The sequence below is a fragment of the Sciurus carolinensis genome, chromosome 9, assembly GCF_902686445.1.
Source record: "Sciurus carolinensis chromosome 9, mSciCar1.2, whole genome shotgun sequence".
NCBI classification, from domain to species: Eukaryota; Metazoa; Chordata; class Mammalia; order Rodentia; family Sciuridae; genus Sciurus; species Sciurus carolinensis.
In genome coordinates, this window is record NC_062221.1 from 17,286,918 (window position 1) to 17,359,006 (window position 72,089).

Here is a 72,089-nt window from a genome sequence, read left to right on the forward strand (position 1 = left end):
ACTGTGTTTTCCCCACAAGGTTGGAGGTGGCTGCCAAGACCTACCAAGCCTACTTCAAACTTCCCCTCTGTGCACACAGCTCCTCGGTGGGAATGCTTGCTTTTTTCTTTCATCGACTCCTCATTTTTTGATGTATCACAGACCACTTCTTTATACCTTTCCTGAAGGCAAGATTGACATTCAAAATACTTAACAATGGTTAACATACTGGCACCCCTCAATCATGAAAAACTCCCAGTATCAGTCCAGATGCTGGCTGTCAGAGGAGCAGGGTTCTGGAGGATTCCTGTGGAATGAGCTCTTACCCTGTATGGCTGGAATGTGGATGTGCTCAGGGGAGGAACATGAGTATCCCTGTAGACATTCAGGGCTGAGGCTATTTACCAATGGGTAAGTATTTCCATATTTTAATACCATATGCGTTGGCAATTCTAGGTCACAGCAGCAGAATAGGAGCTCTGCTTACACCCTCCCAGCAGCCTCCATATTGACCCTTCTTTCCTCTGCACCCCCATCACCCCTCACCCTTCCCCTTGCAGTTCTAGACCTTCCAGAGTTGCTTCCTTGCCTCATTATGCCAGGAATACCCCCTAACATAAAATCCATTCCTTTCTCAATACCTGATTCACAGTTCCCTTGTAACACACAGCAATCGCATATTCTCTTTTGGCAAACTGTTCATTTTTGGATATGACACTATCATTTTGGCTCACCTTAAGTGGGTTTTATAAAATGAAAATAAGTATTTCTTTACTATACTCAGATTTAAAACAAGTTTTCTTCAAAATGGCAAGCTATGTTGGGACATTTTATATTTGCTTAAAATAACTTCTTTATTATATGGTACATATTTATAATAGAAAAAATAAAAAATACAAACAAGCAAAATCACCTAGAGGCCCCATTTAACTCCCCCAGATACTGACTTTACCTATGCCAGTCTATCAGTATGAATGTTTATGAAGTGAAATGTCATAGTCACTTCATATATAAACCTTTTCAGGACAAAGTTACAAATGTATTCATTGTCAATGTCAGATACCAAAATGTGGGTATATTTGGCAAGAGAAATAATTTCTTCTTCCTAAGGATAATATGTTTATTTGGATTTTAGTGAAGTATCAAACACTATCAGTGTGAAGTTGCTTTGACATGGAATGAAAAGGTCCGTATTAGTGCAGTTCAATATGATTTGGGTTATCATCTTCAGATACAAAAGTGTATCATGAGTTCAGAGCCTAAGGACTTCATTTTTAAACCTTGGGGTTTGAACTACATTTGAATTCAAATTCAGTAATGTTCTTAGATCAACTTGAGCTGACAAATTCTTTAGAAGAGAGTGGAATAAAGCAATTTGATGGAAATTATACTGTGCAGTGCCTTGTCAGTCCAGATATTTCACTTTTTCATTAAATTTTTTTCAATTAATTTAAAGGTAACTGCTATATGCCAGAGAGCCAAGCTATTTGTCATTATTATTCATTTATTTTTGTGCAGCACTGTCATTTGCAAGGACATAATTCTTAAAGAAAAATAATTGCTCTAAATTTATCAACTTGGTTATATAAAACTTTGTGAAATTTTTTCCCTGGAAAGAAAGTTAAAGGTTGGTGGAGAGAAAGTTCATCAGGGACTCTGCATACTGTGCACTCTTGGTGCCATTAAACCCAGCAGGCTCCTTGCCCTGTGTCTGTGACCCTGGGATTCATAGGGCATTATTCCAAGCATGATGAGGTCTCAAAAAAAATCCACTGACAAAGGTGGCTTCCAGAGAGAAGGAGCGATGTATGCCATGAAATATATGGCAAGAGCTCTGCATTGCCACATGAATTATGTGCAAGCAAAAACAGAATCACAGGCTCATGAGTCTAAAACTTAGAGTAGGAAGGGACTTTTGAGCTCACTGTCCAACATTATTTTGTAGGTCATTAAACCAAGACCCAGAGAGGTTGCACCACAACACAACCCTGGGACAAAGTGGTCATGACTTATCATGGGATGGTCTTGACACTTCACATTGAACTATAGGGTCCAGAATGCTTAGGTAGGTGGAATTCTGTGAGGTCACCAAACAACAAAATCCTAAAACTCCGCCATATTTACAGGTTAAGCAATTCCCATCTAGGAAATCACCCCCTTCATTTCATTCAAACCTAAAACCTCTGACTCCTCTAAAATAAAGAAACAAGAAGCTAATGTAAATTTTTTAAAGATAAAATTGTACACAAGTTAAAAACATGACTAACAATCTAAATTTTTACCCTTTTAGGCAAACAAATGTGAACATCCTCTCCGTCCCAAATCCCATATCAGACTCACATGCTGTACATTTGTTTTTAACAAATTTTAAATTCTTAGCAGATAATCAATCATATGACATGCACAGCACACTGTGGTCAATCAAATCTGCAATCAGCCAAATCTTTGCTTCTAAGTGTCCAGCAATCACATCTTTGTTCTTTCTGCAAGACAGCTCAGTGATTCGCCAACTCAGTTTCGTCTGCTGGTGGTGGATATGTGACCGTGTGGTCAAAACTTTCATTCACTTTATGCAGAAATTCATCTGATAATCTTAACATTTCCTTTAATAGGGAAAGTAACTGATGGGCAGTGATGAATCAGTAGTGAAGCATGAAGACTGGCCCTACTTAACATTCTTCCATGGTTCCCCAGAGCCTTCAGAATAAAATCTAGGTTCCTTAAACTGACAATCATGGACCTTCAAAGGCTGAGTCTCATCTGTCTTTCTAGTACCATTTCTCAATCCTCCCAGCTTACTCTCTGGCCCAGGCGTGCTGAACTATTCTTAGTTCTCTGGAAAAAAATTGATTTTTTTTGCATGGAGTCTCTTGGTGTGTGTCTAGTTTGTTCCTACTCATATACTGCAAGGGTCCATAGTTGCATATATCAATTTAGAGTGTATTATAATGTAATTGATGTCACCACCCTAAATGCAGAAATAGTCAACCTACTTTCAGTGCTACAGGTCTCATACCAACATTGCCTTTTCACCACTAATCTCTTGATTAAATGTTTTCTATTCACAACTTCCACTTTTTTATCATCCAATCATTTCTTATTCCCTTGCAAACGTGCTTCCCCTAGAACTACTCAACTGAAAATGTTTTTTTAAAGGTTACTAGTAGAAGGGGAAAGATTTATACAATTTGAAGAGAAACCAGAGTGTGGGGCACTGGGTTTGAAGCTCAGCACCACATAAAAATAATAAAGTATTGTGTCCATTTAAAAAATACTTAAAAATAAAAACTAAAAGGCTACTAGTATGCGGATGCTAATTCACAATAAGGGGGGCAGGCGCTAGGGAAGAATAGAGTTATTTTAGATTAGGTAGAGGGGAGTGAAGGGAGGGGAGGGACATGGGGGTAGGAAGGTCACTAGAATGAATCAGACATTACCTTATGTACATATATGACTGCATGACCAATGTGAATCTACATGTACAATCAGAAAAATGAGAAATTATATCCCATTTATGATATATCAAAGTGCATAAATGCATTCTACTGTCATGTGTAACTAGAACGAATTAAAAAATTTAAAAGGCTCCTAGTGTCCTCATAATCACATCACTCCTTGGCAATAGTTTTTGTTAAGTAGTTTCTAATACCACTAAGACTGTTAGTCACCTTGTTTCATTTTCCCTTCCTTTTCCTTGGGTACCATGCGATTTTCTGGGGGCTCTTACAACTGTTCATTTACTGATTCCTTTTCTCTCATTTTCTCTTCTTTCCTGGGGCTCCTTCTCTGATGTTCTTCACATGTTCCACTAACATTCACCAGATCCACATCTTTCTCTAAAGTTATTCCTCTGGGTTTACTAGATTCAAAATATCAGCATTTGGTTGCCTCCCACTTCCTCAACTTAACAATCTCAATTTGTGTATCCAGTTGACTCTAACTTCTCAGGAGAAAAAGGAGAAGTTACAATCCAGTAAAAAGGAATTAGGATAATTAGGTTCAACTTGGGTTCATATCTCAGATCTGTCCCTCATTCATAACAGTGTGACATGGAGCATATTACATAACTCATGGAGGTCTCAGTTTCTCACTTACAAATTTGACAAAAGAATGCCTACCTTTTAGTATTACTGTGTGAATTGCAGTACACAGTGTATTCCTGTGGTGGGTACATAGCAGACACTCAACAAAAAGTTATTATTACTATTTTTCCACATTCACTTTCCCTGAACCTTTAGTCTCTTTGTTCTTATTCATTTCTTCCAATGAGTCATACACACCAACAAAAGGTAAATTCTTCTAGAGTACAGATAAAAACAGGTTTCTTCTCTGGCCCAATGGTTTCCAACTGCTTACTGAATCAAAGCCTAACTCCATATTTCAACATCTTCAGATTCTAGCCCCAACCTCCTCCGCTGTCTTCTCCCTCACTTCTCTTCTAAATGAATTCCTTCTCCAATCAAACTGAACATATTCTGGTCCTCAAAATATCAGGTACTCTTCACTTCAAATTGTTTTAACTTTAAGAAACTTGTTATCTCCCCAACTGGGTATTTTATTTTACCTTATTGATACTTCTCTCTCAGGGTATTAAAATTGTCTGGTATTCAATTATTTGTGCATAATCGAGCCTTCCTGATTATAGATCATACCCACTTTGAAGGAAGAAACTAGGTTCTTATGTGTTCTCCTATTCCCCACTCTGCTAAATGATAGAGATAATATAAAGCAAAAGCACACATACGAAACTAGTCATTTTCCTCAAAGAATTATTTTCATTTCTTTCTTATGAAGAGGTGGGGACAGGATGGGGCGGCAAGGGTGCATCTAGGGTACTGATAGAGGCTCTGCTGGCAGAATTACCACTCAGAATTCTCCCAGCAGCAGGAAAAGGCAGGGTTGAAACAGCCATCCTGGAAATTGACCAGGTAAGACTTTAAGATCCGTTGATCAATTGCAATCAACCTCTTGGGAAACCCTTCACCAATTTGCTAAGCTTGTCCATATTTTTTTTCTTCCCTGGGGCTATTTGTCTAACCTTCCAGTCTCCTCTAAACCAAAGAGTAAACAAAAGATTTTACATTAAGCCCACAGTTGAACACATAGGGATATACGTACATATATTTAACAGTTTACGTATTAGTTCACATTCGAAAATTTTACTTCTTTAAAATGAAACTTCTTTCAATCAAAACTCAATGCCAACATTTTAGGGATATTATCTTAAGGTAGCACCTAGTATAGTGCTTTTCTTATAGTACAATTTCAGTATGTCATGGTTGGAAGAATTAATTTATAGTGCACATTAACAGAACTCAATGTAAGGTAATTGCAGTGGAAATTTTTGAAAAGATACAAAATGAGCATGACACTTGGGGGCTCAGTCCTTCATGAACACCAGCTAGGCAGATCCTTTTGTGCCCAGTGGTATATAAGGATTTAGGAATCCTCAACTGAGCCCCTTTAAAATAGAGATGATCCAGCATTTTATTTTGTATTCTTCGGTTCAGCATCAAACCCCAAAATACTCTTAAGTGCAAGAGAATTCAGGAATCAGAATTAAGCATTACTCAAGCATGTTAGATATATTGTGAAAATTTCAACCAATTCTTGTGATCCTCAGTCATAGACTAAGTATGCTATTACTAATCTCAGCCATAGACTATGTTATTATTAATCTCAATTACATATCATGAGATCATACTGCAGGCACTATAATCTAGTTCCAGAGTCACTTTTCTTCTACTATAGAATGTTACTGGAAAACAGGATAGTAAAAATGGAAGGATGTTTATAAATTACTAGCCTGATTTTTTTTAACATACGGAAAAACTTAGGTACACAAAGAAGTCACATTAGAGGCTCTTACTAAAAGCCAAATTATTTTAATTCTCCCTGTGAATATCACTGTGTACACACACAGACTGCCTTTTTGAAAACCTAGCAGGTTGGGATCTAAAAAGGCTCCAAGTCCTGTCTCCCGTCATGCCCATGTAGCCAGAGGGCAAGTTGTTTGCCCTACGATGTTTTTTTTTTATTGTAAACAAATGGGATACATGTTGTTTCTCTGTTTGTACATGGCGTAAAGGCATACCATTTGTGTAATCATAAATTTACATAGGGTAATGCTGTTTGATTCATTCTGTTATTTTTCCCTTCCCCCCCACCCCTCCCCACCTCTCTTTTCCCTCTATACAGTCCTTCCTTCCTCCATTCTTGTCCCCCTCCCTAACCCTAACTCTAACCCTAACACTAACCCCTCCCATCCCCCATTATGTCATCATCCACTTATTAGCGATATCATTCCTCCTTTGGTTTTTTGAGATTGGTTTATCTCACTTAGCATGATATTCTCCAATTTCATCCATTTGCCTGCAAATGCCATAATTTTATCATTCTTTATGGCTGAGTAATATTCCATTGTATATATATACCACAGTTTCTTTATCTATTCATCAATTGAAGGACATCTAGGTTGGTTCCACAGTCTGGCTATTGTGAACTGAGCAGCCATGAACATTGATGTGGCTGTATCTCTGTAGTATGCCGATTTTAAGTCCTTTGGGTATAGGCCAAGGAGTGGGATAGCTGGGTCAAATGGTGGTTCCATTCCAAGTTTTCTAAGGAGTCTCCACACTGCTTTCCAGAGTGGCTGCACTAATTTGCAGCCCCACCAGCAATGTATGAGTGTACCTTTCTCCCCACATCCTCGCCAACACCTGTTGTTGCTTGTATTCTTGATAATTGCCATTCTAATTGGGGTGACGATGTTTTCTTAAATAGAAAAAGGCAGAATATAAGGAGTCCTTGCATTTAATTTTTCAACTCCTATGGCACAGGCCCCTCTTCTAGAACTCAACTACCACTTGGATACAGTAGACACAGCACTAAGTCTTCAGGACTCGTCCATTTCGAGTTCAAATCCCGACACTACCACTTACTAAGAGGTCTTGACAAGGGCACTAAATTTTTTGGAGCCTAGTTACGTCGTTAATAATATGGACAAAACTCAGGCTGGATGTGAAGCGGGCATACCATCGAAGACCGACAAAAGTGTGCGGAGGGAGCGCCTGGCACTCAAGGATGCTCCACGAAAGGCACCCTCGGTTAGGGAACTGCAGGCTGCCAGCCTTCCCTGACCTCGGAGGCTGGAGTCGGGCCCCTGTCTTCTCCGCCTCAAGCAGGGCCTTCCAGGGCCCACAGAGAGCTCGATCGCTCGTACTCAAGCCCACCAGAGCACACAGGTTTTAGAACCTTGCTCCGCCATTTCTCCCCCAGCCCTTCCTCTCAGAGCCAGAGCCAGGGCTTGACGCCACTCTCAGCCTCCCCGACACAACTCCGCCACCCGGGCGCCTCCCCTGCCGTCAGGGTCGGGCGGGAACGCAGCATTTGGTCTTTCGCATCTTTCACAACGCCGAGCTCTCGGTTGTAGCGGCGCTGGGCAGTCTCAGGCCACGTACAGCCGCTGCGCAACGCCGCCCGCAGGCCACACCCCGACTCCCAAGGTAAGCGGGGTCGAGTCCCGGCGGTTGGGAGGGCCCCGCTGCCTAGGAAACCGGGGCGGGGCTTGGGAAATCCCAGCACTGCGCGGGATTTGCGCAGGCGCTCAGATGCTCAGGCCCCGGCCTAAGACTATCGCGAGAATTACTTCCCGGAAGTTCCACGTCAGTCAGTCGGCCGGTCAGTGGGTCGGTGGGTTTCTCAGGTCCTTCGTCGCCGGGATCCAGTGAGCTCCCGGGCTCGGACCGACAGAGCCATGGTAGGAGTCCTGTCGGCTGCGGCCCATTCCTGGGGTTCGTTGACTGAGGGCCGCCGTAAGCAGCGGTCTGTGCTCCCGCTGCGGCCGCCGCCTTTGGCCTTGTGGGGTCCCGGTCCTGTTTGAGTCCTGGGAGGGAGGAGTTGATGGGAACCAGCAGACGGGCTTGTTTTGGAGGCAGGGTATGTTGAGTGAGGAGTCCCTGGCTCGTTGGGCCTTAAGGCGTTTGCTAGACCATTTAAGGTCTGCACTGGGATCAGTGGCCTAGGGAAAACGTTGAACTCTGGGCAGCTTCTGCAAAACTGCTCCATGCTACACTTAAAACGGTGACAGCTAATCTTGCACTCCTGTCGGGCTTTTTCCCGGAATAATGTGCAGACTGCCAACTATGAATTTGAGCAAAGAAGAAGGGGGGGGGAGTAAATAGAGTGTATGGAGTTTTCAGTGGACTTTCTAATACTTCGGGAGCCAGCTCTTAAGTTTTCTAGAGGGAAAAGGATTGAGAGTTGTTTTTGAAGCTGGCTAATGTGCTTTCCCGCATTGCAAATGCAACGAAAGCAGTGACTGGTCGGAATAGCAAGCAATCAGGACAGCGCATTTTTATTATCACTCTTACTCCCAAACATTCCCTATAATGCCTTTGCATACGTGTATTATAGTAATGAAGAAAAACAATAGTGAGAATATCTTCTCTGAAAAAAAGAAAATATTTTTGTAAACATTTTTCTGCCTTTTTTTTTTAATATGTTAAGGAGCACATGATCAAATATTTTGGAGCTTGAAGACTGTGGGTTAATCATTTCAAGTCCTTTATCTTGCAGTTTAAAAATTAAGTTTAACAAGTCTCCTTGTGGTAGAGTTGGAGTTGTGGTGGAGTGATCCTTTTGGGAAACTGATGAAAGTTATGGATACTGCCAGAAGAATATTTAGAAAAACACACAGTTTTGCAAAGCAAAGGTGCCACTCACAGACAGCTCCCCTCACGGCCTACTCATCTGTAGACTTTCTTTACTCCAGGTTCAGGGCCCTTGAAAAAGACCTTAAATCTCTTAATTATACAACTTTATGTTATTAATAACTTGTGCTGGTTTGGGTCTCCTGTACTTGCAGTATGAACATTTTTTTTAAAAGCCCTTAGACCTGCCGAACTTCATATTTAAGTACCAAGTATTTTTATAATGAAATATTGCCATCATTTAATACACAGTCAGCCCTCCATTTCTTTGGGTTACATATCCACAGATTAAATAATCTGCAGGTTGAAAATTTTGGGAAAAAAAATTTGAACATGTATAGACTTTTTTCCCCCTATCTTCTATCCCTAAAAAATAAAGTATTACAACTACCTACAGCATTTACATTGTATTAGGTATTTTAAGTAATCTAGAAATGATTAAAAGTGTAGAGAAGGATGTTTGTAGGTCCTGTACTCCACCATTTTTCATAATTAGACTTCAGCATCTGTGGATATCCATGGGGGTGAAGTGGGGGGAAGCAATCCTCTACAGATACCTAGAAACAATTTCTGTAGAAAGCACAAATTGTGAATTTATTCATATGCTCATTTAGCATAAGAGTATTTACTGTGTACTGTGCACTTTGCTGAACATTTGCCACCTACTTCTCAAAATAGCTGGTAGATTTTATAAATAATGTTTATGGAATAGTTACTATATGACCAGGTACTGCTGCTTCTGAACTCTGAATTTAATTCTCACAACACCAAAAGGTAGATATTAGTATTATCCCTGTTTTACTCAAGTCAAATCCGAGAGTGGTTAAGTGTACTCACCCAGAATTGTACATAGGAAATGTGGACCAAAGCACTGGAATTCAAGTTTGAATCCAGTGTGACTCTGTATAACTGGGTTATACTCTATTCCTAACCCTTCCCCCATTCCCAAATATATAAAGTACTGTGCAAATAAAGACATGTATAAGCAGTGACCCTGTCCTTAAGGAGCTTCCACTCTAGAAAGCAAGAAGACATAGGCAAAATATACCATGAACATTTCCAAATGAAATCCTACAATAACCACCAGGAAAGAATACTTCAGACTAGGGTAATTAGAAAGACCTTATTGATGACAGTTGCATTTAAGCCAAGTCCTGAATCATTCATCCTTTGGAAGTTGGAGGGAGTCATTTGGAGCATCTTAATCATCTTTGTCCCAGCATGCTTGGACCTTATTCAAAGTCATCATTGAAGTGTTCGAGGAAATAGAACAGGAACTCTGCCTGTGCTGTTTAAACTGGGATTTGCTCTTCGAAAATATGTACAGAGTTCCCTGGTCCACTTTCTGGAGTATCACTTTAACTCATTAATTAAAACATTGTTACAGTAAAATATGGGGTTTATGAGTCCAATTTCCTCAGTTCTGGAGGAACAGTATTGGATGTGCTGGCTTATTTGAATGCCCTGGCAGGTTCCTGGCACAAAGGCACCATGTTTGTTGACTTTAAGGAGACCAGAAAAAGATGTTAAATTTTATGATAGTAATTAGTGGGGCAAATTTCAGAAATGGTTGAAGCAAAAGGTTCTGCTTCCCTCAAACTAGCAAGGAATTCAAAGGTGATGGTTTTAAAGTGGAAAGGAAGGTATAACAGTGGAAACATTTTTGAGGCAATTGAAGAGTCAGAAAACTCAGATCCTTTAAATAAAAGGTAAAGATTGTTGCTAAAAGTGAAGGAGTAAGGGCAAACACTGGAATAGTCAGTGACCCACGTTTGGTAGAGAGTCAAACAAGATAAATAAATGCCTCGTGAGATATTTGCTTTGTCTCAGGAAATTACCTCTGCTAGATACTCATTTTATGTTGAAAAGTAACCTTAAATTTTTATCTCATTCATAATTATCATGAAAGATAAAAAAATGATAATGTGACAGTAATTCAACTTGGCCAAATAAACTTTAAGGTTGTGTTTAAGACCTGTTGAACGTGAAATATATTTTAAGTCAGATTTTTGTCAACAAGAGAGAATTCAATTTTTTGTCCTAGGGTATCATTGTCTAGCTTGAATTGACTTTTCTTCTAGAATGGTATACACAGAAGAACTGAGAAAATAATTATATATTTTCTGTTCACACAATTTTTAAAAGCCAATTTCACTTAAGGATATCACGAAGAATCTGGCTTGAAAAAAATTATTTTAAACTATTATTATTTTCTTACTCAAGAGAATATTTTGGTTCTTATTTAAAATTGTTTTAGTTTTTCGGTGGGTTTCTACAACTTATATTCGTTACAATATTGTAGACATTCCCTTTTGACGCTGAAGTCCTTCATGGACATGGATATGACCCCTTACTGATCACATCTTACTTGCTTAGCATTTATTAATATTTTTCTGCCAAAATAAATCTGCTTTTCTCTGAAGAACCCTTTTAATATTATGACTTAGAGTTACTAAGACTTCATAAATAACGATTCTTCAAAGTATTTTCTGACATGACCCTAATGACATGAGCACAAAACTGTGATTTAGTAGATAATTTAAATTTATTCACTAGGTAGTTTATAAACCAGAGGTGCTCAAAGTGCGTTCTGCAGTGCCTTAGAGATCCCCTTTACTCTTCCAGGAGGACCGCAGATAAGTTCTCCTAATGGTAAGATGCTATTGGCCTTTTCCACTATGTTAATATTTGTACTGATGGTGTAAAAGTAATGAAAGGTAAGCCTGCTGGTGAAGAGGCACCAAATTATACTGATAGTGTATTCTCCATTGTCACACAATTTTTAAAAAGCCAGTTTCACTTAAGGATGTCATTGATTAAACAGTGAAAGTGATTGATGGCATTACATCTGAACACTTGAGTACACATCTTTTAAGTTCTGTATGATGAGATGAATAGGATACATAAATAAAGTACTTCCACTTCTGCCTACTGAAGTATGATGGTTGTCTCATGGAAACACACTTATCCATTTAGGTTGGGAGCTTTACATGAAACAGTGACCAAGAAACTGGTTATTCAGACTTGATTATTTGTCAGACATACTCTTAGAAACTGTGAGGAGTCAGCTGGTACCCGACAGTATTCTTTGCTAATGACAAATTAGAACATCTAAGTGAAATTTAGAATTTTAGAGAACTGTCACTGAACTTGATGGATTCCTAATATTTAAGACTTATCTGTTGAGGTAGGTGGTGATATTAATCAATGTGATCTTTTTCGATACAGTACAATGAAATACATCAACATTTGGAAGATATACCTAAGTCAGAGAACCAACATATTCCATATAACCAATTTGTGATGCTACAAATCATGCATGAATGAGCCACTCAAAGTATAGGACAGACCATTGGATTTTAATTTAACAAAGTATAAACAGTTTATTAGTTTGGTCTCAGATTCCACATTACAATTATCTTGTAAGAAACTACCACTTCTCAAGTTTTAATATGGTATCAAAGAAGAATATTCTGTTATTTCAAAAATTATTAAAATATTCAAATATTCTTTCTAACTATATATCTCTGTGTGACCAGGTTTGTTGATTTTTTTTTTTTTTTTTTTTTTTTTTTTTTTTGTGGTGCTGGGCACCAAACCTAGGGCCTTGTGCTTACAAGGCAAGCACTCTACTGACTGAGCTATCTCCCCAGCCCACTTGATTTTTGTTTTAATGTTTTTTTTTCCTTAGCCTCTCCGACTTGATATTAAGAGAAAGCTAACTGCTAGATCTGATCGAGTTAAGAGTGTGGATTTGCATCCTACAGAGCCATGGATGTTGGCAAGTCTGTACAATGGAAGCGTGTGTGTTTGGAATCATGAAACACAGGTAGGATTTTTTTAAGGACTTTATTAGAAATAAAATACTGTGTTGGACTTTTAGTGTATAATGAAATAGTACTATCATAACAGCAGTAGCTATGTGCATACTACTTTCTAAAATAAATCGGTACAAAGTATTTTAAATACTGTGCAACTACATTTATGAGAGTATGACTTGTAAGAGAAACTCTTCTGAACAAGTTATGTGTGATATTTATATCTAGTTACTCTGATGTAGGTAATATTAACTCTTCTGTGAAATTGAGGAAGTAGATGTTAATGTAAGATAATTTGCTATAGATAAAGTATTTATAGTTCATTTTCTATTCAGTGACTATTGTGATCATCTTAAGAGTGGATTTTTAATTGTTTCCCCGAATACTCAGGGTAATGATATGCAAGTTACTTTCTTTTTTTTTTTTTTTTTTTTTTTTTTTTGGGTGCTGGGGATCGAACCCAGGGCCTTGTGCTTACAAGGCAAGCACTCTACCGACTGAGCTATCTCCCCAGCTGCAAGTTACTTTCAATCAAACATACAAAAATATTCATAGTCAACTTTTGATTTTATATATATGAGAGTATGTCTCTTCTAGATTGTTTGCCTTAATGCTTACATCAATCTCTTTCACCTAAGTAAATAAATTTTTCTCATATTTTCTGCAGTGTTTCAGACTGTCTTTGAAGATTTTTCTTTCAGTATACAAAACATGTCATTAGCACTGTACTATACAGTGATGTGGCTGCTTCAGTAGTAATTATCTTCAGCATCCAAAATTAGGTTCTTAAAATTTGATAAAATTTACATTTAAGGAGTTTAAGATGGCAAAAATAGGATTAGAAAGCCAAGGTCAGGAATAAACCTAAAACATCTTGTATGCTTATACTCATAGTGAAATAGCAGTGACTACACACTAAACTAGGCTCCATTAGAATGACATTTTATGCTCATTAACATTTTTTTTCTCTGCTATATCCCAGTGCCTATATCATTACCTGACACATAGTAACTAGTTAATAATCATTTGTTGAACAAAAGAATAAAAGGAATGTTATGTATCACTAGTTGATAATTTCTATTCTTTGCAATTTCAGGTCTTTCTTGTGACTTCCTTTTACTTTATGAAGATAATATTCCTACCAGCTTTTCTCTGTCTCCCCCTCTGTTCCCTTTTGGTCTAGTCTCCATCCAAATGTTTAAAGTCCTTCTATTTTATGCTTAACAGATATGTTAGATTCTCCTCTCCCTAATTCTTCCTGGGGATTCCCTCTATTGGCTCAGTTAACCCATCTGCTGCCATTATTATTTCACTGTCATATGTTCTAAAGGCCAGGTATAGTTCCCTCATATTCCTCTAGGCTTTACCATAAAATACCTCTGCTTTACCTAGGTGATCCACTTTGCCTCTTCTTTCTTTGTTGTTCCCATGTATATTCTCTTGGGCTGTCTGCTTCTGCTTTTGTAATTCATATCATTGGTAATTTATTGTTTAATTTCTTTCCTTTGAGATTGGAGGTTCTGTGAGGTTAGGGATCCCCATAGTCTTATTTCCTATTATCCCTCCAGTGCATAAGGCACTGTGTGGCAGTGTCAGGCTTGTGGTAGATACTCAGTAGGTCTTTATTGAGCGATCAATCTATCTTTGGTGCTGTCTACCTCCTTCCTTCCATCACTAATAGAAGTAATTTGCCATTCATGTATACTGAAAAAAAAATTCTTGAGAGGGCCAAAATGGGTTTTAGAGTTAATTCAAATGTACTTAAATTTCAAAAAAGGAGACTTTATATACTCTTTGAGTGGATGCAATTTTTTTTTTAAGTAGTGATTTATAATTCAAAACCAACTTGCTGATTAAATTATATGGAAAAGCCTATTACCCACACTGAGCATCAGTTTATTTATTTATTTATTTTTTTTAATGACTATAAAAATTTTATTGTGGTGATGGTTTCATGGGTATATACAAATGCCAGAAAACAAAACTATATACCTAAGATATATACAGGATGATAGTGCCAATTAAGCCTCCATAAAGGCTGTAAAAAAGTGGAATGCATCTAAAACTGAAGTTAAAAAGGAAACATAAAGACATAAATTAGTAAGCCACAAAATGACTAAGAATTTATTAGCACATCATCCATCTCAATAGTTTGGAAAAGTAAATTTTATAAAGATAAGAGTAGAGGAAAGAAAATCCTAAGCAAAAGAGCAAAATTAGAAGATATTGAAATGGAACATACTAAAAAGAGAATCACCAATATCAATGTTGGTACTTTTTTTTTTTTATTGTAAACAAATGGGATACATGTTGTTTCTCTGTTTGTACATGGCGTAAAGGCATACCATTTGTGTAATCATAAATTTACATAGGGTAATGTTGTTTGATTCATTCTGTTATTTTTTCCCCTTCCCCCCACCCCTCCCACCCCTCTTTTCCCTCTATACAGTCCTTCCTTCCTCCATTCTTGCCCCCCTCCCTAACCCTAACTCTAACCCTAACACTAATCCCTCCTACTCCCCATTATGTGTCATCATCCACTTATTAGCGATATCATTTGTCCTTTGGTTTTTTGAGATTGGCTTATCTCACTTAGTATGATATTCTCCAGTTTCATCCATTTGCCTGCAAATGCCATAATTTTATCATTCTTTATGGCTGAGTAATATTCCATTGTATACATATACCACATTTTCTCTATCCATTCATCAATTGAAGGACATCTAGGTTGGTTCCACAATCTGGCTATTGTGAACTGAGCAGCCATGAACATTGATGTGGCTGTATCTCTGTAGTGTGCTGATTTTAAGTCCTTTGGGTATAGGCCAAGGAGTGGGATAGCTGGGTCAAATGGTGGTTCCATTCCAAGTTTTCTAAGGAGTCTCCACACTGCTTTCCAGAGTGGCTGCACTAATTTGCAGCCCCACCAGCAATGTATGAGTGTACCTTTCTCCCCACATCCTCACCAACACCTGTTGTTGCTTGTATTCTTGATAATCGCCATTCTAATTGGGGTGAGATGGAATCTTAGGGTGGTTTTGATTTGCATTTCTCTTATTACTAGAGATGTTGAACATTTTTCCATATGTTTGTTGATTGCTTGTAGATCTTCTTCTGTGAAGTATCTATTCATTTCCTTAGCCCATTTGTCGATTGGATTATTTGTATTCTTGGTGTAGAGTTTTTTGAGTTCTTTATAGATTCTGGAGATTAGAGTTTATTTTATTTATACTAAAGATGATATTGTTATAATCTTTACATCACAGGATTGTTAACAGGATTAAATAACAGACAAATTGTATGTGAACCTATAAAAGGCTGTGTAAATATTAGTCATGACTTTCCTAATTTACGCTGGGCATTTGTATGTAATGTGTGTAGCTTTTCCTCTTCGGTGGATTGTTTAGCTCCCAGAGTGTGGAGACCACCTCTCATGTAGTTTGTACCAGCCACAGTACCTATCGTGATGCTGAACCATGATAGCTTGTTCTACAGCTGATTTATTTTCACTGCTTCTTATATCCCAGGATTTGTTGACTCCTTATGAGCTTTGATGGATTTTCCTGTTATCTTATAGATTACATGTTCTCTGCTCTCCATGCATACATCATAAGTCAACTGGTAGCAGATATGTAGGTGAGCGCTGATGCCCCATTTGTTCAAACTTTGTCTAAAGCAAAGTCTGGCCTGGGAAGCCAGAGTAGGCGCAACAGTGAACCAGTCCCTGTTACTTTGTTTAATGTACATGGTTTTTAACCAGTAAGATTATATTATGTTCCTTATTTATTTCACCATTGATTTCTGGAACAAAAAGTAATCGAAAAATAAAGTTTGATTTTTTAGACTCTTAAGAACAGGCATCAAAGAGAGAGGAGAGAGATGCATTCATCTCTGCTCTTTCCAGGAGGTCTTATAGTCTTCTACCTTTGTCCTACGGATATAACCCACTTTGAGAACCTTGAAAGGTTGTGATACTTACTGACAGCATATAAATATATTCATATGGAAGTATATCACTAAGGTATATAAAAGAATCATATTTTGTTCGAGTTACTTCTGTGGGTTCAGTTTTAAAAAGAAGAAACGAAGATATAATTTATTCAACAAATACTCATTCCACACTAGCTGTATGCCAGCTGCTATTTTGGTTTCTGGATGTACAGTGGGAAAGATGATTCCTGCCCCTGGAGAGCATAAAAAGGAATATTGAAATTAAGCATGGAGGAGAAACGAGGCTATGAGTAGCAAAGGTAAGGCTGGAAAGTGAGGAAAGGGCCAGAGCACAGAAGATCTGGAATACCATCTTGTGGACACTTGTTTTCTCTTATCCTCTAAAAATATTTTAATTTCAAACCTGTTAAAAAGATAATCAGTTCTTTTTTAATTTTAATGTTGATCTTTCATATTTTAGTATGAGAATATTTTTAATAAGTCATGTAAATAGTCAAATGTTTTAAATACATTTGAATAGATTTTTCAGTCATTTTCTCATGACTTAATGTGTGTATTGTTAAATTTTAAAGACCCTGGTGAAGACATTTGAAGTGTGTGATCTTCCTGTTCGAGCTGCAAAGTTTGTTGCAAGGAAGAATTGGGTTGTAACAGGAGCAGTAAGTAATTATATAAATTTCTAATCCTGTTTTTTTTATTGGTCAGTGATTAGGTAAATTAATTGCAAAATTTTGATTCCTGATTTGTTTTGTTCATTAGTGCAGTGTTTTGAAGCATGGACTTTGTTCCTTGAATTTACAATAGTTTTTCATGCAATTTACTTCCTAATAGTGATGGTGGTTTTTAAATTTCCATTACTAGGATGACATGCAGATTAGAGTGTTCAATTACAATACTCTGGAGAGAGTTCATATGTTTGAAGCACACTCAGACTACATTCGCTGTATTGCTGTTCACCCAACCCAGCCTTTCATTCTGACTAGCAGTGGTAAGAGATGACCTCTTTTGGTCATGGGTGTCTCTTTGGGTAATGCATTTTCATTCAGTAAGACATGCTATTCTTTAACTGCTGTTACGAGTAGAGTTCTAATTTCAAGCAGTTTTTAAACCATTTAAGTCCATTACTGTGCTATTGATGCTGCTTGCTTTTGTAGTTTAATGGAATATCAGCTGTACTTAGGATTGCATAGCAATTGCTCCAATTCCTGTCAGGGAAGACCTGAAGGTCTAGATGTTTAAACATCTGCTGAACAGAAAGCTCGTTTACATACTGATGAGTGAGTTGGCAGATTGCCACAGACCCTAGTCACTTTTATCTTTATATTCAGCCTTTTTCACTCCTGCTATTATGTATAAAACAGTAGACCTTTGGGAGGGCAATTAAAATGAGTAGTGCTGAATTGGTAATAGCTCTTTGAAACATTTTTAAATTAAACATTGAGAACATTTTTTAACCAATCTCATAAGAGCAAATGCTTATTCTTGCAATAGTCTTTAATATTATTCAAACACACTTGTATTGCACTTTTGTCATTCTTTGAAGCCCACTGAGTTCTTTTTTAAATTTTTTCACAAGATTTTGTATTTTCTATTAGTAATCTATTTTATTTATTTTATATCCACTCTTTGGCCTTGTTGCTTAGCTGGTCAAAGTGCCTGTCTAGCATATCCATTCTTATAAAGAGTTAAGTTTTTCTGAGGATAAATAAGGATTTTTGAAAATTCTTTCTCAGTTTCAATTCTATATTTATAAATCACAGAAGGTGCAATTTATTTTAGGTTTGCTGCCTTGAAAGGCACAAAGACTCTCTTAGTTCTGAAATTTAAAAAAAAAATAGAATTTACAACTAACTTGAGACTTTCTTTTGGCCCAGATGACATGCTTATTAAGCTCTGGGACTGGGATAAAAAATGGTCTTGTTCCCAAGTGTTTGAAGGACACACACATTATGTTATGCAGATTGTGATCAACCCCAAAGATAACAATCAGTTTGCCAGCGCATCTCTGGACAGGACCATCAAGGTAGGGTGTCTGCTCTATGTGTCAGTTATCACCTTCTTGATTTGTTTTCCTACAGAGAACGACCCAGCTTTCAAGACTTAGCAGTTTTACTCTGAGAAGCTCTTGTCCGACATCCATTCACCTCTGGACAAAGCCAGTTATGATCATCCTGTATCTCCCATTACTTTTCTTCCATTATGACCTTTCTCACATTGTCATAATCCATGTATTTTTGGAAATCTTTGTCCCCTGAAATATTGGATGATTGGGGCAGGAAATGTGTTTCCTTCTTCCTCCAGACATTCAGTAGCAAACAGCACACTGCCTTGGGTGCACTTGACGATTAGTACCTGTTGCAGTGACTGCATTCATATTCCTTTTTTCCATTATAATATTTAAAATACAGACATATAGGCATAGATTTAAAATCGCAACAATTTTTGCTTACATTTGCTACATATGTATGATATTTTTATTAGCTTTTTTTAACTTACATAAACTATTATGTGTCTATCTTAAGGTTTTGAGTTTGCTTCTTTTTTCCTTCTGTTGGATTGTGCTTGCCTTTGACATAGGTTGGAAACTTTGAAATTAGTTTTAAACTTCTTCACTAAATTAGATTTATCTTGAGAACAAGACTTACCTTTGGCCTAAGTAAAGTCTGTGGTGTAGAGTAAATAGTAAACATTTTACTTTTTTTTTTTTTTTTTTAAACATACATTTACTTCCTACAGGGCCTTCCACATGTTAGGCACCCAGTAAATATTTGTAAAGATAAAGCTCAATCCTGTAATTTTTTACTTCTCTTCTATATTTTATATTTTTTAATTAAACAGTAGTTTTTATCTTTTGATACATGTAACTAAATCCACTTTCCTTAGCAGTGTGTACTAATATTTCCTAAAATTATTTACCCAACCTTAAAGCAGTGTTTCTCAAGGTGTTCCATCTAGATTCCATCTAGCTTCACTGTAGCTCAACTGAATTCAATAGGGATAAAGCCTGGAAATTGGCATTTTCAGAGAACACCATAGTGTTTCTGCCCTCTGGAAATTTAACTGAGAACAAAAACAAATAAGTGAAAACCGATGAATGTTCCTTAGCTTTTCTCTCCTGGGCTTTGGCCTTTTATGTAGTATGTCAGAGGGTGGTGGATCTGCCTTCTAAAAGCAAAGCCCTGTACTGACTGGCAGATGCTGTTGCTCTCTGAAGGTGTGGCAGCTGGGCTCTTCATCACCAAACTTCACTCTGGAAGGACATGAGAAAGGCGTGAATTGCATCGATTACTACAGTGGTGGCGACAAACCATACCTCATCTCAGGTGCAGATGACCGTCTTGTTAAAATATGGGATTACCAGGTATAGTTTTTTCATGACCTTACTTGCCATATATTAGACATGTTTTTTAACTGTTTCTTACAAGACAGCTAAAACTTGGGTTGTTGCATCTTTTCATAGTAAAATAATTTAAGACCTAAGTATTGGCACCAAAATTGTCCCAGAATTTTCCATAAAAATGAACACTGAGTGGGGATGTAGCTCACTGGTAGAGTACTTGCTTAGTATGTGCAAGGTCCTGGCCTTGATTCCTAGCACTTTTTGCTAGCAAAAAGCAATACAAGAAGACACAAATGCACAAGATTTCAAAAATAAATGCTCACATGTTTTCTTTTTTTCATTTAATAATAGAAGTTATCAATTTTAACATTTTAATCTTAAATCATACATAAATTATACATCCTTGAGTATCCTCATTGGTAGACTTCCATGTATATTTGGAAATAGATCAGTGAAAGCATCATAACATAGCTGTGGTACAACCATTTTGTCACATAGAATTCTTGTAAACCTAATTATAAATTCCTGATACCATGCTTTGTCGCTATAAAATATTCTTAAATTTGTTTTGTTTCTTTTGTTTTTCACATCAAAAGTTTCCCTAAGCAGTTAATATAGTAAGACTTAGAAAACCATTTATACTTTGAAATGTTTTCAAATTTGTCCCTAAGTTCAGAATTAAAATATTAAAGACTAAAGTAGCAGTGTCTACTTAGTCCACAGATAGTAGGTGTGAATATTGTAGGGGAAATTCATTATTCTAAAAATTTGGGGAAATAGCATTCAAATGAAAACCTAGATCTTTTATTTTGTCTTCTTTAATGATAGTTACATTTACATTTATCTGATCTATGAGATTAGAGAAAACATACATGTATGCAAAATAATTCTGTTTCAAAAATTTCTACATAGGATTTATTCAGATTGTCATAATCTCTATCATTTATAATGTATCTGTGCATTGAGAAAATTAAGGATGGTTACTTACTTTTTACTAATAAAAATGTCTTTCTGTGTCTTGATTACAGAATAAAACATGTGTGCAGACACTGGAGGGACATGCCCAAAATGTGTCTTGTGCCAGTTTTCATCCTGAGTTGCCAATCATCATCACAGGTTCAGAAGATGGTAAGTTAGAGCATATGTTTATTCATGTGTTCCTGTTAATTATTCAGTAGGTATTTCAATCAAGTGATTTGACCCACACCACTGCATTATAATGGGAGGTTTCCAGTGGTTTTGATATTTTTTATTAGAATACTAGACTTAAGCTACTAAAAAGTAAAAGGGACTTTTTTGTTATCATCTTCATCATTCTAATGTAGTTTGATTCTACCACTTTAATAAGAGGACACCCAGATGTTCTAGAGAAAAACTGAAAGAGCATATATGTCAGAGTCAGAAAAACCTGGGTTTCAAATTCAGGCTCTGTCACTTGGTGAATGTGGTTTGGGCAAATTATGAAATAAGAACACATACCACTCCATGGGACTGTGTAAGAGAGTGAGAAGAAATTAACGTAGAAAGCATCTGGCACATAGTAAGCACTCTGCCCAGGAAATCTTGTTACTATTTCACACCTCAAATTGCATTTCCTAGTTTTAGTTTCTTATGGATTTTCCATTATTATGTTTATGTTCCTTTTTAAAATCAGGTAAAGATTTTAGATGAAAAGAAATGGTCATTAAGTTGCCAGGTGTGTTTTCTATTGGAATAAAGACTTCCCTGTAGCTCATTTATCTCACAGTTTGTTGTTGGATGTTTGTATCAAAAGGGAGTATTCACATTGTTATTTTTAGGAACAGTCCGTATTTGGCATTCAAGCACTTATCGCCTTGAGAGCACTTTGAATTATGGAATGGAGCGAGTGTGGTGTGTGGCCAGTCTGAGAGGGTCTAACAATGTGGCTCTGGGCTATGATGAAGGGAGCATCATTGTTAAGGCAAGTATCCATCTCTAAATAAACACATGAACATTGACAAAGTCATTTTCCTTGTAACTTAGTACTGTCATCTTCCAAGTCACCAGTTTTATTAACCTGGCAGTTCTTTCATTCAGCACTAGAGATTAAGTAACAGTGTTTTAAAGTGAAAGAAGGAAATAGACTCTGTTAAGGGGGAAAGAGTGTCCATTTTGTTGTGGTTTTATTTGTTTTCCTTTTCATTGCTAAGAGCCATTTGTCATTCTTCCAGCTTGGTCGGGAAGAACCTGCCATGTCCATGGATGCCAATGGGAAGATCATTTGGGCCAAACATTCAGAAGTCCAGCAGGCCAATCTAAAAGCAATGGGAGATGCTGAAATTAAAGATGGAGAAAGATTACCACTGGCAGTAAAGGATATGGGCAGTTGTGAAATATACCCTCAGACTATTCAGCACAATCCTAATGGGCGGTAAGTCCTCACCAAAATCTCTCTCTGAGCTTCTGTGTATGTTAGAACAGGGTGTGCACACATATGCACAGCATATCCCTGGGGTAGGCATCTCTATTCATTCCTCTCTGAGCTTTTGCCCTTGCTTAATGATCCCCATCACAGCCACAGGCAGTCATTGCCAGTTGACCAAGTTGGCATGCAAGGTGGAGCAGTTAAATTGTATTATATTTATTTTTATTTCACATGTTGGGTTCATGTACCTGTGTGCTTCTTTGGGGGCAAGGATCATGTCTTATCCTGACACTTGGTAGGTGCTCTTAATACTTGCTCAGTCATTTCTCTTAAGAAAAACTGACTCTGAGATATGTATCTTTTGAAAAGTTTTGGAATTGGTAATTCTGACTCTTATTCCTAATTTGAACATTAGATTGCTATTGCCTTAAGAATTATAAAGCACCAAACATCTTTTGAGTCTTGTGAGAGAGGAGTTCCTAGAACAATGAGCTTAAACCTGAGAGCTTTAAAAATCATTTTATAGGTCTAGGATGTAGTTCATTGGTAGAGTGCTTGCCTAGCATTCTCAAAGTCCTGAGATCAGTCCCCAGTACAGTGCAAGAGAGAGAGAGAGAGAGATAGAGACAGTGCAAGAGAGAGAGAGAGAGAGAGAGAGAAAGAGAGAAAGAGAGAGAGAGAAAATTCCAGAAATAAACAATTCATCATTTTAAAAAGATGACTTAATAGTATATGTCTTGAATATTTAAAAAAGACTAAGTATGCTGCCAAAGGTCAGTAAATGACATCAGTAGTTATTTATAACATAATCAATTTTCTTATGAAGGTTATGAATGCATTATATATAGTTCCCTTGATATCATAAAACATTCTTTGCCATGAGGTTGGCATTTTACAGTGTTCTAAATGATAACTTTGAAGGGGATTGTTTTGTGTCTACTGGGAAAATTTTACTTGACTATTTCATAATCTGTTTTTATTCAATAAATAGGATAATTATTTAAATGTTAATTTTAAATATTAAATTTTAATATTTAAATAGCATTTAAATTATTTTTATGAATTTAGTAGTCACTAAAAATTAGAATAATATATTTTTCTTCATTAGAATGAACAGTGTCAGAATGAAGATAATCTTACTATAAGACAGTACTTTCTATGGTGTAAGTGTCATGAACAAAGTGCTAGCCATCTTGGTGCACAACAAATTCTAGTTGAATAACTGAAATCCTCCATTCTCACCTTCTTGTCCTCGGTTTCTTTGGTTTGTAAGAGAAGCCTATTGCAATAACATTTTCAGCAACAACTTCAACATTTGCTTTTGGATTTGTTGCCTAGAATATTTTTGTGTAGCTCGGTATTCAAAGAAATATATAACTTTTAAAGATGTTAAATTGTAATAATTTACTGTAATAGCATGCTATTAGAATTATTTTGGCATAAATATGAATTTCTGTTTCTTGACTTCTTGGCCCTCTGTATATCCCTTCCTGACTTCTGTAATTTCTAGGTTTGTCGTGGTGTGTGGTGATGGGGAGTATATCATCTACACAGCAATGGCCTTGAGAAACAAGAGCTTTGGTTCTGCACAAGAATTTGCCTGGGCCCATGATTCTTCTGAGTAAGTTTGGTCTTTATGTTTAAGTTCAGTGTGCTCTAACTGCTCTTAGGTGTCATGTGCCACTCTCTGGTTTCTCGAGGCTTGTGTGTTCTGTACTGCTCCCTGTTAAAGATGAGTTCCATCAGAGTAGCCCATTATAAGCTTAGTCAGTGGCAATTGTGTAGTGTAAACCCTTTGTCCTTTCTGTAGTTAGCATTGAGTCTCTCAGTCAAGCTAATAATTTAATAATGCCATTAAACTAGGGACCCAGCACCATTTCCTTGATGAAGCCTTTGGCAGCACCTGGTGCTTATGGGCTTAAAGCAGAACAGGCCCTCACTTCAAGTCTTTGCAGACCCTCCCAAAGACATTTGTCATAAGGTACAGCTGCCCTTTCATGAGCTAATTGGAAGAGGCCCTTTTTACTTTGAGATGGGTCTCACTAAGTTACTTAGGGCCTTGCTGAGTTGCTAAGGCTGGCCTCAAACCTGTGATCCTCCAGCTTCAGCCTCTCTAGTTGCTGGAATTATAGGTATGCGCTCCTATGTCTAGCTCCTGGTCTCTGTTTTTAAGGAAGAAACCTAAATATAAGTAGTTTCCTTTTGATTCCACACATGGCTAATGAGCCACTTATCACAATTTTTCTTAAAATTTTAAAATCACTTTTAATGAGATATAAATTATATAAAACAATACACCATTTTAAGTATATAAACATTTCAGTGGATTTGGAAAAATGTGTATAATCCATAACCACCTACACAAATTATAGAACATTTCTGTGTCACCACAAAATCCCCTTATTTCCCTTAACAGTCCATCCATCCCCACCCATCCACTCCCCAGTCCCAGTCAAACACTGATCTGTTTTTGTTATTGTATAGACTAGATTATCTTTTTTTAGAGTTTCATATGATGGGATCATATGGTATGTACATTTGTACCTGGCTTCCTTTGCTCATCATATTTTGAGATTCATCCACATCATTGCCTGTATAAATAATTGGTTCCTTTGTGTACCGAGTGGTATTGTATATATATATTGCAGTTTGTGTAGTCGTTCACAAGTTAATAGACATTTAGGTCATCTCCAGTTTCTAAAATGGTTTGTAAGTTCTGGTAATCTATAGAATCATCATATGAAACCCATTCCTTATGTATCCACCTGTAAAGAGTTCACCAATCTCTTAGGGAAAAAAATACATCAATGAGTCTTCAAATATTCTTTTTATATCTATATATAATTAATTACTCAATAGTTGAAGATATTTCTAATGTACAATTGAATTATGGTTTATTATATCATGCTGTATTTGTTTTCCCTATCTCCCTCTGCCCACTCCCAGATATGCAATAAGAGAGAGCAACAGTGTTGTGAAGATATTTAAGAACTTTAAGGAAAAGAAATCATTTAAACCAGATTTTGGAGCTGAAAGTGAGTGTTATTTACTTATGATACAATTTAAAAGCTCTGTAATAGTTCAAAAACCTCTAAGCCAGATGTTTTTATGTTCTTTTAAGGTATCTATGGAGGCTTCTTGTTGGGTGTCAGGTCTGTAAATGGCTTGGCTTTCTATGACTGGGACAATACAGAACTCATACGCAGAATTGAGATTCAGCCCAAACATGTGAGTTTTCATTCCTTTGTTGTTGTTTTTTTTTTTTTTCATATAAGGGAGTTCATTAAGCAAACAGAATCTCCCTGCAGGGTAAGAGAGAAAATGAGAGGAAAAGAAAGGGAAAGAGAAAGGGCGTGCGCAAGAAAGAGTGTGAAAAGCAAGGAGGAGAAAGTAAGCAAGTGTGTAGGAGAGAAAAGCAAGAGAAAAGATCCCTTTGTTGTTTTTGGAATGTTTATCTTTGTGATGAGGTCTGGATCCTTGAGGCCAGGAAGAGACCTTGTACCCTGCTGTCCCTGTCTCATAGTGCTGTTTGCCTCAGAATTGTGGTGCGTAAATGAAGCAGTAAACATTGAATATTTTGAAAAGTATTTTAAAAATTATGTAATTCCAAGTGCAATTTATATTTCAAATGGCTTTAACAGCATAAAAATGCATTCTTTGAAGGCAAGAAGTCAGGAAGTTCTTGACTTGGAAGGGCCTGAGAAGTCCCCACCCAGTCAGAAAGGCTGCTGAGATTTATCTGAATGACTGCTTAAGGTTCAGGTGACTGTCTCTAGTGACAACATGTTGTACTTTTAGAACTAACTTCCTGCTACTTTGACAGCTTTCACTGGTCAGAAATTATCTTTGGAGATAAACTAACCTCCCTATGGTCCTGGCTCTGTCTTCTAAAGTATGGTGATTCCCCAAGGGGGAAAGTGGGTGTGGGGGGACTACTTTGCCCTTTTTTATGTATAAACATAGATATATATCTATGTACCATATGTATTTCCATTATATATACATGTAAGCAAATATACAGTGTAATTATAATTATGGTATTAATTTTTTAGGGGAAATTTTAGAGAAAAAAATCTAAAAAGGCTTTTGGGGGGGTGGGAGATAATGAAAATAAAGAGTAAGAAATAGTGTTCTAGAGCAATAGGGAATAGGCTAATGCTCTTCTAAATCCCAGCACATCCAGTGGTTACCAACTGCTCTCCTTCCTCTTTCCCACTGGTCTTTCCATTGCTAGGCTAAATAGAACAGCTCTGCTCTGTCCACCCTCCCAAATACACGTGTAAGTACACTGCAAAAATTAAGGTCATTTTTATTACTATAAGATCAATCTTATAAGAAACAAGGTATATGCTGTTTGTCATACCCATTCAGAAGTCCAAATCAGTTGTCTTATGTTTGTTTGTTGTGTTACAGATTTTCTGGTCTGATTCTGGAGAGCTTGTCTGTATTGCCACCGAGGAATCATTTTTTATCCTTAAGTATCTGTCAGAAAAAGTCTTGGCTGCACAGGAAACACATGAGGGAGTTACTGAAGATGGCATTGAAGATGCCTTTGAGGTAATTGCATCAGTATGACTTTAGCTTTGTTTTTAAATGATTTATATGTGTAAAAAGAGACTGCATTAGAAAAAGCATTTGACAAAATACAGCATCCATTGATGTTCAAAACACTAAAAAACATCCCTCAACACTGTAAAAGCTATACATGCTAAACCAAGGTCAGTATCATTCTAAATGGAGAAAAATTGGTAGCATTCCCTCTAAAAACTGGAATAAGATAGGGATGCCCTCTTTCACACCTTCTATTCAACATAGTCCTGGAAACTCTAACCAGAGCAATTAGACAGAAGAAAGAAATTAAAGGAATACAAATAGGAAAAGAAGAACTCAAACTGTCCCTAATTTGATGACGTGATTCTATATTTAGAAGTCCCAGAAAACTCCACCAGAAAACTTCTACTCATAAATGAATTCAGCAAAGTAGCAGGACATAAAATTAACACCCATAAATTAATTGCATTTCTATACATCAGTGATGAAACAACTGAAAAAGAAGTTATGAAAACTATCCCATTCACAATAGCCTCAAAGAAAATAAAATATATGGGAATCTAACAAAAGAGGTGAAAGACCTCTACAGTGAAAACTACAGAACACTAAAGAAAGAAATTGAAGAAGACCTTAGAAGATGGAAAGACCTCCCATGCTCTGAACATGAGTGGAAAAATATCTGTTCAAGGATGGGAGGAGTGGAGGTTCACCAGACTGGACAGCAGGGAATGGGGGAAAGGGAGAAGGGATGGGAATGGGAAAGATAGAATGAATCAGACGTAACTTTCCTGTGTTCATATATGAATGCACAACCAGTGTAACTCCTTATCATGTGCAACCGCAAGCATGGGAAGTTTTACTGCATGTACGTGTGATATGTCTAAATACATTCTACTGTCATGTGTATCTAAAAAGAACAAATTTCAAAAAGCAAAAACAAATTTAAAAAGAGTACTAATTGGGCTGGGGAGATAGCTCAGCTGGTAGAGTGCTTGCCTCGCAAGCACAAGGCCCTGGGTTCAATCCCCAGCACCACAAAAAAAAAAAAAAAAAAAAAAGTACTAATTTTAGCATTTCATTAAAGTTAGGATTGAGGAAACAGTATTTAAAGCGTTCTGGTAAAATGTGAAAATTAAAATCTTGGCTCAAAAAACAGAATCTGAAAGTAAATATATTTAAAAGAAATTCATTCTTCAATTTTAGGGAATCTTTAGAGTGATATTTTGCACTTAAGAAAATTCGAAGTTGTTTTTTTCCTAAACTGTTTAGCCAGAGTGATTTAAATGAGCTCCCAGATGGTAAAGATAAATCCATCCATGGTGTAGATATCCTCCAAGATGTTGCAGAATCTTTCATATTCCAGTTTCATGTGTATTGGGGTTTAGATTAATTCTCTTAGATCACTGTTTTGAACCAACCATGAGATTTCATGACAAATACTCAACTAGAAATCTGTTCTTAAATGAAGAAAGAAGATAGAAATTTCAAGAAAAGATTTTCTTTCTTGAAATAGAGTTTTGTTGTGCATTCCTTCTTTTTTACCTTGTCAAAGTCAACTATATTCAGCCTTTTGTTATTGACAAATTTTTAGTCTTGGATAATGTAATCATAGTATTTTCTTTCTACAGGTTCTTGGTGAGATTCAGGAAATTGTGAAAACAGGCCTGTGGGTAGGCGACTGCTTCATTTACACAAGTTCTGTGAACAGATTAAATTATTATGTTGGAGGAGAAATAGTCACCATTGCCCACTTGGACAGGTAGTGGAGTATAGTTTTGCTTTTGTCTTAAGCATCCTAAATTTAAAAATGTGCTTTTTCAACAGAACCTGTTACTGGCTTGTAGCAGTTAGTGGCTGATTTTCCTGTGTTATGGTTTTAGTAGATTGCCTCTTGTTAAACAAAATTGCATTAATCAAATGGAAAGATATTGAATAAGAAGCAAGAGGGGTGTGTGTGTGTGACTGTAGATTTGGACTTCTAATTTAGTTTCTGTTTTTTTGTAGGACTATGTATCTCCTGGGCTATATTCCTAAAGACAATAGGCTTTATCTGGGTGATAAAGAACTGAACATCGTTAGCTACTCACTGCTGGTTTCAGTCCTGGAATACCAGACTGCTGTCATGAGGAGGGACTTTAGCATGGCTGATAAGGTCCTTCCTACCATTCCAAAAGAACAGAGGACCAGAGTGGCACACTTTTTGGAAAAACAGGTAAGAGTTTTCTTTTCTCTTTCTCTCTTCTTCCTTCCTTCTTCCTTCTTCCTTTTCTTTTTTTTCTTTTGTGTATGTTTTTTCAAACTAGCAATTTAACAGAATGTTGGTATGATTTGCATGTAGCTGTGGAATTTCTCCTGTCAGTTGGTTGCAGCATATGTAAACCTACACTCTTCTTTCTTCTTTCTCGGTGCCCTTTCTTCCCTCTTTAAATATCAGTAAGAATTCATCTGTCCTCCCCTTCTATGTACCTCTTTTCCATTTTCTTAATATTTTTATTTCTGCATTGCAGTTTTCTATCTCATCTGCCCTTTTTTTAAATTATGGTGAAATACACATAACACAAAATTCACCATTACCAAAATGTCTTTTTCTTGATGTAATATTCACGCAAAGTAATATGTGCAACACCACATGAATTAAGTTCTTTAAAGAAAAAGCTGACTTCCCTTTTTCCTGTATCCTTTTTACTCACTAGAGATAATTAGTTTAATTCTTTTATGTAATTCTTTTTGTATTCATTTTTACATCTCTAAGTAACATGCAGTATAGCATAAGCTATATTTTTTCATCAGCTTTAGGCATTTCTTGTGACTTCTATCCTATGGAAGATGAGGATGGAGCTTACTTTCACCCCTGCTGCATCTACCACATACTCTCCTATCCCTTATCTTTCATGTCCAGTAACATTCATTTCATTTAGATGGGTTTTTGATGTTGACATTATTGTGGCTGTGTAAACACTGTTCATGGTGAGCCATGTGATATATTGTACTTTCCCTTCCAATAATTGTTTGTATTCTCTGGAGTTCAAAATTATCTCCCTACCCCTTTGTTTAATTTTCTCTGTACTTATGGTAAATTTTCCCTTGACTCGCTTGCTCTCCAGATTGCCTTGCACTTTCCTTTCAGTTCGTTTAGTCTGCTTCAGGCTAACTGGGATTCCACTCTGGTCCTGTGTATTCCCCTCACTATCATGGTGGGAGTTCCTTTGCCTCTCCTTGAGTTGGATCCGTTGTTGTCTATATCCCCTGTCTTCTTGCCTGGCTTACTCCCTATCTCATTGGAACCTGTCCTTCAGTAGTTGATTGTTAGTGTATGAACTATGTTTTTCTTAGTGGAAATTTTTTTTATCTTGTTCCCTGTTCTGAAATGGTCTGATGATGGTGGGTCTTGGTAGAGGTCAATTTTCATTCATTCTACCAGGATTAGATAAGTCCTTCTAATTGGAATTGTGTGTCCTTCATTTCTGAAGATATGTTCATGGATTCTTCAGTAGCAATTTCCTTTTGTTGTTTTCTATATTCTCTCTTTATTGAAATTTCTATATTCTCTATATTGAAATATTGAATACACTGGGGTGTTTTCCCTTTTTTTCTTTGTTGCTGTTCTCTAATTTATTAAATCTCTATCGTTTATACCAGAAAGGTTCTCTTACTTTGCTGAGGACTTGAATTTTGGGGTTGTTTTTAGTGTTGAAGTTTTCCTCCTACATGGTATGCTTCCTTCAAGTTGCTTTTATTGATTCATTTTGTTCTTTTTTTCTTCTTGGTCATTTTTCTCAGTAACTCATGATCCTCAGGCTATCATTTAATAGTTCAGGTTTAAGAAGCAGATCAGAGGGTCCAAGTCTGTGGGTAGTACCTGTCGGGTGTGGACATAAGTGATGTAGTTGGCCATTTGATTGGGGCACCTCCATGTCAGTATCTTCACCTAATTAACTTAAGCCCTTTTCATTTATTCATGTAATTAGCATCTAACAGTGTTCAAGGCACTGATCTAGCTGACATACAGCCCTCATGGAACTGATATTTTAGTGTTTTAGATTTTATAGAGAAGCTCTCCAGTGACCATCATCCTGGGGGCTGAGTGGAAGACATCTTGGAGTCTCAGTATTTAGGGTTTCATTTAATCTACATTTTCATTCTCATAATCCCGTTTTCGGCTTCCTCCAGGCATTGTGCTGGGTGTTCCCAGATTGAAGACCTTCTGGTTTAGCTCTCTAACAAACAGACTTGACTGCCTTTGCACCAAGGGATAGGTGACAAGGGAGTGGACGACCTGTGCAGTTGCTTTTAGGCTCCTGTTTGTTTTTAACCCTGTCCTTCATGCGACACCTTTGGGGATTCTGAGATGTGAATCAGGTGGTTTCCATGCTGTCCTTGCTCCTGATTTAGGGTTAGTTTTACTCCTCCACCAGCTTTCCAGCTTCCAAAATTGTATTAGTTGTTTCTTCTCCTTTTCTAGTGTCTCTTTGGAAGATTATGCTTTATAAACAAAAACAAAAAAGCTCTTGGTGTCATTGTAATGACGATGTAGGGGAAACAGAAGTGTGTACATTTAATCCACCTATGTCATCTGCTTTGCCCTTGCTTATGGCTAACTAGTTCCAAAGACCTTCCATTTTTCATTCTTGGGTTTTAAGTTGTATACATCAGTGGAGTAACTCAGTGGTGTTTTGTTTGTTTGTTTTGCAGTATTTGGGGATTGAACCCAGGGTCTTGGGCATACTAGACAAGCACTTTACCACTGAGCTATGTCCTTAGCCTATAACTCAGATTATTTACAATGTCTATTTATACATTCGTGGATGAATGGGGAGTGGTAATTTGTATAATCTGAAAAGTTGTAACATCTTGACACACAATAAAGCCATCCTGAAAATCCATCCTTACCATCCATCCTGAGCATTCTCCCTTGGTTTATGAAGAATAAACCAGCTCTGGGCTTTTCATCTTACCACCACCACATCCCTAGAGCTGAAAACCTTGCCTGTAGGGCAGATTGCATCAATACTGCTTGTCTTGTGGGAGAAGCTGATTTAGTAGTTAAATTAGTTTAAGTCTCTGTTTCTGATGACTGACTGGAACATAGAAAGGAATTCATAGGCATTCTCACCTTTGGGATACTTGCTGAAGTATCCCAAGTATACATAGGTATACTTGGGATACAGGCAGTGACACCTGATTAGCATCTGGACCTGCATACAAAATGTTTGCAAGTGGCTTACAGATGATGGAAAATTGTAAGGATTTATATTTTGACTCCTTTTCCCTTACCCATTTACTGACAATAACTTCCACTGTAAAACAAGGCCTGGACTAAATAACCTCTGAGATCTGGATTTGTTTGGTGGGTAACCACTGTATCTATACCAGTGCACCTGATTTCTTTTTGGAAGTAGCTCTTAATTGACCAATTTTCCAAAACCCTTTTCTTTTTGACATTTGTTTAAATTCACATTTCTAATTTTGCTAAGTATTGTTTACTTGAGTTTATCTAGAATTAGCCAGCTGCCATTTTCTTAAAAAACAGGTATTATGTGACTGAATACTCTGCCAGGTTTGTGCTTACCAGTTAATTCGATGACTTCTTAATTTTTGCTCTTCATTATTTTGTTATGTTACTTTTGTTTAGTAAGTTGTGGGTTTGTGTGTCAGCAAGGTATTTTAGTTTAAGAGGGATGGATGATTTATCTGTGTGTACATTGTATCATATACACATATTTTTGTACTCTCATCTCACACACATATGTACTTTTTCTTTTCTGCCTTTCATTTTGTTTAGGGCTTCAAACAGCAAGCTCTTACAGTATCCACAGATCCTGAACATCGTTTCGAGCTTGCTCTTCAACTTGGAGAGTTAAAAATTGCATACCAGTTAGCAGTGGAGGCAGAGGTATGTACTAATTCATGATTTTTTATAACCGTTGGAAAAATCAGTAGGTACATCCATGTATTTGGTATAATGTTTTGTTATTAAAGTTTTTCAGGTGGAATTTAGTGACTCATTTTGGTGAGATTGTTTCTCTTAGGTCTTTATCAAAGATGCATTGTTAATTTGCATAAATTAAACAGATTTGAGATATTCTTAGCACTATAACTTAAGAAGTATTTTCCTATTTTGAGTGATATCTGTTTTGCAAGAGAAGAAAATATTTAAGGTAGTAGGTAAATCAGTCTAGGAATTCTAAAAGAATATAGGCATCAATAATTTGCCAATATCCCAAACTAATAAGAAAGATATGGATTTTAAAGCAGGATTCTAAACTGAATTAGAGATGTGTCTTTTGAAAGACAGTTTAATGATATTTTTTAGAGATCTTTGTATATTCTATACTCCTAATTTTGGTTTAAGTCTAGCATTTATTGGTAAATTAATTTCAGATGTACAAAATAAATTTTACCTATATTAAGATCACCCAAATGTGTAGTGTTTTGATTTTTGAGAAGCTACAAATGACAGACATTTATTGTTAAATATTTAAGAACAATTTTTTCAAAAAAGTGGTATTAAATTCATTCTTTAGAATAACTGCAATCTAATTACCTTAAAACTCCAGTTAGCTTGTTTTATTTGTTTCACTGTGTAGTTACAAAATAAAAATGATTTGATAATTATTCATGCATCATTAAAATTATTTGAATTTTGTATGTGAATAATTTCCATTTCCTCATCATAAATTTTATTTTATTTTTGGTAGTGCAACTTAATAAGTACAGCTCCTATGTGTGTGTGTAAAGTATCTTCCATTGTCAGATAATGATGTTCAAGAGAATAAAGTTGATGTTGGAGATTGGAATGCTTATTTTCAAAGGTATTTTAATTTGGAAACTCTTCTTTTAGTCAGAACAGAAGTGGAAACAACTTGCAGAACTTGCCATCAGTAAATGTCAGTTTGGCCTCGCCCAGGAGTGTCTGCACCATGCCCAGGATTACGGGGGTCTGCTGCTTTTAGCCACTGCCTCTGGAAATGCTAGCATGGTGAACAAGCTAGCAGAGGGTGCAGAGAGAGATGGCAAAAATAACGTGGCGTTCATGAGCTACTTTTTACAGGGCAAGTACGTATTAATCCAAGTTTAAAAGACCTCGGAAAGCACAGTAATTAAAATTTCAACATTAATTGTGAGGCTGGTTTTTAGAGAGGAAATCCTGGAGAGAACTGATGCTGGCCAGGTGGTGTTGAACAGTGTGGGCAGTAGGACAGTGCCATGGTGGCACTGCTTCAGCAGGGTTTAAATGTGTGAGCTAAAGGAGCTGTTCAGGTGGGAGAAACGGCAAAGCCCTTTCTCAACAGCCTGCCAGTTAGTGGCTGGTGCATCTCACTGTTTGACAGGAGGAGGCTGTCATGCTGCTCCAGTTGGTGTCTGAGTGGCAGTTGCCTTTACTCAAAGTGGGTAATTTTGATCTGTTTGTGGCATGGAGGAAGGAGGTTGAAAATGCCAATTACTTTTAGATTTGAGTTCAACAGAAAAGCATAAAAATGTCACATATTTTTAAGTCCAGTGTGAAATCATTTAGAAAGTAGTTGGCCCTATTATGAAATAAAACACAAAACATTCATTAACCTTGCCCTGCATACTAATTTTTTTAGACTCTTACACTTCATCATAAATATATACATATATATATACACACACACACACATATATATATATATATATTTTTTTTTTTTTTTTTTTTTGGCCAGGCATGGTGGTTTCACACCTCTAATCCAAGCTACTTGAAGGGCTGAGACAAGAGGATCACAAGTTCAAGGCCAGCCCTGTCAACCTAGTGAGACCCTGTGTCTAAATAAAAAGGGCTGGAAGTGTAGCTCAGTAGTGAAGGGCGCCTGGGTTCAGTACTCAGTACCACAAACAAAACAAACAAACAAACAAGCAAAAAAACCTTTTTCTTTTTTTGATGCTGAAGAACAAACCCCAAGGCCATACAAATGCTAGGCAAGCACTCTACCCCTGAGCTATACCCCATTTTAAAACTTTGTGCACCCTGATATACGTATGTGAATTTATATTCCTGCAAAAATAGGTCCACTATTTCTTTTATGCATAATTTAAAAATCTAAAAATTTTCTGAAAAGTTTTTTATAACTTATTTGATGACAAAACCTGACAGAACTCTAGTATACTACTTTTAGTTGCTTTTTTGCTACTCAGTATGTTTTTAATTGCGTTTAATAGTCATGTTATTGCAAAAAAATTGTTTGGGGCTTTTGTTAGGTGCTTCTTCTACTCCATTTATAGCATATGTGCTTTATTACCTAAAACTTTTCTTTCTTTTCTTTGTCAATATTTTATTGTGAAATTTTAAGCACACAAAAAAATTGTAAGACTTAGTAAACACACATACACACATATATGTAAATTTTTTTTAAAAATCTGAATTCTGAAATGCTTTATAAAATTGCAAAGAAAAAAACTGGAGTTAGAAAATAGACACCATTGGTATCCTTTTTTTCTACTGGACACCTCTGGATTATCTGGTCCAGCCCACATTGGAGATGCTGAAACTGAATTTCTGCTTGCCTACATCTTGAAGCCTTCAAAATTTGCTAATCCAAACTGCCTTGATCCTTTGAAAAGGCCCTTTAGGTTCCCTCAAGAGTTGTAAAAACTGAGTACATTGAAAGAGGTCATAAAAGCTGCCCTATCCCCCACACACGGGAAGTCCACCCGGCTGCAGTACACCGTTAAGACGAGTTACATGGCTCAGGAACAGAAATGAGATGAATGTGGAGGGAACATTAAATCCACATTTCTTTCAGTGTTAAGTGCTGTTGTAGTGTTTATTCTTGTGACAGCACCTCTCCTCCTTAATCTTCAGGCTCGATGCTTGCCTTGAGCTCTTGATCAGAACCGGACGACTGCCAGAAGCTGCCTTCCTGGCCCGAACTTACCTACCCAGTCAGGTTTCAAGGTACAGACTTTTGAATTTTAGGAAGAAACATTTCAGATACAAACAGGGCACACTTATGTAGATTCTTTTTGGTTTCATGATGTCTATAATAGGGTAGTGAAACTCTGGAGAGAGAATCTCTCGAAAGTCAATCAGAAAGCAGCGGAATCCCTCGCTGACCCAACAGAGTATGAAAACCTTTTCCCCGGATTAAAAGAAGCCTTTGTTGTTGAAGAATGGGTGAAGGAAACACATGCTGATCTCTGGCCAGCCAAACAGTACCCACTAGTCACGGTGAGTGGGTGAGTGGCCAGGTGCCAGGCTTGATTCAGTGTGACTACAGGGTGGGAGCACATTCACTTCAGGGTTTGAGCTGTGCTGGATACATTGTTGCTGAGTTAAGAGCTATATTTAGGATTTAGGCCAAGTTTCCAGAGCAGGTATAATTTCAGGAATTTTGATTTCATCATTGCTTTATTCTCTGATAGCCAAATGAAGAAAGAAATGTCATGGAAGAGGCAAAAGGCTTTCATCCCTCAAGATCTGTAGCTCAGCAGGTCAGTAGAGTACTGCTTGTGTAAACTTGGTTGAGATTGTTGATTTAAGTACCATCTTTCCCTCAGAGGAAAGGTTAACCATTTGTGGAAAAATTCATTTGTTTTTATATATCTTTCTACTTGGGCTTTTAGGATCTTGATGGGAAACCTCCTTCTCCTACTCCAGTTATCATGGCCTCCCAAACAGCCAACAAAGAAGAAAAGGTGGGTCAAATGTCAACCAAACCTCCCATCCCTCCCCCGCTGTGTGCAGGCCCAGGGCCTCTGTGGTAGGTGATGCATGCAGAGTTTCAGAGCAGGGGCTTTGAAATGGGACAATGTGCTTTTTGACTATTAAGGAAATTTTACTTCTTACTCTGGATCAGGAACTACATGGTACTTTATAACTCCACCATTCTCTTTTGTTTGCAGAGCTTACTCGAACTAGAAGTAGATTTGGACAATTTGGAATTAGAAGATATTGACACTACAGATATCAATCTGGATGAAGATATTCTGGATGACTGAACTGTGGTTTTCCATTTATTTGACTAAACAGATCATTATTATGTATAGATATTGATCGTCACCCTGACCACAGTGCTTGGAAGGAACTACGAGAAGCATCTTAGATTTTTGTATGTGAATGCTATGGACCAACATGAGCACAAGGCCTCCTCCAAAGAAAGGAGGAGTTCATGTGCAGTTTAAATCACTGTTCTTCATCAATTAAGAGAGACATGGGCTTTGATTTTTTTCATACTGTCATCAGACCATATCTCATAAAATTCTTTGAATTAATGAGGATACTCCATTTCCTTTCTGAATAATGAAAACACACTTCTAGTTTTTGAAAGCTGAGCCAATCAACCTCACATAGGGGTCAGCCCTGCATTCTCTTTTCTTTTGCAAACATCATCACTCATATTTTTCTTAGAACTGGACATCCATGCTACACTTCTAACTCCTTTCCTTGATGTCCTTGTATCACTGTCCTCTGTGTAACATGGCTGGCAAGAGCTCTTGTGCCTCATCCTGATTTTGTCTTGTAATACCCATTTCTGGAATCAGTCTGAAACCCATTCCTCTGGCCTCAGTAAGCTGAGCTCTGCCTGCATCAGCTATTGGCTTATTTGGTGTCAAAGAAAAGCTTGGTACTCTTCTTAAAAAAACACTGTGTACTCATCTAACATAATTAGAGAAATTCACAATCAGGCACTCAAGTATATTCTTCATTTACCCAATTGAAGCCTAGAAAAGTAAGGTAAAAAATTTTCCTTTATTTTTGTACTATATGGAATTCAAAAAACAAAAATCAAAAAATATATAACAAACCACAAATCAGTACCTTTTAATCTTGATGCTTTTAAACATTCAGATCAATAATAACAAAGAGAAAGGTAGGTTTTAGTAAACTGAAATGTATTTTTAAAATATTTTCAGGAAGCTGCAGAATGGCTAATGAATGCTTCTTGATAAGTTTGCAGTGTTAATTCTATATATGCTCCCTTCTGGGCTTCAGTTTTTGCAAAGACCTGTTTAAAAAAAAGAAGTTTTAAAACAATAGGACATACTATTTAAAACAAGGCAACATATACTATTTGTAAGATTTCCCATTTTAAAGACATTATTAACATGTCAAAAAAGAGTCCCTGATGTCTTCCAAGTGTCAGCTTTTCCACTTGATTTTTACTCTTCCCTTTGGAAGCAATAAATATACATCATCAGAAAAATATCCTATAGTTCAAGCAATACTGATTCCAAACACCAGAATAGCTATCACATGTTTTAGCTTGTTTTCAGAAAAAAATCTAAGACCCTTATATTGTACGTTCTGTTACAATTAAAATGAAAACCAGTTAGGTTCAAGAGATGAGAGTTAGCAAACACAGCTTTCAAAGAATGTTTTCTCAAAGCATTTTGCTTTATCTGGATAATCACAGAAAAATCAGGATTTGTTCTGTATTTTCTCTCTACTCCACTTAGGATGGTCATTTTTATCCTTAGTAACCTAACTACTTTTCAGTCTGCAAAATATTTTACTGGCATAGAAGCCAATTCCACAAAACCATGTGCATTCTCAGCACTAGAAGTTAAATTACAAAACGACCTCCCTTTCCATTCCTGAAAATATCTGAACTCTCAGCATTTACAGACAAACCTATGTAGCCCATGGTGTGAGAAGTGTATGGTTCCAAAATACTACTTGTAAGGCTTAGCAGTATCCACCCAAGCACCACCACCACCCTCTCCCCTTCTTAACACCTGTCGGTTTCCCAGATGAGAATGTCACCACACTGAAGGACAGGAAGCTGCTCTGGGGACATGTTCTAGTCCTCCACCGGGTCCTGCCAGTAGCTGAGCACCTCAGATGCAGCTTGCCCCTGCAGTGCTCCAGGGACTTGCTGCCCCCGCTATCTGAACTTCTCTGGACTCTAGCTGCCAGCACACCCACCACCTACCTACCTGACCACTCCTCCCCGGGCCTACCCTACCCCATCTGCTTCTGCAGTCTAAGGTAAAGATATACAGGGCTGTAATCACACTGATGTTTTCACCACAAATGTTTTATATTCACAGATTTGTTTAGTTACTGCCAAATATGACCCACTTCTAAATTTTTCCCAACTCAATGAGCATCACAAAACCGTCAGTGTAAAAAAAGACCCTTACCTTAATTAAATTGACTCCCTCAGCAGCCTGCTCTTTGGCCTCTTGAGCAGACTGGCCATCAGGATGAAGCATGTGATACAGCTGGACCAAGCTGGTGGCATCATCAAGTCTGAGAGTAAAAAGAACTTAAATGATACAGATGGATTTTCTTCATTGACTTCACAGGCCTATAAAAGTGTGTGCCAGTGTCACACATTACATTTCAGACTCTCTTCAGGCTGCTGGGGGGCAAGGTATACCCTCAGTTCTAGAGTTCCAAAAGCACTTTTAGGAAAATTGACTAATTTAGTCTTCACAGCAATTCTGTGACGCAGGTAGGGCAGGAATCACAGGAAATACCTAATTTAAAAGTGAATATATTTCAAATGTGGCTATATTCTTCTTAGAAACAGAACATCATTTCTCACAGAAACAATATGCCTAGTGGTAGATGCCTTCCAGGCCAGCCCACTTCACCAGCATCCAACAGTGTGACCCCACTCAGGGCAGATACAGCTCATCCCATAAACAGGCGGTTGGTGGTTCTCAAAGCCACTCGCCATTAGTGGCATCTGATAACCAATTTTCAATGAGATTGAATTAGTAGATAAATGCCTCTGTAAGAGGAAACTGACTACCAGCCCATTTGAATATTCAAGGAACACATTAGTTAAAAATTAGTATCCTAATAAAGCAAATAAGAAATTATGCACAACAGACCAAAGGAAAGAGTCTATATCAGCAATTTTTAAAATGCAAATTTTAAAATTTGTCTAATTTTAGTGTCACTACTACCTACGATGAAACCAGAACAAGAATCTGATTTAGATTTACACTTAAAATGCTCACATTTTGTAAACATTAAAACTTCCCACTGGGAATGGTGGCACATGTCTGTAATCCCAGCAGCTGAGGAGGCTGAGGCAAGAGGATCACAAGTTCAAAGCCAGTCACAGCAACATAGGCTCTAAACAACTTAGTGAAACCCTATCTAAGTAAAAAAAAAAAAAAAAAAAAAAAGACTGAGGATGTGGCTCAGTGGTTAAGTGCCCCTGGGTTCAATTCCTAGTAAAACAAAATAACTTTCCTAGCCTTCTCCAAACCAAACAATAACTTCTCATACAGTACTATTCACATTGAAACTGGGAGATATAAAAATAACCAAATGTTCACATTTTTTTAAATTTTAAAATACTATTTCAGTAAAGATAAGGTAAGTTGTACAAACTAAGTGCATGGCTGGATACAACTTTGTATATATAATCACCCACATACCACAGATCCAGAACACTCCCAGGCCCTGCAGTGACTTCCCACTGCTCTCAGTAAAACCCATGGCCTGCTAGCCCTATGTGACCTGGCCCCAGAGCGCATCACTTCCTCCCTTCTTGTTAACCGTTCCAACCACATGGATCTGTCTATTCCACCAAAATATGTTCAGGTTTTGAGGCTCTGCTGTGTATACTTAGGGAGCTACTGGCCCCTAGTTGGGGTAGAGAAGTGAACACACCCTACTTCAATGCTCCCCCCAGTCGTCACTCGCTTCCCGACTTTCTCATCACTTGAACTAGGGGATAAGGGGAGGGGTGAAAATGGGAATAGGTACAGAATTCTTCAAGCCATGGTGACCTCAAGAGAAATGCTCTGGGCTTATCCCAAGCCCCATCAACCCCAAAGGACCCTTAAATGCAATCTCCTGGTAAAAAGTGAGACGTCAAAGCTGCTTGTACAGTGAACCTTTCTGGGGGCCAAAAAAAAAAAAAAACTGAAAATGTTCATTACATCTATTGTGTTAGCTGTAACCTAACAAAATCCAATAAATGTAGCAACATAATATCCCTCAAATAAAATAAAAAATAAGAATATGAAAAGCTTAACTAGGCTTCTACATATTATATGTTTCATAGTTTCTGCCAAAAGGGGATTTCTATGTTTAAATGTAGCTTAACACTCAGTCCATACTTAAAACTAAGAACAAATAAATTACAATTTTCAAAAGTATTTTTTAAAAAAAAATCTCTACAGAACTAACAGTGGGACTTGAATATGCAGTAAATACATGCCGAATCAGATCTGACCTGGTCTCCATTCAGTAAGGACGCACGCCCTCTCCTGCCCACCTGGGGAATGTGCAGTCAGCTCAGTGTCCCCTGCAGCATCACCACAGAGGGGTTAGGTACACAAATGTCCTTATAGGAACCACTTCAGATGTAAAGCTCACCTGTGCAGCACTACACTATCACAGGTTTAATACACCTCGATAAAGAACTTTTAATCTTAAAACTTAAACATCTCTCTGTTGCTCTTAATTTCTTATAAAAACATGTTTCCATGAGTTAAGAATGAGTGCACTGGAGGAACTTAAAAGCTGAAAATTCATTCATAATCATGTCACTGCTGATACTCGCCAAGGCACGTCCCTTTGCACATTCCCCATCACACCAGCCCCTGCTTGTGGAGGATGAGGGTGTTATTTCTGCCTTCTGCACTGAACCACACTACACTTGCTGGGGAAGCAGGCTGGCCTGGGAATCATCACCCTTGGGACTGCTGTTCCTAGCAGAAATGATGCTGTTTCCAAATGTGGGACGCACTTCTTCGATAACGCATGTGGAAGCTTCCAGTTCCAAATGTCTTACCTGTGTGTGTGGTTCAGATTGCACACAGGCTACTCTGAGCCAACGGCTACAGCCTCAAGATGGCAATAATCAGTAAATCTTCTCTTCGGCCTTTAGAAACCAGCAAAGGCTTTTTGTAGAAAGTTGACTTTTTCATGATGGCCATGCTCATTTCTTTTCCTTGTCATTTAGGCCTTCCTAGCCCAATCAATAGAAAAATGGGCAAAAACAATTCTCTCTGGTTTTATGACTAGTTTTAAAGTATACTAAAGGCATATCTTTGGAGATATCACAGGTTCAGTTCCACACAATAAAGCAAATATTGTGATAAAGTTAAGTCACACAAATTTTTTGGTTTCCCAGTGCATACATTTATGCTTACACTATTCTGTGGTCTACTTACATCTAGAAAGGCAATATACATGTTTTAGCTAAAAAAATACTTTATTGCTACAAAGTGTTAATAATCTTCTGAAAAGTAGTGCTTATAAATTTGCTTCATGCAAGGCTATCATTGATCTTCAATTTGTAATAAAACACAATACCTGTGAAGCACAACAAAATAACGTATGCTTATATTATTTTCAGCTAGAAACCTGGGAGGATACCAGCTTAAAGCTAAAATTCAAGTCTTTGTTCCACATTGTTTTGAAAAAACTAACCTTTTTGATATTTTTAAATCCTGTGAAAGCAAGCTTTTTATCAAAAGTAAATGTATTTTTATAAGTTAAATGATGACTTACTGAAGAGCCCTAGAAATAGTTCCTCCAGAAAATGAGTACACACAGAGGCTCAAGTCTATTTCTTTACATTTGCTATTTGATCCTCAAACTTTGAGTATCTGGAAAGTTCACTGATACCCAGAAGCACTGGCAAGCCCAGGAAAAGTCAATGTTCACAACCTTCTGTGCAAATCCAAAGTCACTTACTCTCAAAAGAATCCAGCTCTGTTTGTGCAACACAAAAGCAAGGACTGGAAAAACTGGGTTATGCTAGAATAAACCCAGATAAACTGAGGTGAGTGAAAGTTTCTGCTTATAATACATGGTTATCGATGGGAAAGTATACAGTTAAAACACAGATATACTGTTAAGGCAGGAAGAAGACTCTTCTAAGATCATACTTACAAATCTCTCTGTATCTGGTCAATCAGCAAACCGTCAATCTTCTTCTTATTTACAAAATACCAAGCCATTCCCCCAAAGTGTCTTGTTGAACGTAAAAGGTCATACTTTCCATGTTTATCTATATCTTCATAGGTCTGGTGGTGAACCTATCCACATAAAATGCAACTCTTCAGAAACAGGAGAATTAAAAGCTGTGCACAGCATTACTCGGTTCACGCTGACCAGCATGACTGCTGCTAGGAAAGCACCTGTAAATCCAGGTGTACTCACAGCTCCTCCATCATCACTAGTCAGCTGCTGTGATTTGGACATTCCTGCTAGAACCCATCTTAGGGAGGAAGGAGGAATTTATTAAGAAGAGTTTGTCTAGATAACAGCAAATCTGTGCCTTTTCCACTGGAAGTGAGTGGCAGCCTGGAACAGGTAATACCAGACCTTTACGCCCTGATTAATTATGTCCAGCAGCCAAGCCCCATCCCGCATACACAGCCCACTGCAAATAGTGGAGCACCCTCTCGTCAGTAAGAAAAAATGAATTAAGGGTATTTTTCCCACTCCTCCTCTTGTCCCTAAGCTGTCAGTCACCCTCCCTTCAGCTCACCATTCTTTCTTACTAACATTCCCCTAGTGAGGGCACTCCTCTATTCAAAAGGCTCCCAAAGGCCTGCTGACTGAAGCCCAGCTGTGCACCCATTCCCGGTCCCAGCTCCATCTTGAACCACCCTGCATACGCACTGCATGTTCAAGCACCAGATGACGGGCTTCTCAAGTACACGTTATTATTTTCTAGCTGTTGCTCATCCTGTTCTCTCCACCTGAAGCTCCTCTTTCACCCACCTTCCCCTGCCACAGAGTTCCTTACCCTCCTGGAACACTCTTTAAGACCCCCCTGAAGTCTTTCTCAGGAAAGCTTCACACTCTGGAGGCCTAAGGTGATGCGTCCCTGCATCACCTAGCGCCCTTCCACACATGGGTGCTGGGCGGCAGGCTTTGTCACAGCATACCCTCTCCTGGCTCCTAGCCTCACTCAGAACCCCCACAATCATACCTCACACACAAAAGATACCAATGAACACGTCCTGAGTTATAAGACACACTTGGGCAAATTTTAGTAAATAACTTTGTTTCTGTATGGTAAATTGAAAAGAAAATAGGCTTTGTCATCGTTGGGTTCTCATCCTACCGCTTACTGGCAATGCAACTTTCAGCAAGCTACTTAACTTTCCAAGCTGAAATTTCCTCATCCTTAATCAGTGACAGTTGTACAAATAAAATATGATTCTGGCACACATCTGTTCTTAATAGATTTTCAGGTATTTCCTCTCTCACTCTCCTGTATCAAAGCTTATTACAAAGCTCACTGCGCTAGATTAAAAATCTTGCTCATGACCACACTTAAACCTGTATTTCAGAAGCTATTAAATATACTCACCTTGATATACTCAGTCGAATCTGGCTCAAACTGGGCAACACAGAGATTGAGGACATCAACATGCCGGTCCTGGCTGTACATTGTCTAAAACCACAATGCGGAATTGGAATTAGATGTGAACACAAAAGTTGAGCACTTGTCCTGTGCCATGACAGGCCTGCCCACCCACAATAACACAAAAATGTGCCCATCAGGAGGCATAAAGAAACAGTAAGGGCTTTCTACTCGTCACACTTAGAGTCAAATCCCACTGCACCAATTCTAAAAGAGACAGAAGCCTAGTCAAGTTACCATTAGAGACATTTACCTGTGTTTACCAACTAAGACACCAGATAGCACCAGAGCCAACAGTTCAACACATCATCACCACTGAGTCTACAATAAAAAACACAATTCACCTTACCTTAAGGTTTTCTTCCTTGAAAATTACTGGTGGCAAAATTCTACGACCTTCTTTTGGAAAGTAAACTTGTATCATCCGGTCCCGCTCCTCCCAAGAGGCTTTGCGAAGTGTGCCACTTGGTTCTCTGACAACAATAAAACGCTCCTGAATTAGAAAACATGATCAAGATGGGTTGTTAAGGCTTATGTTTAATTCCTGTGTCCCATCGAGTCCATTATAAGAATGGTTTGCAATCAAAATATAAAACACAAGTTGGAAACATAAAGCACAATAGGCACAGAGGAGTTCGATGATCATTTTAAACTGCACAGACTTGGCGAGATCTGATGCTTTCTTCGCTAATTATGGCTGTGCATCTGACTATTAGAAATTTAAAATGTATTGAATACCAACTACAGTACTAACATGAATTCAATACATAAAATGCTTCAAACTAAAAGTGATTCGAGATTCATCTAAATCCATTTTAGAGATAAAAAGTGCTACAAACCTTTTCAAATAATTTCATTTCCCCATTCCAAAGTTTCACCTAAATAGATTTTAACACTTTATGATCTATGTTTAAAGTCTCTGAGGTAAAAAGAACAAATCCAAGAATGCAGTGTTAATTCTACACTTCTGTGATTCCTCGTATTGACATTAGACATTCATGTCAGAAAGACTGACTGGTCCATCTGCTGCTTGTCTCTTCACTCTTCCAACTGTCAAATCCCAAGTCATGAGATCACTTCCTCTGAATTCCAACCATTGTTTGTACCATTCAACTGGCAGTTTAATATGTACAAATTCTTGGCACTTCTCAGATATTATATAACTGGAAAAGGGCAGGAAGTGTGTATGATAATTCTTCATAACACCCAGAGAGGCAAAGACATATACAGAGCTTTGCATGTTGCTGGTAAATGACACACACCTGATCAATGTATAAATTAACCACATGGTACTGACTCTTACTTTTCAGGGGTGTAAGAGTCTCTGAGGACAAAATAATTAAAACTTTCATCAAATACTGCAAATAGAAAAAAAAAATAGCAGATGTCAAAATAATAATTTTTCCTCAAAAGGATTTTGGTAATTTGAGTAACCAGAATTAAGTTTCTTTCTCCCTTTCAAATTATTAAAAATGTCCCACAATCAACCTCCATAGCATTGCAAACATAAATTAAAACACCACAAAACAAAAACATTAATTCAAATGAAATTCTGAGACCCCCATTCACGTCGGTTGCAGATGGCTGGTGCAGACACATGGACACAGCTGAAATTATGTCTTCTAACCAGAATCAAACATGATCAAAAAATGAATAATATGGGGTCACCTTTCAAATTCAGCATTTCTGAAGTACTCTAGTGTATTTTGTGGGCTGAATTGAAAGTTACTCTTTTTTTTTTATTCTGATATACAAAACTCCAGAGTGTTCTTATAAATTAGCAATCAAGGGAAGAGGAGCCAGAGAATAAAAACAGAAGCAATCATGTCTGAAAATTACCTAAGCAACATCTGTCACTCTTACTAAAAATTCTGTAAAGTGAAAATCCATTGGGAAATCTGAGTTTCTTGGCACCATGGAATATACAGGATGGAAACACTCCATCTTCTCAAAAGGCTTCAGCAAAGGAGAGCAATGCAACTTAGGCCAGATTAATTCCTTTTCTCACTGTTCTATAGGCTTTTGTCCACTCGTGGCTTGGGGTGGTTTCTGTCTATATACACCTTGTTCTGTCTCTGCACACCTGACTCTTTGTGAAATATACTTAGCCCATAATTGACAGGGAAATGGTAACATGGGGTTGGTCTGCATTTCTCATCCTCCTTAGTGTATCTTCAAAAGGTTCTCGCCTAGTCACCGGAATTCTGGTTTGAATGCACCAGAGACAGCCAGGTCACATCATCCCTCAAACCCATCTCCACATGGTATTTCGAAGATCAATTTGCAATTAGACATATACTCACCCGATGTGGTATGTTATATGATATATCAGTAAACACATATTTGGCTGTTTCTGTTCCTTCCAAAATCTTATCTTCAGCTAACACGTCATTTATCGGTGTTCGTTCTTCCAGAACTGGTGGCATTTTTAGTCGCACTTTGGCTGCCTCAACTGCCTTTCTGGTAGCCTAATGAAATAAATATTTCTTAAGGAAAGTCACAAGGTTACAGACCAAAGGATCATTTGACAAAAGCAGAAACTAGTAAAGAAAAAGACTAAAGACTGCAAGGAAAAAACGCTATAGCCATGAAGTAGTGACTAAAAAGCCAAACTTGAACTCATGGGTCCTGCCTTTGCCTCCGGTGTGACTAAGCACACCCACAGGCTTAACCATGATCAAACCAGCAAAAGACGCTATGAGACAATGCCAGGTTATAAAAGCTTCTTGATTCAGAGGGGGCATTTACTGGGTGCTTACTACATGTGAGATATTGTTCAAACACACTGAATGTATTTGGCTCACTTAATGCCACACTTTCCCTGTGATCTAGGTGCTACTGTTATCTCCATTTTGTGGAAGAGAAAACAGAGGCATACAGATGTTAAGTAAACTGCTAGAAAGTTGTGGCACTAGGATTTGAATGCAGGAAATCCAACTTCAGAGCCCACGCTCTTAACTACTGACTACAGTGCTTCTTGCCACGTTATTAAAGTAGTTACCTCTGAGAGGTGACAAGGGGACTGACTTCACTCTATACATAATATACTATTAGATATTTTAATTTCTTGCTATGATTATAAATTACTTTTAAATCAGAAAGAAGAGTATTAATGCTTCACATATTCATACATCAAAATATATTTCACAAAGGTCTCAGTACCCATGGCTCCAGGAGGACACTGGTGCCTGGAATAGGATGCTGCTCAGCAGGATCTCATAATTTCACCAAAGCTTCAGCCCCAAGGCAGCTCACAGCAGATGCTTCTCCAGGAAGGCAGCTGGAGCAGGCAGGAAAAAGGAAGGATGCTCAGGCTGGTTTGGGAGCAGAGAGGAGCCTCTGCTTGGACACCCAGACCTGACCCCTGTGCCCCAGCCTGCTCAGTTCCGGCCATACTCCCACCTCCTCTCTGCCTGCCTACTCACGATTCTTTTCTCACTTTTGTGCCTGGTACCCCCCTCACCAGTGCCTGTGAAAGAACAGTTATAAGCATTTGTGGTGGGTCTCTGGAAAACCTCTTCAATCCCTTCATGGAAGGTATTCTATTAAGATTCCTATGTTCACATACCTCTTCCAACTGTGCCTGGGTCATTAGCTTATAGGTTGGTGGCTTCAGCTCTTGTATAGCTGGCTTAAAAATCTTCTGCAAATTCAAGCCTGTCATCTTGATGAGGATGCTTTGGACTTCCTCATCCATAAATGTAGGTTTCTTGATCTCTGAGCTACCAGATTCTGCTAAAACGGATTTTAGTAAATAAGAAGCTGGCAAAAATGACAGGCCAACAAGACCTCTAAATAGAAAAGTTAACAACAAAAGCCATTAGTACAATGTCTATCCTAGCAGTGCACGATGCTAATACCTCTGAGATTCTTTCACTCATTCAACTTCATTTAAAATTTACTGAACATTTACTATGATAAGGATATGAATATACACAAAATCTGCCAAAAAGACAGTCTACTATAGGAATTAGTGGGGAAAATTAATGTAATATTAATAGTAGCAATGGTGGCTACCATCTCTAGATTTGTCTCCTTCTAGGGCTTTTTTCTTTGTCAATGAATGGAACCCAGGGCCTCGTGCACACTAGGCAAGCACTCTATCGCCGAGTTACATCCCTGGCCCTCAGATTTGTCTCCTATAAGCCAGGCACAACATACATTTTTAGGAATGCTTACAACCCACAAAATAGGTATTGATATCCCTTTTTTATAAACAAGGATGCTAATTCTGACCCAAAGAGAGCTAGCTATTAAGTGACATGACCAGGATTTACCAAGGTCTGTCTGATTCAAGAGTCAAGACCACTTCCCATCTAAATTCAACTCTGTCTTGTGCAGTATGCCTTTCCCTTTGCCTCACTTCTCTTTCCAGTTCCACATGAAAAAGGAAAGAAAAGTCATTTGTTCCCAGTCACTTCTTATGCTAGCCTATAAAGGTTGATATCCTGAACTCTAAACTGTCCTTTTCTCTTCTCCTATCTCATATTCTCACTGGATAAGCTCCTACCTTCCTATGACTTTAATCACGCACTCTAAAATCTGAATCTCTAGCCAAGATCATCTTCCACCCACCGACTCAATGGACATCTCACATGCATTTCAAAATTGCCAAATCAGAACCCATCAAGTTCCTTGTTCCAAACCTGCTTTTTCTACTCTTCCCTATCTCAGCACCATCCACAAGCTCATGCAGGCCAGAAACCTTAGTCATTCCTGAATTCTCCCTTACCCACCACACCCAGCCAAGAGCAGCAGTAAAAATAACAGTAATAATAACCACTAACATTTATTAGCAATTCACTATGTACCGGTGCTTACTAAGTACTTTACATACTCAGATTTTATCCTCACAACAATTCTATGAGGTGAATACTACAATTATCCCCATTAAAAAAAAAAAAAAAAAGAACACTGATACAAATATATGGACTGCTATATCCCATATATCTTTCTGTAATCCTCCATTTCCCCCTATCATACTCTGCCTCCTTTCTGGCCTCACTGAAAAACATTCTCTAGAGATTACTTAAAAGAAATCTTTTAAAAATATAACCAAGATGCTTCTCATGTTTAAAATTCACCTGTGACTCCCAACAACATTCAGAAAAAAGCTAAGGTGGTCTGCTTATTTCACTGTGTGCCTCACTAGATGATGTGCCTCCTGAAGGCCAGAGAAGTCTTTTGCTCACCTTTCGCACCCACAGACCCTTAGAGTGTCCAATACACGTAGGTGCTCAGCACTACTCTCTCCTCAGTCTCACCTACTCACCCAACTTCAGATACCATGATGTGCCTAGCTATATACTGAACACTTGAATCTCTATGGCATCTCAAATTTAATACATCTAAAACAAATTTAGTTCTGCCTCCCCCATTTCCTCACCTCATCTACACCTGCACTGCCCCCACCACCACCAGAAACAGAAATATCCTACAATTAATATTCCTCCATCTTGGTATCAATTTGACTGCTCAATTCAACTGCTCAAGCTAGAAACTTGAGAATCAACTTTCCTTTTAAACCTAGATCCGAAGGCCATAACCAAGTCTTATCAACCCTACCTCCAAAGTGAGTTCCCAAAATACCTGTTCAATCCCTTTTCTCGACTTGGCTTATGCTGTCCCCTCTGCCTGGAAGGCTTCTTGTGTTCTCCTTAGCAAGGCTAGCCAGGTGTCGGCTTTGGTGTATTCTCCAGGGACCCATTCCTGCCCTTCCACCCTAGTTTGAATGCCTCCCTGTGCGCGTCCTTTATCACAGCCCGGGTCACAAGGCACTGCCCCACTGGGCTCTGAGTTCCCTTAGGTGTCAGCCTTAGTTTACTATATTCCATAAGGTTAGCAGCGCGCTTTGCATCGAGCGGAGCCAGGCGCTGCTGGCTGAGTAAATAAGCAAGGGCGGGCGATGACAAAACCTGCAAGGAACGACGGAAGCCAATCATGGCTGAGAATGCACTGCAGGAAGAACCGCGGGGGCCGCAGCCTGGTTTTTGCCAACCAAAACCAGGTTCTAGGTCTCCCGGGAGAACGCCCTAGCGGACGTCTGGTGGGTCACTTACCGGCCTTTGAGCTGAGCCGGCGGCACAGCAGCCTCACCTCGGAAGGCTGAGGCAGCGGCTGCAGCAGAGTATCGTGCTGGGGCTTGGTTCGGGCTCGGACACAGAACCGCTCGGTTCCTCTAGAACCTGTCAGAAGCCGCCACAGCGACACAGGGGTTCTGAGGGTGGCCATGATTATTCGAGGCCTCCGGCGCCGGAAGTAGCTATGATCAACTTCCGGTTCACGCTCAGTGCGTGGGGCATTCTGGGAAATGTAGTCTGATTGGAGGCGGAGAGCGCCGGGGGCATGGGGCGTGTATAGATTATTTTATGATTCTGTCTACTCATGTAGCCAAACTTCAGACTTACACCTTTTTCACTATGTGCCTTCTTTCCTGGATGTTTTGTTTATTTCTATGGTTTTAAATAACACATTTCTACTTCATGCCCAAACCTTTACTCCCATCTCCAGCTGCCTACTGAGTGAACTTCTCCATTCAAACTCTCCACAAACACCCCAAATCTAACTCCTGAGCCCTGATTACCCCCAACGACTACAGAAACAACCCGTTCATACACTTTATTCCTGTCTCATAACTACTCCTTTCCTTCACAGCCCTTTTCACAATTCGTGATTATTTTTGCTCTATTATCTGCTTGCTTATTATTTTTCATGAAGACAGTGACTACATTTTATTGTGATATCCCCTAACCTAGTTCATCTTTGTGCACAGCAAACGTTTGTGGAATGAATGAATGAATCTGTTATGTTCCTGCGCAACTGTCAGGATGTGCAGGGCTTGTCCTTCCCTAATCTGTAGTCTGTATTGAGCACTTAACCTAGGAAAGGTTGGCAAGTAAACACTTGGGTGGGAAGATTTACCTCCTGACTTCACCTCTTTATCCCACTCCCCATTATAAAAATTAACTATATAAAAGGGAGCCATTCCTGTTACCCTAGTAAAATTGAGTTGAGGGTCCATCGAAAACACTGACTCAGGTCATGGCTCCCTGCTCCAGGAACTGTCACACACAACCAAGCCACCTGAAAGAGCTCACCCTGTTTTAAGACTACTTTCACTTAGCATCTAACAAATTAACTGCCAAGTATAATCTTAAGTTATCTTTACTCAAACCTATGTGATATCCAGTGTCGAGGAGTGTTGTCAGATGTCTCCCAACCCATGCCTTTTCTCTGAGAATTGGTCATGTATTTCTTTCCCAAAGGTCCTTCTACGAGGGCAGGCCTTCATGGTTATGATTTTCCTATAAACATTGCTTGAACACAGCTGATTAGAAAATAGGTGGACACCTAATGCAGGAAGAATGAGTCCACTGGTTGCGGTATTAGTTTCTTTTGACTGCTGTAACAAATAAGTACATTCAATAAGTAAAACATATTCTCTCAAAATTCTTTATGCCTGATATTTGAAATAGATATCAATGAGCTGAAATCAAAGAATCAAAAGATCCCTGCTTCCTTCAGAGGTCATAGGATACACTCTATCCCTGTGTGTTCCAGCTTCTGGTGACTGAAAACATTCCTGTCTTATGGCTAGATCACTCCAGTCTCTGCCTCCATCTTCACATCAGCTTCTCCTCTTTCGTTTATGGCAAATTTCCTTTTTCCTTTCAAGAGAATATATGTGACTACCTTCAGGGCTCACCTGTTAATACAAGCTAATTTTCCCTTTTTAAGATGTTTAACTGCAAAGATTAGGAAGTAATTATTTTGGGGAGTGGGATAAGGAAGGAGGATGTTTTCAGCCCTCCCCAGCAGATTATGCACCAAGCAGATTTTCTCTAAATGATCCAAATTAACAGACACAGAAATGGTAGTTTATGCTGCAACTTTGAAGCAAATGACTAATTATTTAGACTGTGGAGTGAAGCAGCTTTTTTTCAGAAATGCGCTCACTGATGAGTAAGCAGAGAAAGCCAGTCTGCAGAAAAAGGCAGGAAATGGAGCAGATCCAGAATCAGAGATGGAAATATGGAGAAAGATGAAGAAAGGTGCTGTTTGATCAGAGAGTGTCCTATTTTTCTTTCACAAATTTTCTTTATTTGGGCTACAGTGAGGTTCTCTCACCTGAGTAACTGAGATTACTGGTTTCAGCTGTAGCCTTGGCAGATGCCCACATCTTTCAGAGCTTCAGTACCTCATCTGAAAAATGGGTATAGTACTTACCTTGGAGACTTTGAGAATAAAATGCTTTCAGGATCTGATGCCTGGAATTTCATAAAGGGAATATGAGAAGATCATGTGGTGGCAAATCAGCTGCTTTCTGAAGAATGTTTGCAGAGATTCTCCAGTTGCAAGCAACAGAAGTATTTCCTGAGCAAAACAGAGGTGGCAGTGGTTGGAAAGTTGTTGCGCATCTCAGAGTTAAAGGAAAAGCTGAGCAGTCAATCCTCTGGAAAGATTGGAAGGGCAGCAGCCCCGGGAGCACCAAGAGGCAAGAACTTGAGGTTTGAGCACCCAGGAGGCTGCTGTTCTGATTGCTTGGTTCCAATTACATGCTTTCCATGAAATCCATGTTCCAGGTGAGAGAAGCTGATTGGCCTGGGAGTGGGCCTACTCACTCCTGGAGGATGAGAAGAACTGGCTGTCTGATTGAAAACTCCAAGACTATCTGGAGGCAGCTACTAGTACCATTCATCAAATCACATCACCAGCGCTCTGGAAGACAACAGTTTACTACAGGAAACATGAACAGCTCCTATAATTGGGAATACCAAAGTATAGTTATGTCTTAATTACCCAACTGTGAGTGACTGAACAGCGTCTGGTATTTTGTCTCCCTGAAGAGATGAGTTTTTCCCCTAAGCTTTTAGATTTCAAAATGGGTTGAAGGTGAAAGTCAGAGAGAAGACTGGAGAGAGAAAAAGGAGGGCCCAATGGAGAAAGCTGGCAGTCTGGACAATCCGAGAATGCCTGCAGCCTCCAGAGCACTCTAGCAACTTCTGTACAATCCTCAGGACCCTATCCCCGAAACCCTCCCCAAACTCACACTCACCCCATGTTATCCTATCCCCACATGTTCCTACAGAGAAGACACAAATTCCACAGTAAGCCCCTTTGTGTCCAAGGAAGGGATAATAGCATGGGGAAAGTAAATATCCAGTTGTGAGAAGGGACAAGAGGATGTAACAAGCTCCTGTGAATTAATATCCTAAGTGGATACATGGGTGGTTGATGGGAAGGGGCCTTTGTGCTGAGAAGCAAGGAGTTTAAGATGGCTATAGTGCAGATGGATAGGTTTTGGAGAGGGAATCAGAGGGACTTCCTACTTCTCTGCCTCTATTTTTCTGAGCCATGGAAAACAAAGTCATTGGTTGATAAGAAGTAGGGTTGCATCGGAAGCTAAGAAGTGGGAAGTCTGGAGTATCTGCTGGGAGCTGGACACATGGCCGAGATGCAGCCTATCAAGAGGTGGGACAGGTTGTGGCAGTGCAGCTGCAGAGCTACAGTCGAATGGCCAAGAAACCAGAGGGACACCATTTGAAGACAAGCCTGGAAGCCTGTGCAAGGCTGTGCCTGACAGACAAAGCTTGAACTGTGGAAGGGATGGTGACAGAGGTGACAAGCCACAGCATCCTTCCCTCTCAGAGCACATCGTCTTCATGGCAAGTTGATGAGGCAGACATGGCAGTCACCATCTTCCATGTGCCTAAGTTGAGGCTCTTAGCTTAGGGACTTTGCCTAGGACCACCCCAATTTATTCAGTGCAGAGATGAGGCAAAACTCTGGGGTCCCCAGCAACTGTTACGATAGAAAAATCTGTTTTGCATGTGTCATAGGGGGTAAAGAAAAGCACTGAGACTTCCAGAAGTTATATAGACTGTCTTCTGGGCTAGAATGTGGCCCCAAAGAGAGAAGGGTGGGGTTAGATGAGTCAGTTTCTCCAACCCTGAGTTATCTGTCTATCTCCAGTTTTCCACATGACACTATCTCTTGTCTTCTGAGAGCAGCCACTGAACTACAGTTCTACCCCAAACTGCACACTCAGAATGAAAAATCATTTCCAGAGGCCAAGGCTACATGGGTCTGGGATGACAGATTGACCCTCCATCCTACAGCACAGGGACATAAAAGTCAAAGACACTGAGGCTGGATCTTTGCTGCCACCCCAGCAACCCCCACAATGACCTGAGCCCAATACAACTGCCACCATGCTGTGGCCATTGTGGATATAATCTGTAATAGATGGCCCTTGGCTCCCCTGCTCCCAATAGCTGGCTGCTGTCAGGTTTGGTATGTGGAACATTTTGTCTGAGAGACATGTTGGCCTGGCTTGAAAGTAATTCCCGTCATCTCAGAACCGGGTGGTCTGTCAGGAGGTTATTTTTCAATTCAGTCTGGACTCAGGAAGTCCTTCGGACTGAGAGCTGGTATTTTCAAAGGTTAATAAGCCCATCAGAAATTTCTTTCATGGGAAAATGTGATGTATCTGATTGCACAGACTTGCATGTAGTCTCCCCAGATCAAGAGCCTGAGCATAATTTCATTTAGACTTAAGACTTCAGTGTTCTAAAGATTCCTGGGCCTGGACTGGGAGAGAGTGGCAGGGGACTGCCTTGGTTATTGCTTGTGGGAATCCAGAACAAGAAGGGCAAAATTATGTTCTTAGGGTGCCCCAAATGCATGCCTGTGTGTGTGTGTGTGTGTGTGTGTGTGTGTGCGCACATATGTGGGCGTTTGTGTGTTTTGTGTAAATGTGTATTGCATGTGCCTGCATGTTCAGGAGACATTTGTAAGCATACATTTTTATGCACTTGGGGCATTTTTGCATGCATGACAAATGTGCATTGCTCAAACGTGTGTGTGTGTGTATGTGTACCCTCATGTGTGCACACATACTTGTGTATGTTTAGTTGAGTATATGCTGTTTGTGCAATCTTGCATGTGAATCCAAGAGGACATGCGTGAGTCTACACATGCACGTTGAGCTGGGAATGGGGACAGTTTAATGTAGGAGTACAGGTTTTGAAATCAGAAGAGCATAGATTTAAACTAATTCCACAACTTATCAGCTGTGTGAGCCCATGTTACTCACTACCTCCTGGTTCCTCTTCTCTAAGATGGGGTGATAACAGCTTCAATACAGAGCTGGGGTGACCATTCAAGATATAAGCAAGCCAGGTATGGTAGCACACACCTGTAACCTCAGCAACTTGGGAGGCTGAGGCAGGAGGATGTCAAGTTCAAGTCCAGCCTGGGCAACTTAGCAAGACCCCATCTTAAAATAAAACTTAAAAGACTGGAGATGTGACTCGGTGGTACAGCATCCTGGGTTCAACTGCCATACTGAAAAAAAAAAAATCCTGCACGGTGCTCTGGCACACAGCCAGTGGCCATCAGTGGTAGACAGCATTACTGCCATTACTGTCACCACAGTCGTCATTGTCCTTGTCTCATTCATCTCGCTCCCTGGCTCAGAGGCACTAATTCTGCCTCCTTTAGAAACTGTCTGTCTACAAACATTTCAGATTAAAATGAACTGATCTGAACTAACAGTCCAGAGAAATAAGTGACAGACTTCACCCCCTCACCCTCTGCATCTTTGGCTGCTTCTGTCAATCACAATTTCCTCATCAGTTAAGTGGCACCAGGGAACATCCTTGCTCCGTGAGATTCTTTGTGCTGGTGTGTCCTGGAGGAATGAAGGTAATCTAACCTTGTTGGCTACCCTCGACATGCTCAGCCTTGAGATAAGCTCTATGGGTAATATGGGAACACAGATCCCTCAAGGATCCTCCGGTGGAGTTTATTCTTTGTAAATCCAACACAGACAAACAGAGAGACATATTCAGGTTTGATTGACACACAATAAACTACACACACTTAAAGCACATAACTGGGTAAGTTTTTACTTTATACACACCATGCAAGCGTAGGCCTCTTGGGACTTTCTTCCTCCTGCTCTGTCCACATGATTCCTCCCTCCTCCTGGCAATTGCTGCTTTCTTTCACTCTGGACCACTTTGCATTGTCTAGAGTTTTATATAAAAGACATCACAAGCTTGCATTCGTTTTTGTTTGGCTTCTTTCACCTAGCATAATTATTTTAAGATTTGCCCAGTTGTCACATGTATTAATAGTCTTTTCCCCTTTTGATTGCTGAGCAATATTTTATCCCATGGATGTGCTGCAAATTGTTACCCCTTTGCCAATTGAGGGACTTTGGAGTTATTTCCAGCCTTTGGCAATTACAAATAAAGCTCCCATGAACATTCGAGTACAAATCTTTGGACACATTGCATTTCTTTGGGGTAACGATATAGGAGTGTATGGTTAATGATGCTTAACTTCTACACTCTAAAGTAGTTATGCCATTTTACACCCCCATTAACAGTTTAAAGCATTTTGTTTTCTCAAAATCCTCATCAACACTTGATACAGTCATTGATTTTTAATTGTAGCTCTTTTAATAAATGTGTTATGGTATTTTATTTAATTTGTATTCACCTAATGACCCATGAGGTTGAGCATCTTTTCATATGTTAGTTTGAAACTTAACTTTTCCAGCAATTTGTCTATTCAAATTTTTAAAAATTTGAGTTGGTTGTTTTCTTACTCTTGGATTTGGGGAATTATTATATCTTCAGAATGCATGTCTTATATTGATAATGTTTTCCAATATTTTCTCCCAGTTTGTAGCTTCCCTCTTTACTCTCATAAGAGCCTCTTTTGAAGTGAATTTTTGAATTGGGTTTGATCTATCAGTGTGTTCTTTTATGGGTCATGCTTTGTTTAACTTAAAATCACAATAATCTTTTCCTATGTTTTTTTTTTTTCTAGAAGGCTCATCAGTTCACATTGAGGCCTATTCTACATTTTGAGTTTTATTTTTCATTTCATGTGAATTGTGAATTGAAATATGTCTATGAATACCATTTTTTCTAGAATCATTTGTTGAAAAGACTATCCTCTCTGTGTTAAATTACCATTGCACCTTATTCGAAAGTCAGTTGTCCCATATGCGTGTGAGTCATTCTGGAGTCTCTGTTTGGTACCCCTGCTCTATTTTCATATCTTTATGACAATGCTACAATTTCGATTACTGTGACTTTTAAAATAATTCTTGAAACCAGTTAGTATCATTCTTCCGGCTTTGTTCTCTTTTTTCCCCCAAAAGTTGTTTCGGCTATTTTATGTCCTTTGTACTTTCATACAAATTTTAGAATCAGGTTTTTAATTTCTAAAAAAAAAAAAATCCTTCTAAAATTTTTTTTATTCATATATCAAATCTCTAGATTTGGAGAAATTTGGTATCTCAACAGCATTTGGTTTTCCAACCTATGAACAATGCTTTTCACTCCATTTATTCAGGTCTTCAATTTCTTTCAACAGTGTTTTGTAGCCTTCGAGGTACAGATTTATCCCGAAATTGTGAAACAATTTCGGTGCAGTTGTAAATGTTATTGTTGTTTTAATTTCGATTTATGATTGCTGCCAGTCTGTGGAGATGCAGTTGCTTTCTGTGGAAAGAGCCTGTATACTTGCTAACTCGTTCTTCAGGCCTAGTAGTTTGTTTATAGAATCCATCAGATGTTTTATGGAGACAAGCATGTCTGTGAATAAAGTCAACTTGAACCTTTCCTGTCTAAGGGCTCTTTTTCTTCTTTGGCAGGAGGGAGGCTGGTTGCACTGGCAGAATCTCTAATCCAGGGTGAAGTAGGAGTGTTGGGGAGCATACACCTCGTCTCTGATCTTAGAGGAAGCACACAGTCTTTCCCATTAAGCACATCATCTGTAGGTTTTTCATAGATGTCCTTTGCCAGGTTGCAGAAATTCTCTTTTTTCCCAGTTTGCTGGGAATTTTTAAAAATTGGGATTAAATGTTATCAAGTGCTTTTCTAGCTACAATTGAGGTGAATTTGACTTTTATGGTTTGTTAATATGGTGAATTAAATTTATTGGGATTTGCTTATGGGGCCAACTCTATATTCCTGGGGAAAACTCCACTTGATAAGGATGTATTACAATTTTGAATAATTTTTATTTGATTTTTTTTCTTAGAAGTTTTACTCTATATTCATGAAAGATATTGATCTATGGTTATATTTTATTATGATGTCTTTTGGTTTTTGGAATCTGGATAATGCTGACCTCAGAAAATATTGGAAACTCTTTCAACCTCTTCAATTTTCTAGGAGTGTTTGTGTAGAATTGTTATTACTTCTCCTTAAATATCAGATGCAATTTACCTTGGCCTGGAGCTCTCTCTGTAAGAGAGTTAAAAACTATCATCTAGCTGTTTGGATTTTCTTTTTCCAATGCATTATTGTTTTCTTTTTCCTCTTTATCTGTTTTTTTTCCCCCAAATTAGTTAAGCATTTTTTATGATTCTATTTTATATCCTTCATTGATTTGTTCTATTTTTTATTTTGGCAATTATTTTAGGATTTATATTATACCTCTATAACATAGTCTACTTTCAAATGATATTACACCACTTTTCATAAAAGAACCTAAAAGTATACTTCCGTGTTTCTGTTCCTAGCCTCTATACCATTTTATCTCATTTATATCTCAGAGATATATATCTCCAACAATGAGTTGTTATATTTTTAAAAATTATCCTTTTTGTTGTATCGTTTTTAAAAAGTCAATTATCTTTTTCACTTTAGTTTTTTTTTAGAGCAGGCTTAGATTTATAGAAAAATTGTGCAGAAAGTACAAAGAATTCCCCAATACCACCTCTCCCCCAACACACACATCATTTCCCCTATAATTACCACCTTGTGTTGCTATGGTACATTTGCTATATTGAAGAACCAATATCAATATTTTATTTTTACTAATGTTCATAGTTTACATTATTGTTTACATTTTGTGTTATACAGTTCTGAGGGTCTTAAGAAATTCATAATGTCATGTGTCTACCATCACAGAAATATTCTGAATGGTGTCAGTGCCCCCAAACTTCCTGGGTTTCACCTATTCCTCCTCCCCTTAAACTCCTTATCTACTGAAGGACATCTTCACTTCTTCCAATTTTTGGCAATTATAAATAAATCTGCTATAAACATTCATGTGCAGATTTTTGTGTGGACATTTGTTTTCAATTCATTTGAGTAAATAACTCAGGAGTGCAATTGTTGAGTCATATAAAGCTACGTATGCCTTTGTAAGAAGCTGTCTCAGTGGCTATACCACTTTTTCATTCTGTTTTTGTTTTGTATTTGGTGGTGCTGGGGATTGAGCTTAATGACCTTTGCCTGCTAGGCAAGTGCTCTACCACTGAGCTATATTCTGCCCCATCTTTTCATTACTGACAATTTCTTTTTGCTGAAGAGATTTAAGTAATAAAAATTATATACTTTCCCATGTAGATACCATTTCCAGGTGCTCTTCAAATGATTCGTGTAGATCCAGATTTTTCATCTAACATCATTTTCCTTCTGCCTGAAAAACATTGACATTTGTGTGTGCGTGTGTGTGTGTGTGTGTGTGCGCGCTGCTATGAATTTTTTTTCAGCTTTTGTTTATCTAAGACAAATCCTTATTTGTCTTCATTTTTAAAGACACTTTTGCTGGGTATAAAATTTATATTTGTCAATTTGTTTTGTTTTGTTTTGTTTATTCTTTTTTTTTTCCATTTCTGTGCTTTAAAGACCTGTCTCCTAAGTGGATTGGGAGGAGGGAGGAGAAGTCAAGTGAAGGTATTGAGAAATGAGATCGAACAAATTATGTTGTATGCATGTATGAATACAGCATAGATGGATATCGCATAATGAATCCCACTATTATATATAATGCACCAACAAAAACTTTATGAAAAATAAAGAATGCATCAAATGTTTAAAAGATGTGACTCCCATATCTCCTTGCTGATGTTGTTTTTGATGAGAACCCTGCCATCCTTATTTTTGTTCCTCTGTACATATGTGTCTTTTTTCCTCTGTCAGCATTTAAGATTTTCCTCATGATGACTGACTTTGAGCTATTTGATTATGATATGCCTTGGTGTAGTTTTTTCCATGCTTCTTGTGCTTGAGGTTTGTTAAACTTCCTCAATCAATGGATGCATAGTTTTCAGCTAATCTGGACACTTTTTGTTCACAATTTCAAAAAATTTTCAGATACTTTTTATCAAATATACTCAAATATTTTCCTTCTACCTGCCCCTCTCTTGCTCTACCTCAGGGGCTCTAATTTCATGCACCTTAGGCTGCTTAATGTTGTTTCACGGCTCACTGATCCTCTGTCCTTTCTTTTAAAAAAATTATTTTCTCTGTGTGTTTCATTCGAATGGTTTTTATTGCTCTCATTTCAAGTTCACCGTTCTTTTCTTCTGCTGTGTCTAATCTGCTATTAATTCCACCCTGTGTGTTTTCATCTGGGATATTGTAGCTTTCATCTTTTGAAGTTTGTATTTAGGCATCTTGCAATTTCTCTGTTTCTACTTCACTTTTTTGATACATGGAATGTGGTTATAGTAACTTTTAATGTAGTTTCATGCCAAATTCTAACATTTGTGTCAGTTCTGGGTCAGTTTAGATGGATTGATTGTCATTGTGGGTCATGTTATTCTGCTTCTTTGTGTGCCTATCAATCTTTTGCGGTGGGTGGGAGGGGTGCCACACATGAATTTTACTTCGTTGGATGTTTTAGTATTCTTGTAAATATTCTCATGCAGTTAAATGAAATGGAAACATTTGGCCTTTTATAATTTGTTGGCTGGATCTGGAGCTATGCTCCCTCTATGGCTAGCTATTTCTCATCACGGAAGCAACTTGTAATGATGCCTGAATTGTTTCATCCCTGCTGGTGGGGACAGGCCCTATGCCCAGCACTGTGTGTGTGCTGTCCTTCATTCTCGAATGCCTCCAGATGCCCTCCTCATTCCCCAGCTTCAAACAACTTCACACACAATCTGCTCAATACTCTGCTGCATACCTGAGAAGGATCCTCTGGGGTCTTTAGAGTTCTGTATGTTCAGTTCTCTGCCTCTTTGGTACTCTATTTGGGAAACTCTAGCTACCTTGGTCTCCCTGAACTCTCAGCTCCATCCCATGAATTCAGAGTTTTCTGGGTCTCCCCTTTGTGTGCTGAAGCCAGCTGTAGCCAGATTCCTGTGTTACATGCTGTCTTGGTATCCAGTCCTGCCTTCATGGAACTTAGTTAAATAGTTGTTAGTTTACTTAGTTATTCTCTATTTTACCTTTTTTAATTATAGGTTCCATAAGGGCAAAGGGTTTGACTCTATATCTTTCATATTCATCGTGTTCAAACCATAGTAAAAGCACAATAACTATTCATTCAATAAATGGATAAACAAGTGATTATTGATAGTAGAGTTAGAGGAAAGGGGCCCAGGTCTCTAGACAAGGATAAGAGGAACTAGCCCTAAGCACTAAGCAGTGGTGGTGACCTTAGGGGCAGACAGGACCCACAGTTCACCCTGGGCTCCTCCAGCAACAGGAGAGGGGGTTCACTATCCTTTTGTTGGAGTATGATGTTGTTGTTGACAACAATAATCATGTATATTCTTATTTAAGCTAGGAAGAGAAAAAATCTGAATATGATGAGAAAGCTCAAGACCACACTTTTTTACACAATGCCTTTATTTATTATTATTTTTTTTGTGGTGCTGAGGATCCAACCCAGTGCCTCACATGTGCTAGGCAAGTGCTCTACCACTGAGCCACAACCCCAGTCCCAAGACCACTGTTTTAATGCTGCTTTTCCCCTTGTTATAAAACATAAGTAAATTGGATTAACTTGTTATATATATCTTAAATATTTGTAGGATTGATGTTTAATAATTTTCGTTGATAAAGTCTCTGTCAGTAAGACCTGCATGTATCAATTAAAAAGTACTTACCCAGGGTCCATCAGAACTTTACCTGAGCCCTTCATGTCCCCAGGAAGGAAATGGAAGGGAGTCGTTGGAAAAACCAGGTATCAGGATGTTACACAAATACAGGTTCAACTCTTGGCCATGTGTCCATTGGCAAATTTAATCTGGCTATCTAGAAAATAGACACTTCTATTTTCACCTGCCTGGAGGATTCTCTGAGGATTGAGATAACATGAATAAATCCATGGTTTATAGCAGGTTCTCAATAAATGGCAGATGTTCTTTTAATTACTGTTGGTCAATGACTACTAAGAGAACTGCCTGCATTATTTGGGGTACAACAAATAGAGGGGATCTGGGCCCTGCTGCCTTGGGATCCCATGGAAGCAGAAGCCCTGGGGCCAAGTGCCAGGACCCCCAGGTGCTGCGCATTCAGCAGTAGCCTCTGTTGAGAAAGGATGCGATGATAATGCTTCTTTCACATCCCCCTACTGGCCACTGGAGGGGTGGGACAGGAGATGAGAGAACACACAATCCTGATTGTCAGGTGCACATCCGAATGCCAGCGACCTGTGGGATCAATACAGTCGCTCTCCTTCCTGACTGGCCTCCCTGGGAAGACTGGTCTGATATCGCTCTATCCCTCTTACCCTGTATGTGCTCAGTGCTCAGTAGCTGCTCACAGTTGTCCATGAAAGTAAGCAGAAAATCTACTGCAGTATAACCAACTTCCCCAAACTTAGTGACCATTATTTCGCTCATGAGTCTACTTTGGGCAGCGTTTGGTAAAGACAGTTCATCTCTGCTCTTCCTCACCCAGCTGGGGTGGCTCAAAGGCCGTGGCCTGGAACATACGCAGGTTCATTCTGCACATCTGCAGGTGATGTTGCCTTGGGCTGGGGCCTCGGAAGGGGCTGTCAGTCAGAACACCTACATGGGCCTCTACACTTGACCTGTGCTCCTGCCCATCCTGGTGGCTGGATCCCAAAAGACAACCTGGGGCGGAGGTGCAGACAAAGCTATACCACCTTTTCTAACCTGGTGTTGGAACTCACGCAGCATCATGGCTGCCCCACGCACAGTGTTCATTAGAAGTCATTTGCCAAGGCCCGCCATTATTTCAGGCAAGTTGAATTAGATTCCACTTTTTGAAGGAAGTGTATCAAAAAACTCGCAGGCATGTTTGTAAACCATGCAGAGTGCCTGTGGGGTGCTGCTGTGTGCCAGGCCTCTGTCCCCTGAGGAGCCGGAGCCTGGCTGAAGGAGGAGATGCTGACGAAGGAGTGAGTGGGGACAAGGACAACGTGATAACACCTCAGTCTGTGTCAGATGGCGAGGGCCCCGAGTGGTGCCAGAGGAAATCAGGAGATGACAAGCCCCCTGCACCTTGGGAGCTGGGTGGCCAGCCGGGGAGGCCTCCCTGAAGGAGAAAGGACCTGAGTTGTGAAGCAGGGAGGGTCCTTGGGGGTCGGGGGAGGCCAGGCTGTGCGCAGGTGCTGAGTGGCAGGGTGGTTTGAACCCGCATCTGCACAGCAGGAGGGCCTGTGTCTTTCACTGGCAGCAGAAGCAGCTCTAGGAAGAAAATGTCAAGAACAATGGCTCTTCCAGGACAGCCTGCCAACTTGGGATCAGCGTGAGCCTGGCTCTGTCTTGCACGAACAGGGTGAATTTGTATGTTACTCCAGTTTTCCGAAGCTCAGTTTCTTTTCCATAAAATGAGTTTGATAATCCCCCATCGTTCTGTGCTGCTGTGAGGTCTCATGATAGGATGGCAGCGTTAGGCACAGAGAAATTTCCCAGTAAGAGGCCCTCAGTACTGCTCTTGTAAGGTTTACCGTTTTTACAGGATGGCCTTTGTATTTAGCTCACAAAATTACTTGATGGAGAGGGAGGGCCGGGATGGTCACCCGAGGTGCCAGTTGCAGGGGCAGCTGGACAAGGCGGTTGTGGGTTCAACCGCCCTGGGGTTGGGCGGGAAAACGCCTGCCAGCATTCTGGTCCTTCAGAGGTGCCCTGGGCTCCTGGACAGCGCCCTCCTCCGCGCAGCGAGCGTGGCATGTGTTCCTCCAGGTGGGCACTAGGTGGCGCCGTGGGACTGCGGTGGGCCCCAGACGCCAGCGCGGAGCGTCCTCCCCGGCTCAGCCCTAAGGCTGCCTTTCCAGGCAGCTCTTGGTGGAGCAGGAGCAGCCCCACCGCGTGTTCGGCCTCTCATCCTCGCAGTGACCGGGCACAGCCTTCCTTTTCTTGCAACTTCATGCTACCTTCTCCACCGGCCCTGCGGGCAGACAGACACTCTATCTTTCCTCCTTCCAGCCACGGAGGCCCGAGGTCTCGCAGGACAGAGTGGGCGGTGGAAGCAAACAGGAGCACCCGTTCCTTGCGGGAGAGAGGGTGACCTTGCTGCAAAGCTCGCGTCCATCCCCTAAATGCCGAAAGGACACATGTGGGTGCGCAAACCCCCTTTCTAACTTTGAAACTTGGTGAGAATCTCTGCAGCCTGTCTTTCCGGTCTTCACTTTTCTACAGGGTCTCTTTAGGAGGACTAGAGGACCATGTCTCTTTCCCATTTGGCACCTGGCAACCCCACCTGTGCCCAACAGGCCTTTCCCATCATCCTTCAATGTGGGGTGAAGGAGGGAGCCCATCCCATCTGGAGGCAAGCTCAGCCTCCCCAAACCCAGGATTTGAAAATCAGAGCCACGGTGGAAACCCAAGGTTTAAAATCTGAGGCTTCTCTGCAAAATGGGAAGAGTTGTCCCGAGTCAGTACGCTTGTTATGAGGAAAAAACGGGTGTCTGGTAGAAATGTCCCCCACCGCTTTGGGAAACAGTACCACAGGGCTGGTGTGGGCAGCAAGTGCCTTGGAGGCCAGAGGAGGTGGGGGCCATGGGCCCTGAGCCAGACTGCTAGGATCAAGGAGTGGTCCCTGCAGGAGCATGGAGATTTGAAAGCACAGGTGAGGGGCCCACGTACCTGGAAGAGATGACAGAGCCAGATCAGGGGCCTCCAGTGCCCAGATGTCAAATCTGAATCCAACCATCTGGAAACTTCTGTGGATTCTCAGTCTCAATCCAAGAAGGGGCAGCCCTTGCAAAGTCCCCGTATCAGCAGCGAGAATGGCAGAGACGGGGAGCTGACCCGGAGACTCAGAGTCACTGCATTTCACCCTGTTCTCCATAGTGACTTCAGAGAGGCTGTTCCTCCTCTGACCATTCCTGATCATTGAGATGGACTCGAGGGTCAAGGTGGGCCCATCCTTTCATCTCCGGGGGCCAGAACTGACCAGGCACAGCAGAAAGGCCTTGGTGGACGACCAGTGCTGTTTGCACACGTGTTCCCATCCGCAGTGACACCACATAGTGTCCCCGAGGCTTCACCATTTCCAGAAAGCAAGGAAGCCCAGTCCAAGGTCTGTCTGAACTCTCAAGAGACAAGCAGGTTCTGGAACCCACAGCAGCTCCCTGGCCAACCCACAGGCTGACACACTGGGGGCATGAAATGTGTGGTGGGTAAGGAAAGCCGTGCAAAGCCACAGGGCCACATGCTGTGGCCCCACAGCAGGCTTCAGCTCCTCTGCCACATCAGAAGGAAAACGGGAAGCCGTCCCTGGATCTGACAGACAGGATGCCTGGGTCATTGGCCAGAGGTCCTGAGCGGTGAGCTCGTCTGCTGGGGAGCAAAGCGAGCCCCTGAAATGTCTTCTCTGCCTGCGGCTGACGAGCTTTCTGAAATTCTGGCATTCAGAGGGGCCATCATTTTTGTTGACTCTGGATGGAACTTCCTTTGACTGTAACCCAAAACTCCAGCAGTGGGACCCCGGAAGGAGAAGGGCAGCATGTCAGGGGCAGCACAGCCACCCCACGGCATGTGCGGGGACGACCCCTCTGGAGGAAAGCCGGAATCTCAGTCGTTTCCGTGCCTGTGATCCTTGCTCCCACAGGTGAGGGCAGAATCCAGGGCAACGGAAACTTTGTTTGATTGTGGCTGAGAGAAATTTAGGTTCTGAGATCCCAGGAGCAATTTCACATGTCCCATGTCACAGTGACACTAACTCCTCCCTGTGCTAGGCTGGCAAGACCCTGGAGACAGAAAAGAGGCTGAGAAGCCAGCTTCCTTTTGTGTGCCCTGGACAGCCCCCCAAAGTGCTTTGTGCTTCAGTTTTTCCATCTGCAGAATGGAGTGAGCAGTCCTGGAAGGCATTGGAGAGTCACCTGAGGATTAATGGACAGATGTAGCAGAATTTGGGAGAGGGCATACTACAGTGATGCAGCCACATCAATGCTTACAGCATCTCAACTCACAATAGCTAAGCTATGGAACCAACCTAGTCACCCTTCAACAGATGAATGAATAAAGAAAATGTAGTACATATACACAATGGAATATTACTTGGCCATAAAGAAGAATGAACTTACGGCATTTGCCAGTAAATGGATGGAACTGGAGACTATCATGCTAAGTGAAATAAGCCAATCCCAAAAAACCAAAGGCTAAATGTTTTCTCTGATATGTGGATGCTAACACAAAATAAGAAGAGCAGAGAGGAAGAATAGAAGTTCTTTGAATTAGACAAAGGGGAATGAAGGGAAGGGATGGAGATGGTAATAGGAAAGACAGAATGAATCTGACATGACTTTCCCACGTTCATATATGAGTACATGACCAGTGTAACTCCACATCATGTATAACCACTAGAATGGTATCCTAATTAGAATAAGTTATACTCCATGTATGTATGATATGTCAAAATACACTCTACTGTCATGCATATCTGAAAAGAACAAATAAAAAAAGACATTAAGTAAGGTGGTATTTCCCCCCAATGGAAAAAAAAGAAGCAATATAGTCTTACTACACACAAAACCTCAGTCCCCAAAGCCAAGAGAGTTCAAGTCACAAAGCCAAAAGCAAACCTGGAGGGTTGTGGCTGGAATTCTTGGTGAGCGGGCCTTTGAAGTGGGGCTCTCCCTCCTCCGATGGCTCTGGCAGCTCCCCCAGCCTTGCCTGATGAAAGGGAAGACAGGCTCTGTTGTGGTTTGACACATGCCCCAGATGTCAGGTTGCAATTCTGTTCAGCAATTAGCTCTCAGAGGTGGCAGCTGTGTGGAGTGGGAAGGGCAGGGCCGGGAACCAGGATGCCCAGGTCCCAGGGTCAGCCATGCCCCACACCAGTGAGCAGGCCCAGGGAGCTACTCGACTTCTCCAGAAAATGGGGATGATATCAGCACAGATCTCCTGCTTAGGGTTCCTGACTTGAGCAAATAAAAATACAGAATGCCCAGCTCAATCTAAATATGAAATAACCAACACAGGATCCTTCAGCCCCAGTGTAGCCCCCGTAACATTTGGGGTATACTTAAACCAAAAGTTCCACTCGTTTATCTGGAACTCGCATTTCACTGGCCAGCCTGTTTTATCTGGCAACCCGACTCCTTCAGGAGACTTCATGAGGGGTCACCTGGGTGAAGGGGTTTCACACAGCAGGTGCTTTCAAAGTACAGGTGAGGGGCATTCTGAAAAGATGGAGGATGGTCACCACAGCAACCAAAATGGTTTTTCACCTGGGTCCTTTCAACCTCCCCTCTCATCTCTGCCCCTACCTCAGTGGAATCTCTTCCTTTCTAAAGGGCTCCCCTGCTCTTCCAACCCCTGGTCCCTTCTGGTCTCGGGCATCTCCCACGCTGCCCATCCCCAGCGTCTGGAGAGACCCGCGTGGACCCTTGGAAGCTGCTGAATTGCTTCTCTGCTCTGCCCTGTCCCAGGTCCTAGCTCAGGCTGCCGTAACAAAACAACGTAAACCGAGTGTCTTGACAAATATGTTTCCTCACAGTTCTGGAGCTGGAAGTCTGAGATCAGGGTGCCCCAGCGTCAGGTTCTGGCAAAGGCCCTCAGCCGATAGACGGAGTCCTCTCTGTGTCCTCCCGTGGTCGTTCCCCAGTGAGCACTCAAGAGAAAGACGGAGCTGGCTCTCTTCCTCTCCTCCTAAGGCCAGAGTCCCCTCCGTCCAGCACCCCACCCTGTGACCTCATTTACCCTAATTACCTCCTCAGGATCCCATCGCATTATGGGCCAGGACTTCAACACAGAAATGGCAAGGGGACACGGTTCAGTCCACAGCACACATGTGCACACATGGACACCACTGTGACTTGGATCTGTGACTGCGTCCTTCATGGGGCGCCGTGGGGCAGGGGAAGCTCAAGGGCCATTCAGCCTGGCTGGATGGGCTCTGGAGAAGTGGGGACCTCAGGGAGACTTCTCCTCGGAGAGCCTCCAAGTCTCCACCTGTGCCGTGGAATGGTGTTCGACTATCCCAAAAGGGCTTCTGAGAGAATTGGGGTGGGTTGGGGGCCTGGCATGACGCGCTGTCAGAGGGCATGGAGCAGGGCACCTGCTGGCTCCCACCACCCCCTGCTCACCTGTCCCTTCCACGCCAGGTGGCCTGCCAGCAGCCACCACGGGCTGGGCCTGGGGGGACGGCTGCCCCTCGCATGTCTCCCCCACTCACGGCCCTCCAGGCTACCAACCCTGCCGGCCACTGCCGCTTCTGCCCTTCTGCTTCCCCTCCCCAGACTCACTGGATGTGGTCTCTTGTGGTGGGAATGTGGTCATGGTCATCATTCCCAAACTGCAGCAGAGAAACAGACAAGAGACAGCGCCACTCCCAGCCCAGGCCGCCAGGACCTGGCCATCTCAGAAGCAGGACCTGTCCTGGGCAGGGCTCTCTGCTGCCCCCCGTGGGCCTCAAGTGGCATTTGGGACAAAGCACATTAGGGATGCAGGTGGGTGGAAAACCATGGCAGGAGGAGCTCTCTGGGGTCCTTGGCTGTTCTTCCAGCCCCGGGAGTGGGGAGGGTCCCGCTGGGAAGGACATGGGTCCAGAAGCAGGAGCCTTTGCTCTGCCTCCACAGGAGCCCCGGTGCTGTCGGGCTGCAGCTTCTCCTCTGCCCACACACCGACCACCTCCCGGCACCATCCATCCATCCATTCATCCAGCGCTCAGCCTTCGGAAGGGATGGGCACACAGAGGGGCAGGATCCCCAGGCCAGAGGGAGGGCAGGAGCTCAGGCAGCCACAGTGCCCTGCAGAGAGCTGGGGTGGAGGGAGGCTTGAGGTCCCTGAGGTAGAGTGAGGGCGGGTGCTGATGGCGTGCAGGCCAAAAGGGGAGTCGAGAATGACAAAGCTTCACCGTGAGGTGTGGGGAGGGAAGAATAGAGCGACTTAGATTAGGTGGGGGGAGTGGCGGGGGAAGGGGTACGAGGGAAGGGATGATCGTACAGCGACGCAGACATTACCTCACGCACACGTATGGCTGCATGACCAATGTGATCCTGCAATAGGTACAATCGGAACAATGAGAGATTGCACTCCATTGATGCCTGATCTATCAATATGTGTAAATGCGCCCTATTGTCACGTACAACTAATTACAACAATTTTAAAAATTAAAAAAAATAACTAAAATGCGTCTATGCATCACTGACAAACGTAGAAAAGCTGGCCATCTCAAGGGCTGGAAAAGATGAGATACGAGAGGAATGTCACATCCTGCCACGGAGGGGCCAATTTCATGCCATGACTCCAAAGCCAGAGTACCTTACGGATGCCCATTCCCTGTGATCCGGAAATTCCACCTCTCTGTATACACGTGGGCACCCAGAGAGCTGCCCTGGAATACCCCCAGAAACATCACCGGCAATGGCCCCAGACAGAACCCCAGGGCCATCAGCCAGAACACGGATGAGCATGCGCACCCAGAGGGTGCTGTTCAGCGATGGAAATGAACACAGAGCGAGCATGCGATAGTTGGGATGGATCTCGCAGACGCAGTATTGAGCCAAAGAAGCCAGCACCCCAAGGCATGTACCATAGGACTCCATTTTCGTGACGTTTTAGAACTTGCCAAACACAGCTGTGCACACACGGGAAATATGAATCTGAAAATAGAAGCTGGGACAAGCACCAGGTCAGAGTAGGACGGAGGTCCTCAGCTGTGGGCCACTCTCTCTCCAGGGTGTTATGGTTAGATCTTAAATGGGCCCCAAAGGCACATATGTGACCCTCGGTCACCAGTCTGGGGCACTATTGGTAGTGGAAACTTTAGGAGGAGGGGCTCCGTGAGAGGAAGTTAGGTCATTGGGGTCACGCCCTCGAAGGAGATACTGGGACCCCAGCCCTGCCTTTCCCTCTCTGACTGTGCTTCTTGGCTGCCTTGAGGTAAGCAGCCTCCTCTACCCATGTGCTCTACCATGATATACTGTGGTGCCACAGGCCCAAAGCAACAGGCCAAGTGACCATGTACTGAAACCTCTGAAACCATGGGCCCATGTAAACCATTCTTCCTTATAAATGGATTTTCTCAGGTATTTTGTCACAGCAACAGAAATCTGACACACAGGGCTATTTGACAATATCTGGAGGTGTTTTCAATTGTGACAACCTGGGGTAGGGAGGAATGCTCCTGGCCACTACTGGGTGCTGTTAGCCAGAGATGCTGCTAAACATCCTACAAGGCTCAGGACAGCCCTCCCCAACCCCCTACACTAAAAAGCTATTCTTCCCAAAATGTCAGAGTGCTGATCTCAAGACACCTGGTCTAGGAGAAAAAGGGAGATACTCATATAGGCCTTCTAAGCTCCTGGCAATGTACAAGGTGGTCATTTTATGAATATCCTTTAAACTCTACATGAATATTTTATATGCTCCAAAAATAATTACAGAGAATGCAATTAGGTGTTTTGGAGGATAAGAAAAGAGGTCTATGAAACAAGGACCGTCTTAGCATCCAGCAGCAAGGGGAGCCCAGGACTCGTGCTGGGACACCCCTCAGAACCAGGACGCCTGGACAGCCTGAGATTGCTCTCTCGACCCTCCAAGACGCCAGCACAGGAGGGGCCCCCACACCAAGGACAAGTGCTCTGCCAAGTGACCTGAGTTCTCTGGGCTCTGCTTCCCCCACAGGGCACAGCAGAGGCCACAGGGCCCAGGGAGGAGGTGGCCTGGCCACTGCCTCCCCACCACCCTCCCTGCTCAGGAGGGTCTGGGGCTCCAGGCATCTGGAGTGGCACCAGGTAGTACTAGATCCATTTTGTCCTTGTGCCCACTTACGGGGGGACCCCCCCAGACAAGCTCTGACGTTTTCACCCCACGATTAGCAAGGAAGGCAGCGGCGAGGCATGCTGGATTCCAAACGCAGATTTGTGTTCCAGTCTTGGCTTGTCATTTATAAGCACGATGACTTTGGACAAGTTATTGGATCTTGTTAAGCTCAACCCCTTTGGGTGTAGAAACTGATGTCTACACCACAGTGTTCACTTGAGGAAAAGATGAAATGGTGTATGTAAAATGGCCACTCCAGCAGCCAGGGCCCAGTGGGGGCTACCAAATGGTAGCCACGACCATGGGGTTCATTAGAGGCTAGTAGGGCAATGGGCAGTGGCTGTGTGGGCCCTCTGCCCTGCCCTGTGTCACCCACAATGCTTCAGGCCTCTTGTGCTCTCTCCATTTGCGTCCCTGTTAATGTCTCTCTGTATCGACTCATTTAAACCTTTGTTAGCCCTTTCAGGGAGCCAGGGGAGGGAACTTGGGTCCAGACCGGAGACAAGACACCGAGAGAGGACCAGGGCTCCCTTAGACACAGGCACTGGGGTGAGAATTCACACGTTAACAGGACAGGCGGGGCCCCTTGGTCCTGCTTCCACCAGCTCCACCCGCGCCCGGATTCTCTTGCCAGGATTGGAGCCTGTTTTGTTCCACCGAGATGGTGGGCTGCATCAGTAGGGGCCACTTGGGTCAGGAGAGTGTGAGGAGGTCCCCAGCAGACTAGTGGAACAGTGTGAGTGGGGCCTGGGGAGTGACGGCCAGTACAGATCTGGAAGGGCGGGGGTGGAGGTCACCGGACCTGAAGGAGAGGGGTCCAGACAGGGCCGCCTGGAGGGAGCAATGACCTTCCGCCCAGAGACATGGGTGGCCAGCTGCAGGTCAGCTAGAGCAGTAAGTATCCCCACTCCCCTTCCCTGCTCGGAGCTCTGCTAGGACCTTTCTTGGCCCAATCTAACAGGAGGACGGTGGGCAGGGGGACCTTCATGCCATCCATTCTGGTCAGATTCCCGGACACAAGCACGATGGACTGAGGGAGGGAGGGAGGGAGGAGCTGTGTTATGGGTTGGGTGTGAGGTGTCCCCCAAAAGCTC

General features: G+C 40.5%; 2 protein-coding genes across 3 annotated transcripts; one reads left to right on the forward strand and one right to left on the reverse strand.

Moving 5' to 3' along the window:
• The first annotated feature begins 7,600 nt into the window (after positions 1-7,600).
• Positions 7,601-36,972, forward strand: Copb2 (COPI coat complex subunit beta 2). The gene is made up of 22 exons (XM_047563821.1): positions 7,601-7,738; positions 12,382-12,519; positions 17,032-17,118; positions 17,321-17,447; positions 18,334-18,482; positions 19,674-19,820; positions 20,828-20,927; positions 21,599-21,741; positions 21,992-22,191; positions 23,696-23,806; positions 25,132-25,220; positions 25,307-25,413; positions 26,599-26,742; positions 28,365-28,495; positions 28,741-28,948; positions 32,519-32,629; positions 33,578-33,792; positions 35,558-35,650; positions 35,743-35,923; positions 36,118-36,186; positions 36,319-36,390; positions 36,598-36,972. Exons 1-22 carry the CDS (start codon positions 7,736-7,738, stop codon positions 36,691-36,693), a joined length of 2,721 nt encoding a protein of 906 aa, XP_047419777.1. The 5' UTR covers positions 7,601-7,735; the 3' UTR covers positions 36,694-36,972.
• A 453-nt stretch (positions 36,973-37,425) lies between these two features.
• On the reverse strand, positions 37,426-50,293 carry Mrps22 (mitochondrial ribosomal protein S22). 2 transcript variants are annotated; one of them, XM_047563823.1, is made up of 8 exons: positions 50,108-50,293; positions 47,617-47,780; positions 46,352-46,516; positions 44,398-44,541; positions 43,995-44,078; positions 42,563-42,708; positions 38,839-38,947; positions 37,426-37,700 (listed from the first exon to the last, which is right to left on the reverse strand). In XM_047563823.1, the coding sequence occupies exons 1-8, from the start codon at positions 50,277-50,279 to the stop codon at positions 37,605-37,607; spliced, it is 1,080 nt and encodes a 359-aa protein (XP_047419779.1). In that variant the 5' UTR covers positions 50,280-50,293; the 3' UTR covers positions 37,426-37,604. The 2 variants fall into 2 exon arrangements, with proteins under 2 accessions (XP_047419779.1, XP_047419778.1); XM_047563822.1 differs by having other exon boundaries at positions 47,617-47,783.
• Positions 50,294-72,089: the final 21,796 nt, after the last annotated feature.

Coding starts and splice junctions, on each gene's coding strand:
- Copb2 (XM_047563821.1), top strand. Junction 19,821..20,827: donor TTAAAATATGGGATTACCAG/GTATAGTTTTTT, acceptor TCTTGATTACAG/AATAAAACATGTGTGCAGAC. Junction 28,496..28,740: donor ACCATTGCCCACTTGGACAG/GTAGTGGAGTAT, acceptor GTTTTTTTGTAG/GACTATGTATCTCCTGGGCT.
- Mrps22 (XM_047563822.1), bottom strand. CDS start 50,279: ATGGCCACCCTCAGAACCCCTGTGTCGCTGTGGCGGCTTCTGACAGGT. Junction 46,517..47,616: donor CCCAGGCACAGTTGGAAGAG/GTATGTGAACAT, acceptor TTATTTCATTAG/GCTACCAGAAAGGCAGTTGA. Junction 38,948..42,562: donor GACCAGATACAGAGAGATTT/GTAAGTATGATC, acceptor TTTTACTCTCAG/ACTTGATGATGCCACCAGCT.